Source organism: Rutidosis leptorrhynchoides, chromosome 5 (genome assembly GCF_046630445.1).
Source record: "Rutidosis leptorrhynchoides isolate AG116_Rl617_1_P2 chromosome 5, CSIRO_AGI_Rlap_v1, whole genome shotgun sequence".
Taxonomy (NCBI): domain Eukaryota; kingdom Viridiplantae; phylum Streptophyta; class Magnoliopsida; order Asterales; family Asteraceae; genus Rutidosis; species Rutidosis leptorrhynchoides.
The window spans coordinates 305,159,423-305,231,511 of record NC_092337.1 but is presented as its reverse complement, the minus strand read 5'-3'; positions in this window follow the sequence as shown (position 1 = coordinate 305,231,511).

The following is a 72,089-nucleotide window of genomic DNA, read 5'->3' as shown; positions in this document are numbered from 1 at the left end:
TAAGCATTTTTACAATCTTTAGAAGTATGGATTAAGGAAGAAAGTATAGGAATGGTGAGAATAATAAAACGGAAGAGGCAAATTTATAATGGAAATATCCGACAGAGAAATCAAGGCAGGTGACCGCATTTAATTAAAGAGGATCCAAATTTCCTTGATTACCGAAGAATCAAATCTTATATAGATTTCGAAGATTTTCTTTAAGATTCCTAGAATTCCGGAAATCAACTGTGACTATGTCAGAAGTTAAGACGAAACTTTAATTTCTCATTTCACTCTTTTGTGATAGCTTCACTCATACGCTTCAAGTAACCGAATCGTTTTATCTATATTATTCAATAATGATAAAATTCTATTTATCAACTCATATTCGTCATGAAAACATTTTTATTGTTAGCCATGACGATCCTACTCAAATTTCGGGACGAAATTTCTTTAATGGGTAGGTACTGTGATGACTCAGAAATTTCCAACCAAATTTAAACTTAATCTTTATATGGTTTCAACACAATAAGAGAAGTCTGTTAGGTTGAGTATCAAAAATTTTGAACTGTTATCACATATGCATATACCCTTCGACTATTCCCGACGATTCACGAACCACCACTTCTAAATAGATATGCATATATTTAAATGTGTATATATATATATATATATATATATATATATATATATATATATATATATATATATATATATATATATATATATAATGTTAAACATTATATATCATAAATTATTAGAATTAATTTAGTAAAATAATAATAATAATATATAATAATTATTATTTAAAAAGTAACTATATATATATATATATATATATATATATATATATATATATATATATAAAATATATATTAAATATATATTTTATGATTTCGAAGTTATTTAGTAAACGAAGGTAACGCTCAATCGTCATTCGAACGATAATTTAACGAGTTAAAAATGAACTTATGTGATTTTAAAATAAACGATGATCCAAAAGTGAGTTATATAAATTGTAGGTTTACTAAAAATATATTTACGAACTATTTGCTGAGTTTTAAAACTTTTTATATTTTACTTGGGGTTGGGAGTGAATAATTAATGTACTTTTTATTTAATAATTAATGACTGAATTTTATACCATAATGACTAAAATAAATAAAGATAATTTCTGTAAAAATATGGAATTTTTCTGAACACTTTTATTCGCCATTGAGTTACAGAACGGAGTACGATACACAGTGTGACAATCCGAAAATTTCCAACCAAATTTAAACTTTAATCTTTATATGTTTCCGACACGATAAGCAATATTTGTTAAGTTAAATTTCAAGAATTTTAAACTATGTTCATACATTCATTCAACCTCGACCAAGTTCCAACGATTCACGAACCATTAAACGAATATGATTATATATGTATATGTGTATATATATTATAACTTGAAACGTAAACAAAATATTAGATTAAATACTTTATATGATTGTATCTGTTTCAAAATGTTTATCAATGGAATTAGAAGATAAGATCAAATGATTGAATTATCAAATATATATTGAATTATGAATACAAGTCTCTGTTGAAAGGCCCACGTTGATTTGAGAAATCTTTCCATTTTAACAATATTCAGAAAATGGTAAAGTGATTTATAAATAAGAACAAATTGTCAATCATTGAGAACTAGACAAAGGATAGTGGAAGATTGAATCTCATAAAGACTCGATTGATCTATTTAGTTTCAAACGTACAAAAACGTTTTCAGTTTAAAAAGAACTTTATTATTAAAACGTATATAACTTTTATAAATATCTAGAACCACTTTTGACAACTCATTACTTTACTAGTATGATAAAGATAACGATATTTATATTTTATTTTATTAAATATATATAACGATTTAAATTAATATTATATATATTTATACGCGTATTATACGTACATAGTTTTATACTTTTACTATACTTAAATTTTACTTTTACTTTACTTTAACTTTAATAATTCACTTTAATAATTCATACTTTAATAATTCACTTTAATAATTCATACTTTAATAATTCACTTTAATAATTCATACTTTAATAATTCACTTTAATAATTCATACTTTAATAATTCACTTTAATAATTTATACTTTAATAATTCACTTTAATAATTCAAAAATCTATTATAAATAGAATTCAATAGGTTTCATTATTTCATAGAAACTTGAAAATATTTTTCTCTAAACTCTCTCAATCGATTTACATATATATATATATTTACTCTGTATTATTTCAAGATATTATTAGTATACATAAAATATTACGACGGAGTGCTGTCCGAGTGATTTCGAAATTGTTTTTCGAGTAGGATAGGATTAAGGAAATTATGGGTTATAGCTATGGAGGTGATTGAGTATGGTTCATGGGTATGCTCGTGAGGTCAATATAGTGTTTATCATTTCTGTTGCGTCTGCGTACCTTTCCTGCAATATTGAATCTCAATATTGATACGTGAGTACTCATAATTTAACTTTTACATACTAATAGTGTATCCCTGACTAGTGCTCGAGTATTTAGGATTATGCATGCTTGTACTTTTGATATTGCCCTTAGACAGGTTAGGTTGAATCTTGAATTAGTTACACTTGCGGTTGAGATAAGGTATAAGATATGCATGTCCTTGGAAAGCTAGCGAAAAATTAAGAACTTTTCCTTTAGATATCGAATGGTTTTGATGAACGGATTAGAAGTTATAATCAATTGAATTTTCGATCTTTTTATTAAAAATGATTATTATTATCGTCATTTTTATCGTCGTTCTAAGTTTTATCTTATTATTATCATTATTATTATCTTTATCAATAAAAGGGATTTATCATTAAAAATTGTTATTTTTTTTATCATTATTATTGTTAAAGTTATGATTAGTATTATTATTATTATCCAATTATTATTATTATTATTATTATTATTATCATTATTAATATATATATCATTATTTAAAAATGGTTAATGTTATTGTTATTATTATTATTACTATATTATCATTAAGATAATTATTAGTATTATCGTTAATAATGTTATAGTAACTATCATTATTAATATTAGTGTAATTAAAACAAATATTTGTAACACCTAATTATTTTGATTACTATTATTATCATTATTATGAAAACGATATAAAAGACGATTAAAAGCTATTAAATGAAACGATTAGGAAATAATGAGTAAGAATATCATGATGAAATTAAAATATTATAAGATATTGATTTAGATAAAATTATCGTTCTTATTATTTTTATCATTACTATTATTATTAAAAATATCATTAGTATTAAAACTATCATTTTAACAAAAATTATCATTTTAATAGAAATGTCATTGTTACTATAAAATATCATTATTATTATTATTATTTTAAATAGAATTATTATTTTAAAGATAATATTAAAAATTATCTTAAATATTAAAGTTATCATAATTAGAATTATCGTTTTATCATAATGTCATCTTAGTAATTATAAATATTAATATTTTTATAATAATAATTATTATTACAAAATAATACAACTTTTACTTACTATCATTATAGATATTATTTTATCAAATAAATATGTGATACAAACATATTTTACTACGTGTAATAACTTACTTTAATAATACCTATCATATTATCTTTATGATATTAAATGAACCCTATAAATTTTATTACTTAATATATATAAAAGTATATTTTATTATATAAATTTAATATAAAATTTTATTTATTAATAAATAAATTATATTATTTACTCTAATAAATCTTTTAAAAATATTTAAAAATATAAAATGATGATATTTAAACTATATATTAATCATGTATAGATTTTTGGAAATTATTTTGAGTCAAATTTACTTTTGTTGACTTTTGCATATTAGTCTCGAGCATTAGGATTGTGGTACACTATGACTTGACCTAATTTGTTAGACAAATATTGACCAACACATAAATATATATAATTAATTTAGGTTCGTGAATCCGAGGCCAACCTTGCACTTGTTCAATGACGTTATATGTATTTTTACTACGAAATACAGTATGGTGAGTTTCATTTGCCTTTTTACCCTTTATATTTTTGGGACTGAGAATACATGCGCTTTTATAAATGTTTGACGAAATAGACACAAGTAATTGAAACTACATTCTATGGTTGAATTATCGAAATAGAATATGCCCCTTTTTATTAAAGTCTGGTAATATAAGAATTAGGGAACAGACACCCTAATTGACGCGAATCCTAAAGATAGATCTATTGGGCCTAACAAACCCCATCCAAAGTACCGGATACTTTAGTACTTCGAAATTTATATCATGTTCGAAGGAGGATCCTGGAATGATAGGAGATATTCTTATATGTATATAGTTAATGTCGGTTACCAGGTGTTTACCATATGAATGATTATTTTTGTCTCTATGCATGGGACGTATATTTATGAGAACTGAAAATGAAATTCTTGTGGTCTATTAAAATGATGGAAATAAATGATTATGATAAACTAATGAACTCACCAACCTTTTGGTTGACACTTTAAAGCATGTTTATTCTCAGGTGTTAAAGAAATCTTCTGCTGTGCATTTGCTCATTTTAAAGATATTACTTGGAGTCTTTCATAGCATATTTCGAAGAACGTTGCATTCGAGTCATTGAGTTCATCAAAGATTATTATTAAATCAATTTATAGTTGGATAGTGGATATTATGAAATGGTATGCATGCCTGTCAATTTTCGATGTAAAGAAAGTTTGACTTTTAAAAACGAATGCAATGTTTGTAAAATGTATCATATAGAGGTCAAATACCACGTAATGAAATCAACTATTGTGAATCTTTTATAATGTATATGAACGGGTCCTTTCAGTTGGTATCAGAGCTGGTATAACGCCGTCCATGTGTGGCGGGTTAGTCGTAAAGGAGGTTCTCACAGTGTTACCTGTGACGAAGCATTGGCTCTTACTCCTTGCGATCCCTTATGAGGGTTGGCAGTAGCCGAGAGGCAGGACCTAAAATCAGTATCTGAGGTACACTCAGTGGTCACCAGGCGGTTAGCTGGGAAGGCACTGGGTGGGACGGTGGTTGTCCCCACTGTATCTTCAGTTGGTATCAGAGCGGTGGTCTTAGCGAACCAGGTCTGCATTAGTGTGTCTAACTGATAAGTCGATAGGATGCATTAGTGAGTCTGGACTTCGACCGTGTCTGCATGTCAAAAGTTTTGCTTATCATTCAATGTCGAAAATTAACTACTTATCATCCTCAGGAAATTACCTGCTTATCATTTTTAGTCTAAGACACGTCTTGCTGCATTGATTGCATGAATAGTGTATAGACAAAAATTCATATCTTAACATATCTGCTAAATCATATCTTATCGTATCTGTTACTTTAAACTTTGCCTGACATATCCCGCAAAGTCCTCCGTAATCTACAAAATCTTTTGATATATATATATATATATATATATATATATATATATATATATATTCTATGTAATTAGAATACCATCCGTTAGCCAAAATCATTTCATATCAAAAAAAAAAATCCTTTATCCAATCGTACGAAATGGAATTCGTCATCAGATCAAGTCACTCAGATTCCGAAATGGAATCCCATTCAAGCTCCGAAAGCAGTGTGACCGGAATAGATCAACCAATCAGTCATCACCTATTCTGGATGAATTGGGGATGGGTTCGTAGCCTCCTCAATCATTGGAGACAAGAAGAAGGTGATCCCTTCCATCCACCACATTGCCCTACCTGAAGCACTTACCGGCGAACCTGTCCGAAACACCATTTTCTCGCTCATTTCCAGAGTATCTCGTCACGATTATATATTACATCAAATTTTAGATTTTATTTATTGGCTCGTCCGAACCGACAATCACCCCGGTGTAATAGAAGAACTCAATGAGCTTCGCGCTCGGGTAGTGGCTTTGGAGAATATGGTGCAGAGATTACAAATACCAGCAGCAGCATCAGCAGCATAACCAGTACCACCATCATCAACGCCAACAGTACCATTACCACCTCCAACCACAACCGCGCCGTAAACCTAAACTTCACAATCTATCCCACGAGCATTAACGTCATACGCACCATAGATACCAAGGAGTACCAACAACAATAACTGACGTAGTATTAATTCATAACTTCATTGGAGAAACATTCCGCGGCGATTATGTAATCTCTAAAGTCTTTGAGATTATCTAATCTAACCCTAATCATAAATCAGTTAAGCGAACCAAAATGATAGAAGGAAGAGTAGAAACCCTAACAAAAATGGTGTGTGATTAACAAGCTAAACTTGCTTTACCAACAGCATCAACAGTACCGTCAGTGTTACCAGCACGTCAGTACAGTCAACATCCGAATCAACAACACCGATAACATCACAAACTCCGTCAGTTTAAGAATCACTGTGGACATCATTACAAATCAATAACGTTTATATTGTATCAACGAGTTATGAAGAATTAACTCATTCCATCTAAAGAAATTATATGTATATTATATATATATATATATATATATATATATATATATATATATATATATATATATATATATATATATATTTTCAAATAAATCTTTCCGTGCTAAGCTATTGTGTGTGAATCTTAACTACTAGGTTAATTCATATTACAAATATGCAATAATGTATAATGTACGTCCTTCGGCCGCAACTTAACCAGCGTTAACTATAATCTCTGTCGCAATTCAACAAATTCCAATTCATAATAAATCAAGTATATATTTAATTTTACACTTTCATCATCGATGTATCCGAAACTTTTCAGATAACATCATTCGTACTTTGCGAAATTCACAAGAATTCCACGAACTGAACATCATACATCAACAAATAATGAAGTATTGATTCATAATTTCAATGTCATTAAAGAAATACTGCGTAAAAGTTATGTACTTTTTAAAGCCTTTAGGGATTATTCAATTCTAGTTTCAACCGTAAATCAAATGAGTTTAATTTAACATTAACTCATTAAATCTATGTTACATCTGAAGAAAATATACATATATATATTTTCATAAAGACTGTAATAAAATTCTTTTATACAAAATATTAATTGTGAATTTTTTTTAACGGGTAGGTAATACCCGAGAGATATATAAATTCACAATTAATATGTTACATTCTTCGAATCTGATTCATCAAATCATCCATTATACTCCCCACTTTCACAACAATATACATTCTTTTATAGAAATCAAAACAACCATACTCATTCAAAATTTAATTACATATTCTTATTTTGAAATCTCAAAATTCAACTTGAGATATGACCAAAATCATCACTTTTAGATCCTTACATCTTTCACAAGCTATATTTTGACTTCAAAACTGTGTTAGAATATCAAATGTATGTTAACGATTATAATCTGTGTTCAAACCCTTCGAAAATTTCTGAAGACACTTCGAATGATGAGCAATCGAGATGATGATCCAACCACATGTTACCCACAGTTATGTACCCGAAAAACTCTTGAAACCAAAGTAAAAGTTTAAACAACGCATCCGCGTCAGATTCTTTGGCATTTATTAGCAAAAATAACTTTGCGACTCCTATTCAAAGTAGCCAGTTTTGTCACAGCTCCAGCAAGTCAACTTTGACTTTTCAGTCAGACTAACCATATTATAACCTTGAGATATACACCATCGTTACCAGGGAACCTTTTACATTCCACCACATTATTAGCAGATGTACCAACAACTTCATTACCCTTTGACTTTAGCCTCTCCAAAAAGTCATTATAATTATTCATTGAAACCCCATCATTTACTCATTCGCATCTTGTAATGAGAATTGCCATACGAATCATTGGGAATTAGCAATCAGTATTTTAAAATCTCGCAGCATGTCTACGCCAACAGTTATATGTGTATATATAACGTTATCTTCTGGACTTAAATAGAATGTGAAGTTTCTGAAAAACATTCCGAACTACGAATTGTTTCTCCGAAAATGGAAAAAATGCTGATGAAGCAGCAAAAACTATAAACAACTTTAAACGGTAAAAGCTGGATGATAATGATGAAGTGTGCTGGCAAAGCGCATAAAAAGAGAAGTTTTGGAAATGGAAAACGGATTGAGCAAAGTAGGAAGGAGGCTGTGGACAAATTACAAAGACTGAACCTGACTTCAAAGGATCCAAATGATTCAGTACCTGCTGAAGTCATTAACGAATACCTTGCTCCTGACTCTAAACCCCTGCGGACAATATTATTCATCATCCTCTGATATTAGAAATTCTAAAATATCATCATATCTTTCATTATAAATATCCTCCATATTTCTGAAGATATTTTCTTAATTTTTCTTATTTGAAATCATTTACCTCTTCGCGCTATCTGTATTACATCATAAAAGAAACTATTTTAGTTTCTAAATTCTGAAACATTCAAGTTTAAAATAGAAATATTTTGAAGTAGTGTTGGGAACTGAAGCATGAATTAGTATAATATAATGACACTTGATCAATGTTATTATATTAGCGTAAGTCATGCTGAGTTTCTAAATGAAACGTGATGATTCACAGATCATAACATCATCATGTGCCATGTTATACAACTCTTGTATTCTATTTAACCTCTAAAATATCAAGAAAATATTTCTTGATGATTCGGCCTTTTCCAAGGTATTCTAGTAATTTGACAAGTCAAGATCGTGCCATCACAATTTCCTTCCTAGAACATTAACAATGTTCATTCCAAAATTCATATCTGTGAATTCTGGACCATTACAAGCGGTGCTTAATCGCAAGAAGAAGAAACGAAAGGACAAAACTCCGAAATAGAAATTGGGGTATAAATTGCAGCAAATAAAAGAGAGCATTAACTGTGAATGATAATGATTATAGAAGACAGAAGCAGAGACTTTGAAATATAAGGGAACATATAAAGCCCAACGACAAACCAGAAAGTATAAACCATATATATCGATGCATATAGCAATATAAAGACACGGGAAAACTAGAAACACTATAAACCCAAGAGTATAGTAGAAGTAAATAGATTCTTCCGGCGCTAGATGAAAAAGAAGAATAACCGATATGAAAGTTAGAAGTATATCGAGAATCAGAACTGGATGGAGCATATTGATGAATACTTTAAAATATGAGTTGAGGGGGAAAGAATAGAAGGTGATGAAACATGACTAGGAACTTAGAAATCAATAGATTTAACTCACACAATGGCGGAATAAGTGAATCAAACCCTCTAGTGAATAGGTTAAGTTTTTTTTGATTAATTTAGTCAAACAACAACTAAATCAAGTGTGATTAGATCAACACCTAGAGCTATTATTCACCACCTGGGTGATTTGGACTGAGAGAGAATCGGAGGAGCTCACTAGATCTGAGTATGTGTAACAAATGAGAGGCTTAACCTAAAATGAAGAACATAAGACTTTATATACCCCTGCTGTTGACTCACCCATACGATTCATTCATCACACGTACGAGTTGGCTTCATCAGCCGTACGGGTGATCACTCACTCGTGTCTTCTCATTTAGGTTGTAATTGTGACTTAGCTCAGCATCAACCGTGCATATGAGCCTGTTAGCCGTACTAGTGAGGCTTCACTCGTACGTATGACTAAGTCTAACATAGTCAAACATCTAAATCTCGTTTCTGCAGTTCCTGTAACCACATACAAACACGGATAGGATAATAACGAGCAATCATGGTGGCCTGTAAACTGTTGTACCTGCAATGGACGTGGGTAGATGTCTAGGGACTTGCATAAAATACATCAACAGAAGGTGTGAGTTATAAGGAAACGAAGGAGGTGAATTTATAAGAAAATCTCCGACAGAACAATTAAAATGGACGATCGCATTTAAAGCGGATCCTAATTCTCTTGATTACCGGAGAGTCAAATCTTATTAAGAAGATTTTCTTCAAATCCCTTGAAATCTGGGAATCAATCATATCTACGTCAAATGATAAGATGAATCTACACTTACTCATTTCACTCTTCTATGTTAGCTTCATTCGTACTCTTCATATAAATAGATTGTTTATCCAAATTATTCGCTGATGATAAAACTCTAATTTTCAGCCCGTATGCATCATGAAAACATACTTATTATCATTCACGACCTTTCCACTCAAATTTCGGGACGAAATTTATTTAACGGGTAGGTACTGTGACAACCCGGAAATTTCCAACCAAATTTAAACTTTAATCTTTATATGTTTCCGACACGATAAGCAATATTTGTTAAGTTAAATTTCAAGAATTTTAAACTATGTTCATACATTCATTCAACCTCGACCAAGTTCCAACGATTCACGAACCATTAAACGAATATGATTATATATGTATATATGTATATATATATATATTATAACTTGAAACGTAAACAAAATATTAGATTAAATACTTTATATGATTGTATCTGTTTCAAAATGTTTATCAATGGAATTAGAAGATAAGATCAAATGATTGAATTATCAGATATATTGAATTATGATTACAAGTCTCTGTTGAAAGGCCCACGTTGATTTGAGAAATCTTTCCATTTTAACAATATTCAGAAAATGGTAAAGTGATTTATAAATAAGAACAAATTGTCAATCATTGAGAACTAGACAAAGGATAGTGGAAGATTGAATCTCATAAAGACTCGATTGATCTATTTAGTTTCAAACGTACAAAAACGTTTTCAGTTTAAAAAGAACTTTATTATTAAAACGTATATAACTTTTATAAATATCTAGAACCACTTTTGACAACTCATTACTTAACTAGTATGATAAAGATAACGATATTTATATTTTATTTTATTAAATATATATAACGATTTAAATTAATATTATATATATTTATACGCGTATTATACGTACATAGTTTTATACTTTTATTATACTTAAACTTTACCTTTACTTTACTTTAACTTTAATAATTCATTTTAATAATTCATACTTTAATAATTCACTTTAATAATTCATACTTTAATAATTCACTTTAATAATTCATACTTTAATAATTCACTTTAATAATTCATACTTTAATAATTCACTTTAATAATTTATACTTTAATAATTCACTTTAATAATTTAAAAATCTATTATAAATAGAATTCAATAGGTTTCATTATTTCATTGAAACTTGAAAATATTTTTCTCTAAACTCTCTCAATCAATTTACATATATATATTTACTCCGTATTATTTCAAGATATTATTAGTATACATAAAATATTACGACGGAGTGCTGTCCGAGTGATTTCGAAATTGTTTTTCGAGTAGGATAGGATTAAGGAAATTATGGGTTATAGCTATGGAGGTGATTGAGTATGGTTCATGGGTATGCTCGTGAGGTCAATATAGTGTTTATCATTTCTGTTGCGTCTACGTACCTTTTCTGCAATATTGAATCTCAATATTGATACGTGAGTACTCATAATTTAACTTTTACATACTAATAGTGTATCCCTGACTAGTGCTCGAGTATTTAGGATTATGCATGCTTGTACTTTTGATATTGCCCTTAGACAGGTTAGGTTGAATCTTGAATTAGTTATACTTGCGGTTGAGATAAGGTATAAGATATGCATGTCCTTGGAAAGCTAGCGAAAAATTAAGAACTTTTCCTTTAGATATCGAATGGTTTCGATGAACGGATTAGAAGTTATAATCAATTGAATTTTCGATCTTTTTATTAAAAATGATTATTATTATCATCATTTTTATCGTCGTTCTAAGTTTTATCTTATTATTATCATTATTATTATCTTTATCAATAAAAGAGATTTATCATTAAAAATTGTTATTTTTTTATTATTACTATCATTATTATCGTTAATGTTATAATTAGTATTATTATTATTATCCAATTATTATTATTATTATTATTATTATTATTATTATTATTATTATTATTATTATTATTATTATTATTATTATTATTATTATTATTATTATTATTATTATTAGTATTATTATTATTATTATCATTATTAATATATATATCATTATTTAAAAATGGTTAATGTTATTGTTATTATTATTATTACTATATTATCATTAAGATAATTATTAGTATTATCGTTAATAATGTTATAGTAACTATCATTATTAATATTAGTGTAATTAAAACAAATATTTGTAACACCTAATTATTTTGATTACTATTATTATCATTATTATGAACACGATATAAAAGACGATTAAAAGCTATTAAACGAAACGATTAGGAAATAATGAGTAAGAGTATCATGATGAAATTAAAATATTATAAGATATTGATTTAGATAAAATTATCGTTCTTATTATTATTTATCATTACTATTATTATTAAAAGTATCGTTAGTATTAAAACTATCATTTTAACAAAATTTATCATTTTAATAGAAATGTCATTGTTACTATAAAATATCATTATTATTATTATTTTAAATAGAATTATTATTTTAAAGATAATATTAAAGTTATCATAATTAGAATTATCGTTTTATCATAATGTCATCTTTTTTTTTTTTTTTTTTTTTTTTTTTTTTTTTTTTTGGGTAAGCAAGGAAACCCTCCTATGAACGAACACATTGGCTCCCCCATAGAAGGTAAAACCTCGGGTAATCAAGCCCCCAGAGCGCGAGACCTGGTACCGGGTAGTAATTATAAATATTAATATTTTTATAATAATAATTATTATTACAAAATAATACAACTTTTACTTACTATCATTATAGATATTATTTTATCAAATAAATATGTGATACAAACATATTTTACTATGTGTAATAACTTACTTTAATAATACCTATCATATTATCTTTATGATATTAAATGAACCCTATAAATTTTATTACTTAATATATAAAAAGTATACTTTATTATATTAATTTAATATAAAATTTTATTTATTAATAAATAAATTATATTATTTACTCTAATAAATCTTTTAAAAATATTTAAAAATATAAAACGACGATATTTAAACTATATATTAATCATGTATAGATTTTTGGAAATTATTTTGAGTCAAATTTACTTTTGTTGACTTTTGCATATTAGTCTCGAGCATTAGGATTGTGGTACACTATGACTTGACCTAATTTGTTAGACAAATATTGACCAACACATAAATATATATAATTAATTTAGGTTCGTGAATCCGAGGCTAACCTTGCACTTGTTCAATGACGTTATATGTATTTTTACTACGAAATACAGTATGGTGAGTTTCATTTGCCTTTTTACCCTTCATATTTTTGTGACTAAGAATACATGCGCTTTTATAAATGTTTGATGAAATAGACACAAGTAATTGAAACTACATTCTATGGTTGAATTATCGAAATCGAATATGCCCCTTTTTATTAAAGTCTGGTAATCTAAGAATTAGGGAACATACACCCTAATTGACGTGAATCCTAAAGATAGATCTATTGGGCCTAACAAACCCCATCCAAAGTACCAGATGCTTTAGTACTTTGAAATTTATATCATGTCCGAAGGAGGATCCCGGAATGATAGGGGATATTCTTATATGTATATAGTTAATGTCGGTTACCAGGTATTCACCATATGAATGATTATTTTTGTCTCTATGCAAGGGACGTATATTTATGAGAACTGGAAATGAAATTCTTGTGGTCTATTAAAATGATGGAAATAAATGATTATGATAAACTAATGAACTCACCAACCTTTTGGTTGACACTTTAAAGCATGTTTATTCTCAGGTGTTAAAGAAATCTTCCGCTGTGCATTTGCTCATTTTAAAGATATTACTTGGAGTCTTTCATAGCATATTTTGAAGAACGTTGCATTCGAGTCATTGAGTTCATCAAAGATTATTATTAAATCAATTTATAGTTGGATAGTGGATATTATGAAATGGTATGCATCCCTGTCAATTTTCGATGTAAAGAAAGTTTGTCTTTTAAAAACGAATGCAATGTTTGTAAAATGTATCATATAGAGGTCAAATACCTCGTAATGAAATCAATTATTGTGAATCGTTTATAATGTATATGAACGGGTCCTTTCACACAGTCCGTGAAAACTGTCGGCAGGATATAAACAATCAACATTCACGAGTGAATTAGTAATTTGAAAAGTGACTTGCTTTCTTCTTTCTGCACATGGGATATTTGAATATATAATTATGGACAATGTTATTGCCTTTTAACTCCTACCTATCGAATATCTTTATCTATCAATCTATCAATATTTCTTTTCTTATATATATATATATATATATATATATATATATATATATATATATATATATATATATATATATATATATATATACATACATATACATTTACATACATACAGAGACATAAACATACATCTTCTCTTCTTCTACCTCATCACCTTCGGCTCCTAATCCCGCTATCTCGTCACCTTGAGTCACCTATTGTAAACAAACCGCCATCCTCAACTACCATAAACCGCTACCTTGGAACACTCATCACCTCATCACCACCTTCACCATTTCAAACCCATTTAGAACACCATCCATGATCATCAAAACCGCCACCACTTCACCACCTCTATTCATTTTCTTCTCTTTTTCCTATCTCTATTTAACGAACCAAAACCTCAACCCACTACTAGTGATTCTGCTTTGGAACAAGAGCAGAAACCTGCTACTTAATTTCGTGACTTAATCCACCACAACAACCTGCTCGAGTTAGGCTGTTTCTATTTCCAATTCAGGTTATGATCAACCCTTTTATTTTCGTACTTCTTACTCGAATTCGAACACCATAACCACCATCACCATCGCGATATACATTTTTTCTTTCTTTCTTTCTTTTATGGCCGAACACATATCACGACCAACACACCCACTTGCATGTTACATATCGTTGCTATATTACTGTTGTTCCAAACCACAAACCACTTGAACACTCACGATCAAATATCTTGAACTGCTATGCGTTCTTCCTATTCGGTTGTAACTCAAGGAGAGAAACCCACTTATTTTTATCTTTGTGCTTGTCGACTATTGCTAGTGCCTATCAATCGGACAAAACCCAAAACCCATTCATAATTCTGCTATTGCTACTATTCTGTTACGTTGCTATCTGCTATTTCTTGTAAACGCCAACAAACACCATTTTTTTTATTCACGATCACTTCTGTTTGCAGCCACTCGGACTGCCCAACATTTAACCAAGAATCAACCACCATCGAAACCACAATACTACTGTTCCTCCTGTCGATGTATTTTTTTATCCTGCTCGTTTATAAACCAAACCATCACCTTAAATTTCTGGTTACTGTCACTGCTGTATAGCAGATATTGCTGCTATTACTTTTAATTGTCAAACCTATAACAAAGATGAAGGATTGTGAGGCATGTTGATGTATGAAATATTAAATTACATCACTTTATTGAATTACCAGTCAATTGATATGCATGTGGTGGGAAAATTCACACTTTATGGTCGACCATTATTAAAGTAATAACCCACTTGTACAACTTGGGGATACCACTACTGCTACTCGTTTTAGTTTCATTCCCTCAACCATTTAAATCAACAAAGCCCAACAATTTTGGGAAATAACAGGCCATGTGAAACGACCCATTTAAGGGCCCAATACCGTCATCACCCAAAACTAAAACGGGAATTCTACTCGAAGTATTCTTTGTTTCTGAATTGTATTTTGTGTCGAGCAAGGAAAGGGTTGGAAGGTATGAGATAATGATCGCTATGTTGATGATGTCATGGTGATTCTATGTTAACAACGAATTGATAATAATAATTATATAGATGATGATCGAGAAAGTTGATGACAAGCAAACGATATAATAATACATAAAATAATAATGGTAGTTTATGATTATGAAGAAGAAGAAACAGAAAGAAATACGGGATAAATAGAAATGGGTATGATAATAAATAGATAAACAGAAACAGAAGAATAGTAAGATTGTTTATGTGTTAGCGAGAGTTCTTGGGTTCGAGCCCGGAGTGTGGCATTTTTTTTTATAAAAAGAAGAAGAAGACAGACATTTGTATTAGGATAAATAGATTTGGTGTATTAATTAAATCAGAAATGAGGTGACAAAGGAATGGTTAAAGGCGTTATAAGGTTAGTGGGATGTCGCGGTTCAAACCCGGACTTGGGCATTTTTTTAGGGCTACTCAGGTAGTATTACTGTTACCATTATTATTATTATTATTATTATTATTATTATTATTATTATTATTATTATTATTATTATTATTATTATTATTATTATTATTATTATTATTATTATTATTATTATTATTATTATTATTACTATTATTGTTATTCTTATCAGTAGTATTTTTATTATTATTATTATCATAAGTATTAGTAGTATTAGTAGTAGTATTATTATCAATATAGTTATTAATGTAAATATTAGTATTATTATTATTAGTAAAATCATTATTTTTATAGTTATTATTATTAGTATTATCATTATTAAACAATATTATTTGTATTATCCTTACTAGTAATATCATTATCATCATTACTATAATTGGTAGTAGAATTATTATTATTAAGTATTATTATTATTAATATCATTATTATTATCATTATTAGTAAAAGTATTATTTTTATCATTATTATTATTAGTATTATTAATATAGCAAATAAAGATTTTCTATATAAAAATAAATATATCTAATTAAGTTATTAATATAACATATAATTTATTAAAATAACAATTATATCACTAATAATATTTAAATTTGTTCGATTATAATTATATGTGTTAATATATATATATATATAAATGATATAGGTTCGTGAATCCGAGGCCAACCCTGCATTGTTCAGTATCGTCGTATGAATATTTTTACTACAAAATATTGTAGAGTGAGTTTCATTTGCTCCCTTTTTAAATGCTTTTGCAATATATATTTGGGACTGAGAATACATGCGCTTTTATAAATATTTGATGAAATAGACACAAGTAATTAAAACTACATTATATGGTTGAATGGATCGAAGCCGAATATGTCCCTTTTAGCCTGGTAATCTAAGAATTAGGGAACCTAGCCCCTAATTGACGTGAATCCTAATGATAGATCTATTGGGCCCAACAAACCCCATCCGTTGTAGCGGATGCTTTAGTACTTCGAGTTTTTATATCATGTCCGAAGGATGTCCCGGAATGATGGGGACATTCTTATATGCATCTTGTTAATGTCCGTTACCAGGTGTTCAATCCATATGAATGATTTTTATCTCTATGTATGAGATATATATTTATGAGAAATGGAAATGAAAATCTTGTGGTCTATAAAAATGATTGAAATGAATATTGATGATAAACTAATAAACTCACCAACCTTTTGGTTGACACTTGAAAGCATGTTTATTCTCAGGTATTAAAGAAATCTTCCGCTGTGCATTTGCTCATTTTAGGTATATTACTTGGAGTCATTCATGACATATTTCAAAAGAAGTTGCATTCAGGTCGTTGAGTTCAATAAAGATTATTACTAAGTAAATGACAGATTAGGTCAGTTATAGTTTGGATATTATGAAATAGTATGCATGCCTGTCATCTTTCGATGTAATGAAAGTTTGTCTATTAAAAACGAATGCAACGTTTGTAAAATTTATCATATAGAGGTCAAATACCTCACAATGTAACTATATGTTATTGTATTCGTCCTTATGGATTAGGACGGGTCGCTTCATTAACTGTTTAGCAATGAATCAAGATATAACATAGTCCGTGAAAACTGTTGGTAGAAGACTCCAAATCATCGACTGCTAGCTGTGCAATTCATGCAATCTTGATTATTATTACTGTGTTTGATTACTTACTTTCTGTACCTGTCTTAATCTATCAACTTCTATCTATCTTCTCATATATCTTTATCTATTCTATAATTCTATCTATGTAATTTTACATATACAACGGAGTAGAGTTATATGACCAAATCAACTCTTTCTCTATATCTAATACATGCATATACACCTTTGAACACCCAAAAATCTTCTGTCTCTATTTCTAATTCGTACCATCACCACCTTCTTATTTGACACAACATCATCACCCGAAAAACCATCTGCTCCAGCTTACTAATTTGAGCACCAACACAACCCTACAACGCCACCTTCCACCATGATAACCACCACCTTTGCTTTTCCAATTTTTTTTTTGATCAATCTAAAACCGAACACGAGCATCATTATAACTGAACACCCATCTTTGGTTAACCACCATCTTTTCTTCTTTTGTCTAACTGAACACCCATCACCAACCCACAACTACAACCACCATTTAGGCTGCCAAGAACCACCACAACACATCTTTGGTTAACCATCATCATCTTCCACCTAGAACCACGACAAACAAACCGGCTAACGGTTTACTTATGTTTTGTTTCTATTTCATGTACGTTTATGACCAACAACAATTTCGGTTATGTCATGAGTTTGTAAACACCTGAATAATCACCCTCACTTTCTCCATGAAACGCCATCTTGATCACCTTCACTGCCACACCATCGGTCAACTTTCATCGACCCACTTCAACCATAAACCCTCTACAACCGCCACCCTTCTATCTCTATACTCACCACCAAGAGTCACCATTACCGCCACCATTTATGCATTTTATTTTTCTTCTTTTTAGTTGCTTCAGAGTGACCCAAACATGAACCATCGATCATCCCCATCACCTTTTGAACCATCATTTTCATCACACCAAACACTAAACACTACTACTATCTATTTCTATTTTCCATTTGTTTATGTTCGAGACATCAAACAAACAAACAAAAACCCTCACCACTGTGATTTAGAAAACCATCACAACTATCTCCTGAAGGTATTTCGTATGCCCGAGAGACATATTAAATTAATGTGGCTAACATGTTATGATCCAAGTCGGGTCATACCCAATAACAAGCTTACCGACACCTTATACGTATTTAATCTTAACTATTGGTTCGTTAAATAAATACGCGACACTTGGATTTTAGAAAATCGGGTTTCTAAAATATTATCACTTGGGATAAATTATTTGGATAATTTATTTTTAATTATTTATAGGTTTAAATAATTATGTTGTGTTATATTTTATAAAATGGTTTATAAAATAAAAGTAACTTAACAAATGCATTATATTTATAACAAGTTTTATATAACTTATAACAAGTTTTATAAATCTTATTATATACTTAAGTAATGGGCAGTTTTTGGGATTCTAAGGACTTCACCCATGCTTATTCTTTGATGCTTTCAATAACAAAATCCCATAGGTGCATGCTAGACCATTTAACCAAGCAATATTGACTCAAAATAAGACTTGAAAGTTGAAAAACTCTCCCTTTTTCTGGCTGCTGTATCACGAACTGATTAGGGCAGAAAACAAGGGTTTTAAAGTTCATATGTAAGCTTATTCAAGTGTCTTAAATCCTAACCATACAAAGGTGGTGTTGGTGCATCAAAAGCTTGGGGTATTTTCACACTTGAGGCTTCAAGTTAGAGGTTATAATTCCATCATCTTCATCATCTTCTTGCTCATCCATTTCAGCCCTCAATTAATCTTGAGGAGGTATAATTTCACTTCCTTGTTATTATATGTAAGCATATGTTCATGACTTGATATCTACATGGGATTCAATTTAAATGGTTTAACATATAAACTTGTTTTCTTAATAATTATGCTTCCGCTTGCTATAACTCTAAATGAATTGGTTTCATGATTACATTAACATTAAGAACTTATTGATATGTTGAATTCCATCAATGGTATCTAGAGCCGAAGTCTATGAAATATGCTTCCTATATGGTCTTTAAAACCCACCAACTTTGCATTTTATTAACATGCATGAAAGTAGAATGCAAAATTGATGGATTTGAGTGGGTTAGTCATTTTGGCCGATTTCTAAAGGGGTCCAAAAGTGGTTTTGGGTTTGCCATTTGATTCATATTTGTTGACACATTGATGTTCACAATCATAGCCAAGACCTTGTGTTTGAATGGATATTTGTTTGGTTGATTTATTATTCTTTTGATATGGTTGTAATATTTATTCATTTTGGTTTGTAATATTATTTATTCAATTGGTTTGTAATAATATTATTTTGGTTATGTAATTTATTTTATATTTGGTATGTAAAATAGATTAGGTTGTAATTTCATTTTTTAGACAAAATGTATTAGGATATATTTTGTAAAAAGATGAAGATGATGAAGACTTGAAGAACACAAGAAGAAGAATTTAGATACAAGATTAAGTGGGAGATTTAAAATCTCCTACTTTGTGTTATAACCCCTTATCCGGTGGCATTTGTTTTCGGCTAAACAAATGTCTACCAAAATGGTTTGATTGTGAACATATTGTTTTGCATGCATGGTTGTTTGTTTGATTTTGGATTGTATGTTTGGTTGCTACAAGTTTATCACACAAGTTAACAACAAACAAACTAAAAATTTAATTGGTTAAATTAGACGTTATTAACAAACATGCAAAACGACAATTTAAATGGTTAAATTGAAATGGCAAAAGGACATTAATAAATGGTTATTAAGAACACTAAAAGGATTATAATAAATGGTTATTGAATTACATATATAAAATGGTTTATATCAAGTAATTGGCTAAATTACAAGACATGAAAATGGTTTTTCATAAGTACCATACACTAAATGCATGTTGGTGTACGGCATAAAAGTTTTCTTAAACTAGAAATAATGGAAACTTAAAATCCCTTCTATTAACAAGGTAAACAAGTTAAACGCCATCCTTTTGTGCAACACTTAAAAATATTAGGGAACTCATAATGGGATAAAGGTCACCTAACCGTCATGAGAAAACTAATATGATTGAGGTAAATTTCGCACACTTGTGGGATAAAGGTCACCTAACCACTTATATGTTGAATTTACACGTTAGCACAAGTAGGACGACTTGATTTGGGAATCATGAACTTAGGGTCACCGAAGCATGAGGAACAAATAGGCGTTGATGGGATAAATATGCCATGCAAAAGGATTGCATGATCCCATAACTTAGAAGTTGCAAAAGGATTGCAATTGTCATATAATGACAACCTAGCTAAATCAAATGACGGGATAAAGGTCACCTAACCGAAATTTGGTTTACCGTTGGATTCAAAAATTTAATAAATATCAATTGGATTTAAAGGGTATTGATTGTTAAATTTTGTAGATGGCCGCCAATAACAACAACAATATTCCAAACGCACCAATCAACTTTAACAACCTATCGTTGAGGTCAATCCTCGAAAAGGAAAAACTCAACCATACGAACTTCATGGATTGGTTCCGCAATCTAAGAATTGTCCTCAAATTAGAGGATAGGGCGTATGTATTGGAAGACCCCATTCCCGATCAACCGGACGAGGATGATACGGAAGGCATGGCATATTGGGAGAAATATTGCACCGATTCGGTGCAAGTTTCTTGCCTCATGCTTGGGACTATGATACCCGAACTCCAAAAGGACTTCAAGCATCAAAGTGCATATGACATGATCACACAGTTGAAGGAGATGTTCCTTCAACAAGCTCGTGTCGAGCGCTTTGAAATGGTCCGAGTGCTTCATGCATGTCGGATGGATGACTCCCAATCCGTTTCATCTTATGTCCTTAAGATGAAAAGCCTAATTGATCGAGCAAACCGTCTAAATTGCAATGTGTCGAATGAATTAGCCACAGACCTTATTCTCAACTCATTGTCAAAAAGGTTTGACACTTTTGTAATGAATTACAACATGAATGGTTGGGATAAAAGCATTGGCGAATTACATGCCATGCTTAAGACGGCAGAAGCAAGCATGGGTAAAAGGGCTTCACCCGTGTTTACGGTCAATGAAGGCGAGTCCAAAAACAATAACACTTCTAAGATGAAGGCGGCTAAGAGGAAAGGACCCGCCTACCAAGGCAAGGGCAAGGGAAAGGTAAATATGGTTACCCCAACCAACAAGAACAAAAAGCAAAAGGTTGTCGGTAAAGCTAACCCCAATGAAGATCCGTGCTTTGGTTGCGGTGAAATGGGTCACTAGAAATGCAACTGCCCAGTCTACCTAAAGGAGTTGAAAGAAAAGAGGGATGCAGGGCAAACCTCAGGTAATGTATATATGGTATATATTGAGCTTAGTATTACTTCTTCTAATACATGAGTATTAGACACAGGATGTGGAACTCATATTTGCAATTCTTTGCAGGAGTTCAAAAGAAGTGATCAAGATGCGGGAACAACAAGTCTCTTCATGGGAAACGGAGCAAGGGTGCAAGTGAAAGCTCAAGGAGACTTTGTTTTAAAGCTTCCAAGTGGTTTGGAGCTTATTTTGAAAAATATTTTGTATGCACCCGATTTATCTCGAAACATTATTTTTGTATCCCGTTTGAAACAATGTGGTTTTAATCTTAATTTCATTAATGATGATATTCATGTTTCTTTAAATAATGTGTTCTATTTCAAGGCTTCACCTTCGAATGGTATTTATGAATTGGTTCATGATGACACATCATACAATAGCTCAATGTTCAATGCAAACACCAAGAAACTCAAAAGGGATTTGAGTGATTCCTACTTATGGCATTGTCGCCTTGGTCACATAAACAAGAATCGAATGCATACACTTCAAAAGAATGGCCTTTTGAAATCAAATGAACTAGACTCGTTTAATGTATGTGAATCTTGTTTACAAGTCAAAATGACTAAAGCACCTTTCAAAGGGACCTATGAAAGGGCTAAGGACTTATTGGGATTAATACATTCATATATATGTGGACCCTTTAAGCCCATGACTAGGAAAGGTGAAAGATACTTCGTCACTTTCATTGATGACTTTAGTCATTTCAGATATGTCTACTTGTTAAGACATAAGGACGAAACTTTTGAAGCATTCAAGGAATATCAAAACAAAGTACAAAATTAACTTAATAAGACAATCAAGGTACTTCATACCGATAGAGGAGGTGAATACCTAAGCGATGCTTTCCAAGATCATCTTAAAAGATGTGGGATTATCTCGCAACTCACTCCTCCTGGAACACCCCAACTTAATGGAGTTTCTGAAAGGAGGAACCGAACCCTAATGGATATGGTTCGATCTATGATGGCTAGAAGCTCGTTACCTCTATCATTTTGGGGTTATTGTCTATGCTCTGCAGCTCGTATTCTAAATATGGCCCCAACCAAGAAAGTGGAACGAACTCCTCATGAGATGTGGTTTGGAAAACCTCCATCTCTATCATACTTAAAGGTATGAGGATGTGAAGCTTATCCTAAGCGTTACGTCCCTAATAAGTTGAATGCTCGATCCACGAAGTGTATCTTCATAGGATATCCCAAGGATGATATGGGATATTATTTCTATGATCCATCCGAGCAGAATGTATTTGTTGCTCGAAAGGCTGAATTCCTTGAAACTAAGTTCCTAATGGAAGGAAATAGTGAAAGGAAGTTAGATCTTGAAGAGGTTCAAGATCAAGTAGATGATACACAATTGGTTGACACTAGCACTCAACATGAAAATGTTGAGAGTGATCAAATAGATGATCAAAATACACAAGACGTTCACAGATCTGGTAGGATTAGTAATCCTCCTAAGAGATATGGGTTTCTCATGGATGGTTGCTATGTGGTTGATTTGGATGAACCAATAAACTACCAAGATGCTTTATCAAGGATTGATAAAGATAAATGGCAGGAAGCCATGAACATTGAGATGCAATCCATGTATGACAACCAAGTTTGAGAACTTGTTGCACAACCTACTGGCTCAAGGCTAGTTGATTGTAAATGGCTTTTCAAAGTGAAAACCGACATACATGGAAACTTGGATACATATAAAGCTAGACTTGTAGCAAAAGGTTTCACTCAAACTCAAGGGGTTGACTATGATGAAACTTTTTTGCCTATGGCAATGCTAAAGTCTATTAGGATATTACTTGCCATTGCTGCTCATTATGATTATGAAATATGGCAAATGGATGTCAAGACCGCTTTCCTAAATGGACATCTTGAGGAAGATGTGTATATGGTTCAGCCTGAAGGTTTTGTTGATCTGAAATATCCTAAAAAGGTATGCAAGTTAAGGAAGTCAATCTACGGATTGAAACAAGCATCTAGAATATGGAATCATCGTTTTAATGAGGAGGCCAAGAAATTTGGCTTCATTAAAAATGGTGATGAAGCTTGTATATACAAGAAAGCTAGTGGGAGCACAATCATATTCCTTGTACTATATGTGGATGATATATTGTTATTTGGAAATAATATTCTGGCAATGCAAGGTGTTAAAACTTAGCTAAGTAAATGCTTCTCCATTAAGGATCTTGGAGATGCACAATACGTTTTGGGGATTGGGATCTACAGGGATAGATCCAATAAACTGATAGGTTTGAATCAAAGTGCATACATTGAAAAGATCTTGAAAAGGTTCAAGATGGAGAACTCTAAGAAAGGTTTGGTACCTATTCAAAAGGGAACACTTCTCAGTTCATCCTAGTGCCCCACCACGAAAGATGAACAGGAGAGAATGAAGAAAGTCCCATATGCGTCTGCCATTGGGTCAATCATGTATGCAATGATATGCATCAGACTGGATGTGTCATGCACTCTTAGCCTGACAAGTAGATACCAGAATAACCCAGGAAACTGTCATTGGATTGCTGTCAAAAGTATATTGAAATACCTTAGGAGGACTAAGGATATGTTTTTGATATATGGGTCTGGTGAGGAGGAACTCGCTGTAAAAGGTTACTTGGATGCGAGTTTCCAAACTGATCGAGATGATTCTCGATCACAATCCGGTTATGTCTTCACGTTAAATGGAGGTGCGGTCTCTTGGAAGAGTTCAAAACAGGATGTTATTGCTTTATCCACTACAGAGTCGGAGTACATTGCCGCATCATTGGCAACTCAGGAAGCTGCATGGATGAAAAAATTCATCGACGACTTAGGAGTAGTCCCTTCCATTCAGGACCCTCTTGAGATCTTTTGTGACAACGAGGGTGCGGTTGCTCAAATCAAGGAACCTCCTGCTCACCAAAAGACCCATCACATTGAGCGAAGATTCAACTACATAAGGGATGAAGTTGAAAAGGGAAAGATATATATTCACAAAGTTCATACAGATCTTAATATAGCGGATCCACTCACGAAGCTCTTACATGGTGCAAAACATCAAGGGCATGTTAGTGCATTAGGGCTTCGATATTCTAGTGATTGGTTATGATCTGTTTGTAACGGAATGAAGTAGTTCAAACTCATTAATATAATTATGGTGTTAATTTATTAATCTTGAGTCAGGTTCCTATTTTGCATATTTTATCCACGAATAAGTAATTATTCTAAATTCCGTCGTCGATCACATTTGTGGGAGCAAATGTGAGGTTTAGACTATTATGAACTTGGATTGGTATACATTCACGGGATGAATGTGGGGCAAGGTTGCAACCAAGGTTCATAGATATTTGTGGGATACAAATATTGGAAGACCCGCCCTCAAGATTAACTAAATGGAGCCTTTGTGGTTGATCACATGTAATCTTGAGTAAAGGCGAATATCATTGTATCCTCTGACCTGAGATACATATTGGGTTCAGGTATTCACCAAGTATTATGCCCTGATTCTTTCCTTCGCTATTCTGAAATATGGTAGTTCACAAGGAGAAGCTCAGGTATAATGCAAGGTATATATCTAGAACGTATGTAGTCAAGATGGAATTTGTCCCTCTTATTCGTTGAGAGTCAGATGTCTAAGGCCTGATAAAGTTAAATCTAGAAGAGAGTGATCACTCTGTGTCTCTTGGATTTAACATGACATCTAGGATGAAAGGATATAATGAAAAGATTCACCTATTCATATTCGAGATGGGAACTCGAAAGGGATGATGTTATTGAATGGCACAAAGTCATAACATATTGGGGGTGATGGACGGTCGTTAGGTGGTATCCGTCACTTGCATTAATTTCTTATGTTTCTCGTGCAAGTGGGAGATTGAAGGTATTTCGTATGCCCGAGAGACATATTAAATTAATGTGGCTAACATGTTATGATCCAAGTTGGGTCATACCCAATAACAAGCTTACCAACACCTTATGCGTATTTAATCTTAACGATTGGTTCGTTAAATAAATACGCGACACTTGGATTTTAGAAAATCGGGTTTCTAAAATATTATCACTTGGGATAAATTATTTGGATAATTTATGTTTAATTATTTATAGGTTTAAATAATTATGTTGTGTTATATTTTATAAAATGGTTTATAAAATAAAAGTAACTTAACAAATGCATTATATTTATAACAAGTTTTATATAACTTATAACAAGTTTTATAAATCTTATTATATACTTAAGTAATGGGCAGTTTTTGGGACTCCAAGGACTTCACCCATGCTTATTCTTTGATGCTTTCAATAACACAATCACATAGGTGCATGCTAGACCATTTAACCAAGCAATATTGACTCAAAATAAGACTTGGAAGTTGAAAAACTCTCCCTTTTTCTTGCTGCTGTATCACGAACTGATTAGGGCAGAAAACAAGGGTTTTAAAGTTCATATGTAAGCTTATTCAAGTGTCTTAAATCCTAACCATACAAAGGTGGTGTTGGTGCATCAAAAGCTTGGGGTATTTTCACACTTGAGGCTTCAAGTTAGAGGTTATAATTCCATCATCTTCATCATCTTCTTGCTCATCCATTTCAGCCCTCAATTAATCTTGAGGAGGTATAATTTCACTTCCTTGTTATTATATGTAAGCATATGTTCATGACTTGATATCTACATGGGATTCAATTTAAATGGTTTAACATAAAAACTTGTTTTCTTAATAATTATATTTCCGCTTGCTATAACTCTAAATGAATTGGTTTCATGATTACATTAACATTAAGAACTTGTTGATATGTTGAATTCCATCATCTCCCTCATGAGATCACCACCACCATTAACCCACCATAAACACAACAAACCGTCACCACCAATTAAACCCATTTATGTACTATAGCGGTTTCTTGATGTTGCTGCACTAAATCAAAAGCCATAACTAGTTTTATGTTGTTTTGCTATCGATCAAAGGCCTGCTACTGTTGTTGCAGTCCACAAACCATCAACACCGAGTATTATCAACTCTCTCTCTCTCAACCTCACTCTCTCTCGATTGTTTACTGTCTGTTGATTCGAGTACTATATACTTTTGCTCATTGTTTTCTGTTACAGCACGCTAAACCCAACCCAATTATGCTTATTGTTTTGTTACTTTATCCTTCTGGTAAACATTTACATCATATATAACCCCACTTAATAAAAGTGGTGATAAAGTTATATAGCAAATAACCCACTTATTGATTTGTGATTATTAAAGATGATGATTCATTGTTGTCGCTGTGTCCTATTTCCCCGAACCCACCACAAGTTGGAATGATAATCTATATTATTGTTTTAAATCTCCACATGTCATGAATTCGTTAAAAATTTATATATTGGACTTCTCCTTTCTGTTACGAAACCTAAACGCAAGCATGGGCCGTATATTATTGGGCCATGTTGGTTTGTAATGCTAGGCTGAATTTTGGGATATGTTCATGCTGGGCCGAGACATTAGTCTCACTTTATTTTATTTTGGGTTGAATAGATGGGTATATGAAACGGTGAAATCAAGTTGATTACGGAAATGAAGAATAATGATGAACTATGATAGCGATATAGACAATGATATGAATCACGATGGTAATGATTATGATTATAATTTGATTAGAATATGATGATGGGGGGTAGAGATTAATGATGATATAGTTGGTTATGATAACACATAAGTAAGGAGAAGGATAGATACGATGTTGATGTATCACGATGAACAAAATGATGATGATTATGATTAAGATTAAGATGATGATGATGTTGTTAGGATGATGATAGTGAATGGCGAGATTGATTAGATTAGTTGATATACGGTTATGAAGAATAGTAGACGATGATGATGATAAGCGAGTGGTCGTGATGATAGAAAGATGATAATGATTGTGAAGTAAGGATGATGATGATAGTAATAATACATGGTGATGATGATAGGTAACATGTCGATATGAATATGGATGATGCATGATAAAATGATAATGGTATAATAATGATAATGATGTCGATGATAGTATTTAATAGAAAAAAAGAAATGAACGAATGGTTAAGGGAGTTATCGGGTTAGCGGGATGTCGCGGGTTCAAACCCGGACTTGGGCATTTTTTTAAGGACTATTTCTTTGAGGTAGTTTACTTATTATTATTATTATTATTATTATTATTATTATTATTATTATTATTATTATTATTATTATTATTATTATTATTATTATTATTATTATTATTATTATAATTATTATTATTATTATTATTATTATTATTATAATTATTATTATTATTATTATTATTATTATTATTATTATTATTATTAGTATCATAAGTATTAAGTATTAGCATTATTATTATTATTTTATTATAATAATAATAATAATAATAATAATTATTATTATTATTATTATTATTATTAAAATATATAGTATTATTATTAATATGACTATTAAAATTTCTATTAGAATCATCACTTTTATTAAAAGTATCATTATTATTTAAAATATTATTTTTATGAAAACTAACATTTTTATCTTATCAATATTATCTTTTCATTAAAATTATTATTATTACTAACATTACTTTTATTATTAGTATTATTATCAAAAATATTAATAGCAGTATCATTACTAAATCTAATTACTTTTAGTATTATTATTATTATTATCATAAAAAGATACAAATTTTTATTTATTATTATTGATATTATTTTAACAAATAAATAGCTATATGTGAATATATTTAAAACATATCGCATAACAACATGTATATTTTCATAATAAATACTAATTATTTATCTAAAGTATATAAAATAAATGAAATGTCCCGTTCTTATCGATTAAAAACGTTCCATATTAATTGATTTCGTTGCGAGGTTTTGACCTCTATATGAGACGTTTTTCAAAGACTGCATTCATTTTAAAACAAACCATAACCTTTATTTCATCAATAAAGGTTTAAAAAGCTTTACGTAGATTATCAAATAATGATAATCTAAAATATCCTGTTTACACACGACCATTACATAATGGTTTACAATACAAATATGTTACAACAAAATAAGTTTCTTGAATGCAGTTTTTACATAATATCATACAAGCATGGACTCCAAATCTCGTCCTTATTTAAGTATGCGACAGCGGAAGCTCTTAATAATCACCTGAGAATAAACATGCTTAAAACGTCAACAAAAATGTTGGTGAGTTATAGGTTTAACCTATATATATCAAATCATAATAATAGACCACAAGATTTCATATTTCAATACACATCCCATACATAGAGATAAAAATCATTCATATGGTGAACACCTGGTAACCGACATTAACAAGATGCATATATAAGAATATCCCCATCATTCCGGGACACCCTTCGGATATGATATAAATTTCGAAGTACTAAAGCATCCGGTACTTTGGATGGGGCTTGTTGGGCTCGATAGATCTATCTTTAGGATTCGCGTCAATTAGGGTGTCTGTTCCCTAATTCTTAGATTACCAGACTTAATAAAAAGGGGCATATTCAATTTCGATAATTCAACCATAGAATGTAGTTTCACGTACTTGTGTCTATTTTGTAAATCATTTATAAAACCTGCATGTATTCTCATCCCAAAAATATTAGATTTTAAAAGTGGGACTATAACTCACTTTCACAGATTTTTACTTTGCCGGGAAGTAAGACTTGGCCACTGGTTGATTCACGAACCTATAACAATATATATATATATATATATATCAAAGTATGTTCAAAATATATTTACAACACTTTTAATATATTTTGATGTTTTAAGTTTATTAAGTCAGCTGTCCTCGTTAGTAACCTACAATTAGTTGTCCACAGTTAGATGTACAGAAATACATCGATAAATATTATCTTGAATCAATCCACGACCCAGTGTATACGTATCTCTGTATTGATCACAACTCAAACTATATATATTTTGGAATCAACCTCAACCCTGTATAGCTAACTCCAACATTCACATATAGAGTGTCTATGGTTGTTCCGAAATATATATAGATGTGTCGACATGATAGGTCGAAACATTGTATACATGTCTATTGTATCTCAAGATTACATAATATACAATACAAGTTGATTAAGTTATGGTTGGAATAGATTTGTTACCAATTTTCACGTAGCTAAAATGAGAAAAATTATCCAATCTTGTTTTACCCATAACTTCTTCATTTTAAATCCGTTTTGAGTGAATCAAATTGCTATGGTTTCATATTGAACTCTATTTTATGAATTTAAACATAAAAGTATAGGTTTATAGGCAGAAAAATAAGTTACAAGTCATTTTTGTAAAGGTAGTCATTTCAGTCGAAAGAACGACGTCTAGATGACCATTTTAGAAAACATACTTCCACTTTGAGTTTAACCATAATTTTTGGATATAGTTTCATGTTCATAATAAAAATCATTTTCTCAGAATAACAACTTTTAAATCAAAGTTTATCATAGTTTTTAATTAACTAACCCAAAACAGCCCGCGGTGTTACTACGACGGCGTAAATCCGGTTTTACGGTGTTTTTCGTGTTTCCAGGTTTTAAATCATTAAGTTAGCATATCATATAGATATAGAACATGTATTTAGTTGATTTTAAAAGTCAAGTTAGAAGGATTAACTTTTGTTTGCGAACAAGTTTAGAATTAACTAAACTATGTTCTAGTGATTACAAGTTTAAACCTTCGAATAAGATAGCTTTATATGTATGAATCGAATGATGCTATGAACATCATTACTACCTTAAGTTCCTTGGATAAACCTACTGGAAAAGAGAAAAATGGATCTAGCTTCAATGGATCCTTGGATGGCTCGAAGTTCTTGAAGCAAAATCATGACACGAAAACAAGTTCAAGTAAGATCATCACTTGAAATAAGATTATTATAGTTATAGAAATTGAACCAAAGTTTGAATATGATTATTACCTTGTATTAGAATGATAACCTACTGTAAGAAACAAAGATTTCTTGAGGTTGGATGATCACCTTACAAGATTGGAAGTGAGCTAGCAAACTTGAAAGTATTCTTGATTTTATGTAACTAGAACTTGTAGAATTTATGAAGAACACTTAGAACTTGAAGATAGAACTTGAGAGAGATCAATTAGATGAAGAAAATTGAAGAATGAAAGTGTTTTTAGGTGTTTTTGGTCGTTGGTGTATGGATTAGATATAAAGGATATGTAATTTTGTTTTCTTGTAAATACGTCATTTGTTCCTTTCGTTCTGTTAACCCCTAGTCCGTAGACCTCACACTTCACCGCGCTATGACCATTTCTTTTACACTTGTTTCAAAATTTGGTGCAGAACCCCGAGTGATACTTTTCACACCTTTGGCATAGCTGCTTCTGATTGTTGTTGTTGTTGTGGTTATTATTGTTGTTGGGATGATTGTTGTAGTTGCTGTTGTTGTTGTTGTTGTTGTTGTTGGGCCGTTTGTTGTAGTTGCGATTGATGTTGCGATTGTTGGAATAGTTGTTGCGATTATTGTTGTAATTGCTGTTGTTGTTGTTGTATTGGTGATTCTTATCACCGTTTTCCTCCCACTTTCTTTTGACTTGCTTCACATTGGCCTCTTCAGCAGTCTGTTCTTTAATTCTTTCTTCAATCTGGTTCACTAGTTTGTGAGCCATTCTACATGCCTGTTGTATGGAGGCGGGCTCGTGTGAACTTATATCTTCTTGGATTCTTTCCGGTAATCCTTTCACAAACGCGTCGATCTTCTCTTCCTCATCTTCGAATGCTCCCGGACACAATAGGCACAATTCTGTGAATCGTCTTTCGTACGTGGTAATATCAAATCCTTGGGTTCGTAACCCTCTAAGTTCTGTCTTGAGCTTATTGACCTCGGTTCTGGGACGGTACTTCTCGTTCATCAAGTGCTTGAATGCTGACCACGGTAGTGCGTAAGCATCATCTTGTCCCACTTGCTCTAGATAGGTATTCCACCATGTTAACGCAGAACCTGTGAAGGTATGCGTAGCGTACTTCACTTTGTCCTCTTCAGTACACTTACTTATGGCAAACACCGATTCGACCTTCTCGGTCCACCGTTTCAATCCGATCGGTCCTTCGGTTCCATCAAATTCCAAAGGTTTGCAGGTAGTGAATTCTTTGTAGGTGCATCCTACACGATTTCCTGTACTGCCAGATCCAAGGTTATTGTTGGTATGTAGCGCAGCCTGTACTGCGGCTATGTTTGAAGTTAGAAAAGTACGAAATTCCTCTTCATTCATATTCACGGTGTGTCGAGTAGTTGGTGCCATTTCCTTCAAAATAGTCAAATGGAACAAGTTAATCATACAGAATATTAAGAGTAGTTAATAGTATTTCATAGCATAATATGAACTCATTTATAAAAGCTTTTTCTTCATATTAGCTTTTTATAAGTTTAAATTCGGGTAGTACCTACCCGTTAAGTTCATACTTAGTAGCTAATATACAATTCAACTACTACAATTATATATGAAAAACTGATTATAATAATATTTCGCGTTCAAACTTTTACACAATATTTTACAAACTTACAATACCGCTTATTTTACATATAGAATGAAATATAGCACACAATAAATTTGATACAAGATGGTTGTGAAGATAATTCTAGCTAGTACACAAGTCGTTCAGCAAAGGCAATAAAGACACGTAATTCATACGTCCAGAAACAAGTCATGCATTCTGGTTTTACTAGGATTACTTCCCATCCTTGGTCTTGTGGAACATAACCGTTATGGCCGTTGATAAAACAGCGTGTTGTAACGTCGTCAAAGGGACGAGGGTTACGTAATGTCCAACAGTCCCGTAACAATCTAAAAACCTCATTTCTTACCCCAATTACCGACTCCGTCACTTGTGGGAACGTTTTGTTTAATAGTTGTAGCCCGATGTTCTTGTTCTCACTTTGGTGAGAAGCGAACATTACTAATCCGTAAGCATAACATGCTTCTTTATGTTGCATGTTAGCCGCTTTTTCTAAATCACGAAGTCCTATATTCGGATATACTGAGTCAAAATAATTTCTTAACCCGTTGCGTAAAATAGCATTTGGGTTCCCCGCAATATATGCGTCAAAGTAAACACATCGTAACTTATGGATTTCCCAATGTGATATCCCCCATCTTTCGAACGAAAGCCTTTTATAAACCAAGGCATTCTTGGAACGTTCTTCGAATGTCTTACAAACTGATCTCGCCTTAAATAGTTGTGCCGAAGAATTCTGACCGACTCTAGACAAGATTTCATCAATCATGTCTCCGGGTAGGTCTCTTAAAATATTGGGTTGTCTATCCATTTTGTGTTTTTATACTGTAAAATAGACAAGAGTTAGATTCATAAAAAAAAATACTTATTAATACAAGCAATTTTTACATATATCATAAAGCATAAGCACACTATATTACATATATTACACCACACGAATACAACTATCTTATTCCGACTCGCTTGTTTCTTCTTCTTCGGTTTTGGATCATTTTGCCAAGTTTCTAGGGATATATGATGTTCCCCTAATACGAGCCGTCGTTGTCCACATTGGTTTAGAAAAACCTGGTGGTTTAGAGGTTCCTGGGTCATTGTTACAACTTAAGGACTTCGGGGGTTGACGATACATATAAAGTTCATCGGGGTTGGAATTAGATTTCTCTATTTTTATGCCCTTTCCCTTATTATTTTCTTTTGCCTTTTTAAATTCAGTTGAGGTAATTTCTATAACATCATCGGAATTCTCGTCGGAATCCGATTCATCGGAGAATTGGTAATCCTCCCAATATTTTGCTTCCTTGGCGGAAACACCATTGACCATAATTAACCTTGGTCAGTTGGTTGAGGATTTTCTTTTACTTAACCATTTTATTATTTCCCCCACCGGTTCTATTTCTTCATCCGGTTCCGATTCTTCTTCCGGTTCCGATTCTTCTTCCGGTTCCGACTCTTCTTCCGGTTCCTCTTCGGGAACTTGTGAATCAGTCCACGAATCATTCCAATTTACATTTGACTCTTCATTATTATTAGGTGAGTCAATGGGACTTGTTCTAGAGGTAGACATCTATCACATAATATCAAACGCGTTAAGAGATTAATATATCACATAATATTCACATGTTAAAAATATATAGTTTCCAACAAAATTTGTTAAGCAATCATTTTTCAAGTAAACACGGTCGAAGTCCAGACTCACTAATGCATCCTAACAAACTCGATAAGACACACTAATGCAAAATTCTGGTTCTCTAAGACCAACGCTCGGATACCAACTGAAATGTCCCGTTCTTATTGATTAAAAACGTTCCATATTAATTGATTTCGTTGCGAGGTTTTGACCTCTATATGAGACGTTTTTCAAAGACTGCATTCATTTTAAAACAAACCATAACCTTTATTTCATCAATAAAGGTTTAAAAAGCTTTACGTAGATTATCAAATAATGATAATCTAAAATATCCTGTTTACACACGACCATTACATAATGGTTTACAATACAAATATGTTACAACAAAATAAGTTTCTTGAATGCAGTTTTTACACAATATCATACAAGCATGGACTCCAAATCTCGTCCTTATTTAAGTATGCGACAGCGGAAGCTCTTAATAATCACCTGAGAATAAACATGCTTAAAACGTCAACAAAAATGTTGGTGAGTTATAGGTTTAACCTATATATATCAAATCATAATAATAGACCACAAGATTTCATATTTCAATACACATCCCATACATAGAGATAAAAATCATTCATATGGTGAACACCTGGTAACCGACATTAACAAGATGCATATATAAGAATATCCCCATCATTCCGGGACACCCTTCGGATATGATATAAATTTCGAAGTACTAAAGCATCCGGTACTTTGGATGGGGCTTGTTGGGCCCGATAGATCTATCTTTAGGATTCGCGTCAATTAGGGTGTCTGTTCCCTAATTCTTAGATTACCAGACTTAATAAAAAGGGGCATATTCGATTTCGATAATTCAACCATAGAATGTAGTTTCACGTACTTGTGTCTATTTTGTAAATCATTTATAAAACCTGCATGTATTCTCATCCCAAAAATATTAGATTTTAAAAGTGGGACTATAACTCACTTTCACAGATTTTTACTTCGTCGGGAAGTAAGACTTGGCCACTGGTTGATTCACGAACCTATAACAATATATACATATATATCAAAGTATGTTCAAAATATATTTACAACACTTTTAATATATTTTGATGTTTTAAGTTTATTAAGTCAGCTGTCCTCGTTAGTAACCTACAACTAGTTGTCCATAGTTAGATGTACAGAAATAAATCGATAAATATTATCTTGAATCAATCCACGACCCAGTGTATACGTATCTTAGTATTGATCACAACTCAAACTATATATATTTTGGAATCAACCTCAACCCTGTATAGCTAACTCCAACATTCACATATAGAGTGTCTATGGTTGTTCCGAAATATATATAGATGTGTCGACATGATAGGACGAAACATTGTATACGTGTCTATGGTATCTCAAGATTACATAATATACAATACAAGTTGATTAAGTTATGGTTGGAATAGATTTGTTACCAATTTTCACGTAGCTAAAATGAGAAAAATTATCCAATCTTGTTTTACCCATAACTTCTTCATTTTAAATCCGTTTTGAGTGAATCAAATTGCTATGGTTTCATATTGAACTCTATTTTATGAATCTAAACAGAAAAGTATAGGTTTATAGTCGGAAAAATAAGTTACAAGTCATTTTTGTAAAGGTAGTCATTTCAGTCGAAAGAACGACGTCTAGATGACCATTTTAGAAAACATACTTCCACTTTGAGTTTAACCATAATTTTTGGATATAGTTTCATGTTCATAATAAAAATTATTTTCTCAGAATAACAACTTTTAAATCAAAGTTTATCATAGTTTTTAATTAACTAACCCAAAACAGCCCGCGGTGTTACTACGACGGCGTAAATCCGGTTTTACGGTGTTTTTCGTGTTTCCAGGTTTTAAATCATTAAGTTAGCATATCATATAGATATAGAACATGTGTTTAGTTGATTTTAAAAGTCAAGTTAGAAGGATTAACGTTTGTTTGCGAACAAGTTTAGAATTAACTAAACTATGTTCTAGTGATTACAAGTTTAAACCTTCGAATAAGATAGCTTTATATGTATGAATCGAATGATGTTATGAACATCATTACTACCTTAAGTTCCTTGGATAAACCTACTGGAAAAGAGAAAAATGGATCTAGCTTCAATGGATCCTTGGATGGCTCGAAGTTCTTGAAGCAAAATCATGACAAGAAAACAAGTTCAAGTAAGATCATCACTTGAAATAAGATTGTTATAGTTATAGAAATTGAACCAAAGTTTGAATATGATTATTATCTTGTATTAGAATGATAACCTACTGTAAGAAACAAAGATTTCTTGAGGTTGGATGATCACCTTACAAGATTGGAAGTGAGCTAGCAAACTTGAAAGTATTCTTGATTTTATGTAACTAGAACTTGTAGAATTTATGAAGAACACTTAGAACTTGAAGATAGAACTTGAGAGAGATCAATTAGATGAAGAAAATTGAAGAATGAAAGTGTTTGTAGGAGTTTTTAGTCGTTGGTGTATGGATTAGATATAAAGGATATGTAATTTTGTTTTCTTGTAAATAAGTCATGAATGATTACTCATATTTTTGTAATTTTATGAGATATTTCATGCTAGTTGCCAAATGATGGTTCCCACATGTGTTAGGTGACTCACATGGGCTGCTAAGAGCTGATCATTGGAGTGTATATACCAATAGTACATACATCTAAAAGCTGTGTATTGTACGAGTACGAATACGGGTGCATACGAGTAGAATTGTGAATGAAACTGAACGAGGATGTAATTGTAAGCATTTTTGTTAAGTAGAAGTATTTTGATAAGTGTATTGAAGTCTTCCAAAAGTGTATAAATACATATTAAAACACTACATGTATATACATTTTAACTGAGTCGTTAAGTCATCGTTAGTCGTTACATGTAAGTGTTGTTTTGAAACCTTTAGGTTAACGATCTTGTTAAATGTTGTTAACCCAATGTTTATAATATCAAATGAGATTTTAAATTATTATATTATCATGATATTATCATGTATGAATATCTCTTAATATGATATATATACATTAAATGTCGTTACAACGATAATCGTTACATATATGTCTCGTTTCAAAATCATTAAGTTAGTAGTCTTGTTTTTACATATGTAGTTCATTGTTAATATACTTAATGATATGTTTACTTATCATAATATCATGTTAACTATATATATAACCATATATATGTCATCATATAGTTTTTACAAGTTTTAACGTTCGTGAATCACCGGTCAACTTGGGTGGTCAATTGTCTATATGAAACCTATTTCAATTAATCAAGTCTTAACAAGTTTGATTGCTTAACATGTTGGAAACATTTAATCATGTAAATATCAATCTCAATTAATATATATAAACATGGAAAAGTTCGGGTCACTACAATAAATATAGTTAATATAATTACCAATGGAACATACAAGTAGCTGAAATAACAATTAGTAATAATATCTAAATTTGTTCGATTACAATCATATGTATTAATATATATATAAATGATATAGGTTCATGAATCTGAGGCCAACCATGCATTGTTCAGTTCCGTCGTATGCATATTTTTACTACAAAATATCGTATTGTGAGTTCATTTGATTCCCTTTTACTCTTTACATTTTTGGGACTGAGAATACATGCGTTATTTTTATAACTGCTGTTGTTTTTATAACTGCTTTATTAAATGCTTTTGAAATATATTTTGAACTGAGAATACATGAAATGCTTTTATAAATGTTTGACGAGATAGACACAAGCAAAACAATCCTCGAATGAATTATTATGCAGACAGAAGTTCTGTGGATTATTATTGAATTAGTTGGACGTGATAATTGCCACTAATTGTTGTGAATATTTTCCCCTGATTATTATTGCTTGGTAACCTAAGAATTAGAAACGGGTATGGCCCTAATTCACGCGAATCCTAAAGGTAGCTACCGGGTTTAACACCCCCACCCAGAATATTCACTAGACGGAAGAGCTAGTGGGCGTGGTGTGTAGTACTTCGACGTTTATATATTATACAGACGAGATGTTCTGTTTTGGGGATATTATTGATGCGCATTATATGTTAAGGTCGATTACCATGTTGAGCAATGAAATCAAATTGAATGTTATGTATCGAGAGAATGATTTTTATACACAGGTTATGTGTATTATTTTTGTGCACGAGATACGTGTACAGTTATTTAAAAATCGCGAGGCAACCTACGGGGGAGAAAAGGATACGAACCTACTCTGCTAAGCATTATGAAAAATGGTTTTGTACACGAGATAGAGGTACTGTATTTTAATCTTGTGGTCTATCAAAATGATGAATTTTATTGTTTATGATAAACCTTTGAACTCACCAATATTTTGGTTGACACTTTTAAAACATGTTTATTCTCAGGTCTGAGAGAAATCTTCCGCTGTGCATTTGCTCATTTTAAAGATATTACATGGAGTCGTTCATGGCATATAGAGTTCAGAACCTCGCAATGGGACCATCTGTTGAAGACTTTGTCCAGGTGGATTAGGACGGGTCCCTACAATCAATTCACTGCACCGATTCCAAATTGGCTAGTGGGGCTAGTTGCACCCCAAGAAGCTCGAATGCGTTCATATTTCGAGGCTGTAGGAATACCTCTTCCGAACCTGGTACAACAAGTACAAGTTGAACCCGCCGCGGTTCCAGCCCCAGAGGTTGTAGAGGAACCAGTAGTACAACTACCCGGGCCAGCTAATCCTCCACTTAGGGTAAACCTCAAGCGTTCTAGGGTAGCACACCAAGCTCAACCCGTGAGGATCAGGGAACCTAGTTCACCTAGGATTGAACTAACCCTTTCCACAACACCTGAGGCAAGCAGTGACACCGATTCATCAGCAACTGAATCATCTCTTGAACATTCTTCAAAGAGAACACGATATATGCCTGATGAGATGATTCAGACTCCGCCAACCCAATGAGTAACTGGATTTAGGACTACGACTCCCATCGTACACCAAACAGTCACTCCAACCATTAGTGATACGGACCAAGACCTAGAGCCTATTAGGTCACCCTCACCCATTTCTGTATCACTTCCAACAATAACAGTAAGCCCTACACTAAATGAAGCGCAAGCTTCGGTAGGCAAGAGAGCTAAACGCACGGATGGTAAAAAGACCAATCAGCCCATCCAATCTAAACAGGACTTAACAATAAATCCTACCTAGCAAGAAGCTTCGGCATCTAAGGAAGTAAAGTCTTCCTCTGCAGTAAAGTCTGCATTGAGTCAATCGATTGAGGAAACTCAATCATTGAAGTCCAGAACGGCCGAAGGGGAGCCGAAAAATCTTGAAAAGGCATCCTGCGTATCGGCTGGAAATCCTCCTGTGCCTCAACGTACAATAGGGTCTCGAGGTCCGGCTTATCTTGATGAGGGAGATCTGCCGCGTCCCATGGAAACGAGTCAACATGACAATCCTTCGGGATATTTATCAGACTTCCAGCAGACTGATCCCTTAGTTCAATAAATTGATCCATTGGTTCAAACCACTTCTCTTATAGATTCCGAATCTCAGGATCTGGAGGAAGAGTCTTTAACTAAAAGAGATGTGCCACCTCATGTATGTCAGTGATTTCAGGATTCAGAGATAGAAATATCTCTGCGAGAGCTAAATTGACGGGTAATTCTGCTACATTGTCAGAGTCCCATGAGACTAAAGTCATGGAGGCGGATGCTTCGAAAGAAACTTCGCCGGTGACAACTCCGGTTGTTACCCAACCTCCATCAGAAGGGGATATCACGAATATGACTAGTAGTATGTACAACTCTACATATAAGAATAATACCGCATGCATATCCTTACCTGCCCTTACGGTAAATCAAACACTTCCACCGACATCGCCTTCAATAGTTGCTGCTGATGCTGATGTTGTTCATGGTTACACTGTTGTTTCACTAACTGGGTCACCTTCTCGGATTTCAAACAGATATGGATTCAGATATCTCTCTGACAATAAGGTGGAGGAGCTATATCTTGCTGAGTTTGCTAAACAAACTGATCTTGATGAAGTTCGCGAGACTATGATGCTTTGTCTTGAGCAAGCAAGAATAGTATATCCTTTATCTCCATTTAAGTCACCTGGACCAATTCACATGCCTGATCATGACGATTTCGATCCCGATAATCTTCATGAGGGGGAGAATAGACAAGGTGGTTATCGGTCCAGTGGTTTTCAAAGATCAACTCATGAAGCTGGTTCGTCTAGTCAACATAAGGATCACGATGTTGTTGAAATATCTGATTCTGAAAGTGATGAAATTGAGGAAATTCAATGTGAGTTTTCTAGATGAATCGGAGACTCAGAGAGAGGGTGACTCAGGGATGCTAATGATTATGGATTCAGCTTAACAATCAAAGAATAAGTCAGCTCCAGAGGACAATCAGAATTTCGATAATATTGAAAATATTTTGAAGGGGTCGTCTAGTGTCACCAATGAATTCAATGAACATCAATATGTCAACTTGACATCTCCAACCGATGAATTTGGGATACACTTTGAGAAGGAGATTTTCTCAAACGGCAAAGAAGATACTACGACTCCTCCTGATCTTAATGTTCCATTTCAAATTGCAGAGATTGTTCTTGAGCGTGATGCTGATTTTCAACTTAGTGAGGATAGAGAAGATGATTCTTCATTCACCATTCATAGAACAACAAGCTTATAGAATCTATGATAATTCTGATCTCGTCCTTTCTGCATCAGTGAGTGTTCTGGGTGCATGGAAATATCATAAGAATCTGGAATATCTCAAAGCTTATCTGAGTGTTCGCTACAAATTCAAATTGAAGAATGAAGAAAAACTTCAAGAACAACGAAATTCAAAGATCAAAAGAATTAATAAGGTTGTGATGATTAACAAGGATGGAGTGAAGATGCCAGTGTTTCAAGTAACATGAATGGATGATGAGGATTATCAGTTCTCAGAAGCGGATTTTGATAAACTGAAGATGGATGACGTTATTTTCCTCTACAATTACTTGATAGACTTAAATGAATCTGCAACAACTTATCATGCTACTGCAATGAAGGCAGTCTACAGATTTATTCTTGACTTAATGAGATGGATGTCTGTTCACGACTTTCAGATGGGGTTAGAATCTGGACACAAAAATCTCTGAATCAAACCGCCAAATCAAGTGATTGAAGAGCTAAGATATATGTCCTTATTTGAAGTAAGTGACTATCCATATAGGTTTGCATTTATCAATTCTCACTATACAAAGGTCTTCATCAGAGTCTCAGATTTCAGAAGATACTCAGACGGAACGTTGATGTATGACTTCAAATACTTAAGATGGAGACTGATCAATAACTACTATTCAACTGAAGATAACGAGATTGTCAAATACATTCTCACGAGATTGAAGAGTTGTCACAAAACAAGAGTGAACATACGAAGATATGAGAATCTCAAAGGATTCAAATCCAAAGGTCACTTCAGAGGAACAAAGTTCCTTTAGATGTTTTAAATAGGATTATATTGTAAAGTTCACATTTAACACTAAGGGGGAGATTGTTAGGACCCCGAAGTTGTATAGTGTTAATGTGAAACATGTTAAAATGAAGGTTCCTTAGAAGAGGGCTATATAAGGAACCTAAGTAGTCCTAATTAGATAGCCATTGCATTGTAAACGAGTTCTAGATGCTGTGAAATGTAAATCTTATTGATTCTCTCTCATATCGAGTCTCCTTCATACATATCGAATCTCATTCTAACTTGTCTTTTCTTCTAATCTCAACATGATCTGACCTATCAATTTTGTACCCCTTTAAGAGGTGATTGTCTAGCCCTCGTCGGTACAAGTTTATACTGATAAACGGCCAATGAGTAGATGGCATAAACACGCGTGACTGCACGGTGTACACGCCAAAACTAATACAAATGTAGTCTAGACCTACATATGAAGATACGAACTAGTTCGATTGAAGAAAATTCGTCACAAAACACCTGAAATTAAAATTTAACTAGTTACATACGGTTCAATTACAAGTTTCATTAAAAAATACACAACAGCGTGCAGTACAACAAACTAAAATTTAAAATCTAAGAGTTGCTGCACGGTTGTACCTTCGTTGGCACAAAGATCCTCAAAACTGCCAAAACGGATCTCCGCCAAGGCCTATTGAGCAGCCTGGAGCTCCTGTACGGTATCCGGATTCACCTTCCCGGCAATATCCGGGTGTAAGGAGACGGTCCCACCGGTGTGATGCTTTTGCATCAACCTTACAGCATGAGTAAAATTGACTGTCCAAAAACTATTCAGATAAGCCTCAAAAGGCGACTTCACAGTAGAGGAATTGATGGCCTTCTTCAAAATAGAAGGCAGGGCACCCTGCAACCGCAGACACTCCACCACGGCCGCATCTTTCATAAGGACGGCAGAAGACGCCTCCTTCTCCTTCTCCTCCTTCTCAGCAGCTACCCGGGCAAGCTCTTCCTTGGTAGCCTTCAGCTGACTCTCCAGGCCGTCAATAGTTTCCCGGGCCTTCGCCAGTCGGGCAAGCTCATCCTGGGCAGCTTGCCGGGACATCACCACCTACTCTTCCCAGTCAAAACTGTCTAGCAGAAGGTTATTAAGTGCCATGAGTGCCCGGGCTCGAACAACCTTAGCATCATCCATGTGGAGGGCAGAAACCGCCTGGTGAAAGGATGCAGAGGACCCCTTCTCCAAAGCACTTTTGTAGCCATGATAATCAATATCCAGCTAAGTGAAAGCACGGACAAGATCATCGCCTAAAGAGACATTGAAGCGAATATCATAAAAATTTCCAGGGTAAACTGGTCACCCTCTCCACAACCCAAATCAATGGGCTCCGTCTCAGTTGTCCCGGCACCGATAGAAGGCTCGGCAGCAGCTGCAAAATTAAGAAAGTCAAGCATGAGACAAATCACAATAACAAGTAAGACTGGCTTGTCGGAACAAGGCGATTACCTTTGGCCTTTTTCATTCATAGCTGAGGAAGATCATGAATCCTTCTCTTCACAATCGTGTGCCCCTCTGGCACATTCGGCGCAGGGACAAGCAAGTCGGTCCCGTCACCGGCATTTTGTTTCAGGTCTTGTGGAATGATATCTGGCTCGCCTCCTGGGTTAACCGGGACACTCTCAACATGGATCTCTTCCAGATCGCCGAAAGCCATGATAGTAGCAAATCCATCACTGTTGCATAAACATAAACAAGGTTAGTATACGAATGATAAACTATGCGACGTAACAGTTGGCTAGGATCAGTCTTCACCTGATCCATTAAAACGAATGACGGGTTTAGTATTCGGATTCAGCCATTGGTGACTGACTCCTCCCAACACAAGCATGGCCTCAGGGTATGGCCGCTGGGGAAACTTGAACTCTTGGATGGCCAATATGCATGCCTTCTCGACAGCGTTTAAACTTGGGATCTTATTGGCTCCCTTCTTCACGTTGACTGCCCATTCGCAACGCTCAACAAACCTCGGCGGCAGTCCCTTGCTATATAAAAAAAAGAATGACTCTCGCCACTCTTTTAAAGAGGTATCCATGTCGCCGGTAAAATTGAACAACGCTCTCCGTTTGATGGAAAACCATCCAATCTCAGACCTTGAGATGGAGAAACAAAATCGGAACATGCGAGCGCTAGGAAGTATATGATAATGATTAAGGTACATCTTCCACATTACCAATTTTTGGTACGCATGGGGATGTACCTGGGCAGGCGCTATTCCGTAATGTGTAAAGAATTGATACATAAACTCAGAATAGGGCAACCGAAAATTGCCCACAGTGATAGTTGCACCATACATGGCGACCATGTTCGTCGGAGGCTTGTAGGCTCGCTGGACGGCGTCAGGCATCCTCAAAGTATGACGGGTCAAAAATGGATACTTACGTACCAATTCGTCGAGGTATTGGTCACACACCCGACTCATAATATCGCTAACGTCTACAGAAGGCCTAGATGATGATTCAGGAGCGTCTAAGCTAGTAGAAGTGGAAGACTGATCCTCCATATAAACGAAAATACAATAGTACAAAGTAATAAAAAGAAGGAAGCAGAAAAGGTACCTTCTTTCGTGAAAAACTGTTGGTTTTTTGAAGAAAAAACGTTTAAGGTATGAAGGCTGTAAAAGTGAAAATATTGGAAAAAGGAAGCTATTTATAGGTTTCAAGGAAATTGATCCAACGGCTTAGATCAAAGGATGGATCAACAAAAGTAATGATTAAAATTACAAAAAGAAGTTCCTCGAACGCCGTTCTAAAAATTCGAAAAATGGAAAAAACACAAAAAGGGGGCGTATTTGCAGAAACTGTCTTTTTGCACTGACAAGCATTAAACGCACATCCAATCGGAAGCATGGCTTCGTTTTAAAGTTTTACAACGGTAACCGTTCTGGCTACCATCATCAAACTGGGTGGGACTTGATGATACGTATAATGATCCGTCTAAAAAAGACACTAATAAGTGGGATCCCGGCTAGGGTTTCACCCGGCGTAACACCCGGGGAGGACCACGTCGGCCAGCGGCCAGCTGAGAATGCCATATAAGAATCCAGCCCGGATAAGCATGCACGCTACTGGCATCATCTGGCCGGTCATGAAAGACACCGTGAAGAAACACTTAGAGTAAATACAAAGCAAAACCTTCCCGGTTAATCAAGGCGTTCACCCGTGATAACCTAGCCGGGACAAATACACTACCGCAACTATCACAACTTCCCGGTTCAGTATTCTGACCCGGTACAAGGATACCGTCCTGGGACAAGCACGCTGTCTCGGAGAAAGTGCGTTGTCCCAGAGCAAACACTTCATCCCGGAACGAGTATTCGATCCCGGAACAAACATACAAACAAGTTACACGCCACGTCAGCCCATGAATCCATGAAAGTTTTTTAGGATCTGCTCGATTATTCTCATGAAAAGGACAGGTGCCACGTCAATCCTTGGGATTAGCAAAGTTCGTTACAACCATGAAAGGGACACGTGCCACATCACCATTCCCTCACATCACCTATACATACATAACCAAGATCATTCAACCACCAACACTGGATGCATTAATGTTACTATGCCCAAATTAATTACAGTAGCATTTCTCCACTCGTTACTACAACTCCGATCACCACCCTGGTCGTTATCAGAATTAATCCTCATTTTAAGATATTAACTTATTCGATTCCGATCGAATAAGGTTAATTTAATCGATTGTTTTACGCCCTTGAAATCCAGATTTCAAATCGGGTTTTGCACAATTATTGGAGTTAAAACATTCGATCCACTCTTTTTTCCAAATCAAGCACTCAAACCCGAAATCTATCTATACTAAACGATTTTGTTTTGATCAAATATCAAAAACAATATCGTTAAAAGATTAAAAAATATTCAAATAGGAAAGAAACCTGTAGGCGTTTGCAATTTCTTTGTCCTTCGAGTTGGAAAGTTTTTAACATAACACATAGTAGGATGTTAAAACCTTTATCATATCAGCTAAAAAACCTAAACGACATGAATACGTCAATATGGTTAATCTGATACAATAAAATTATCGTTAAACTTACAAAAGGAGAATCGAGAAAACAAACCTTCAGGCTGCAACAATACATCTGAATCAAACGATACATTTTCTCGTGGAACGAAACATACAAAAACAATATGATTGAGAGGTATAAAAACTGCCGCTTAAACTTACAATAACAAAGAATAAAGTGATTCAAAATACATGATAGACGATACATTCAGTCGTGAGCATAACGATAATGAACTTGCTGAGCTGAATAAGACTCTCTACTACTTGAACCACTCGGGAAGACTCACCAGCTTATTCACCTGCAGGCCTACATAAAAATTGAGACAACATAAATAACATAGATAAGCTGTAAAACTGATGACCTCTCTTACTGTTATTAATTTTTAATGCGTCCTGCAAATCATGGATTAGTCAATAACAATGACAATAGCAGTACCCAAAAAAAATGAATAAGGAGAAAAAAAGGAAGAAATGAGGCTCAGATCCGTGTTTAAATCAAGCAAGAGAATATGGATCGTCATGGCTGCAATCTATAGATTGCACCGCCAAAATACGAACTCATTTTTTCTCATTGCTCGACCAACTCTCACATATTTATCATCATAGCCTATTTTATTGAACCTTCTTGAGTTGTCTTTAACAAAAGACGCCGTCAGTAATAAAATTTCAACTAAACAACGGTGCTGAGAATCATGGTAAAGCTTATGTTTTTTTTCCTACAATCATTTAGCAACAAAAAGAGCTACCACATTCTAAGATGGCAACCATATTCCGTGTAGTAGCCGGTATTTCCAAAGACATCATCATAAGTACAATATTTGCATCAGAAACATGTAATCGAACACCATTGCTGCAACTAATATGTTGCCTTGCCATGAGGTGACCGAAGGCACACATATTTCACCATCATAGATTTAGCAAGCTGTGAAAACGCAACAAAAATAAAATATCAGCAAAAAAATTACTGCTACTCCCAAGTTAGTATTGTCATTCCCATTCCCATAATAATTAATACAAAGATGGATGAAGTTTGTAGCTGTTCTGGTATTATACCATGAAGTTACTTTACTATTACATTGAAGGTAATTGTTGAAAACAAATTAAACTTATCAATCACTAACTCAAAATTATGAACTAAGAATATATAATACATAATTAGGATCAAAGATGAAATGTCCCGTTCTTATTGATTAAAAACGTTCCATATTAATTGATTTCGTTGCGAGGTTTTGAACTCTATATGAGACGTTTTTCAAAGACTGCATTCATTTTAAAACAAACCATAACCTTTATTTCATCAATAAAGGTTTAAAAAGCTTTACGTAGATTATCAAATAATGATAATCTAAAATATCCTGTTTACACACGACCATTACATAATGGTTTACAATACAAATATGTTACAACAAAATAAGTTTCTTGAATGCAGTTTTTACACAATATCATACAAGCATGGACTCCAAATCTCGTCCTTATTTAAGTATGCGACAGCGGAAGCTCTTAATAATCACCTGAGAATAAACATGCTTAAAACGTCAACAAAAATGTTGGTGAGTTATAGGTTTAACCTATATATATCAAATCACAATAATAGACCACAAGATTTCATATTTCAATACACATCCCATACATAGAGATAAAAATCATTCATATGGTGAACATCTGGTAACCGACATTAACAAGATGCATATATAAGAATATCCCCATCATTCCGGCACACCCTTCAGATATGATATAAATTTCGAAGTACTAAAGCATCCGGTACTTTGGATGGGGTTTGTTAGGCCCAATAGATCTATCTTTAGGATTCGCGTCAATTAGGGTGTCTGTTCCCTAATTCTTAGATTACCAGACTTAATAAAAAGGGGCATATTCGATTTCGATAATTCAACTATAGAATGTAGTTTCATGTACTTGTGTCTATTTTGTAAATCATTTATAAAACCTGCATGTATTCTCATCCCAAAAATATTAGATTTTAAAAGTGGGACTATAACTCACTTTCACATATTTTTACTTCGTCGGGAAGTAAGACTTGGCCACTGGTTGATTCACGAACCTATAACAATATATACATATATATTAAAGTATGTTCAAAATATATTTACAACACTTTTAATATATTTTGATGTTTTAAGTTTATTAAGTCAGCTGTCCTCGTTAGTAACCTACAACTAGTTGTCCACAGTTAGATGTACAGAAATAAATCAATAAATATTATCTTGAATCAATCCACGACCCAGTGTATACGTATCTCAGTATTGATCACAACTCAAACTATATATATTTTGGAATCAACCTCAACCCTGTATAGCTAACTCCAATATTTACATATAGAGTGTCTATGGTTGTTCCGAAATATATATAGATGTGTCGACATGATAGGCCGAAACATTGTATACGTGTCTATGGTATCTCAAGATTACATAATATACAATACAAGTTGATTAAGTTATGGTTGGAATAGATTTGTTACCAATTTTCACGTAGCTAAAATGAGAAAAATTATCCAATCTTGTTTTACCCATAGCTTCTTCATTTTAAATCCGTTTTGAGTGAATCAAATTGCTATGGTTTCATATTGAACTCTATTTTATGAATCTAAACAGAAAAAGTATAGGTTTATAGTCGGAAAAATAAGTTACAAGTCGTTTTTGTAAAGGTAGTCATTTCAGTCGAAAGAACGACGTCTAGATGACCATTTTAGAAAACATACTTCCACTTTGAGTTTAACCATAATTTTTGGATATAGTTTCATGTTCATAATAACAATCATTTTATCAGAATAACAACTTTTAAATCAAATTTTATCATAGTTTTTAATTAACTAACCCAAAACAGCCCGCGATGTTACTACGACGGCGTAAATCCGGTTTTACGGTGTTTTTCGTGTTTCCAGGTTTTAAATCATTAAGTTAGCATATAATATAGATATAGAACATGTGTTTAGTTGTTTTTAAAAGTCAAGTTAGAAGGATTAACTTTTGTTTGCGAACAAGTTTAGAATTAACTAAACTATGTTCTAGTGATTACAAGTTTAAACCTTCGAATAAGATAGCTTTATATGTATGAATCGAATGATGTTATGAACATCATTACTACCTTAAGTTCCTTGGATAAACCTACTGGAAAAGAAAAAAATGGATCTAGCTTCAACGGATCCTTGGTTGGCTCGAAGTTCTTGAAGCAGAATCATGACACGAAAACAAGTTCAAGTAAGATCATCACTTGAAATAAGATTGTTAGAGTTATAGAAATTGAACCAAAGTTTGAATATGATTATTACCTTGTATTAGAATGATAACCTACTGTAAGAAACAAAGATTTCTTGAGGTTGGATGATCACCTTACAAGATTGGAAGTGAATTAGCAAACTTGAAAGTATTCTTGATTTTATGTAACTAGAACTTGTAGAATATATGAAGAACACTTAGAAATTGAAGATAGAACTTGAGAGAGATCAATTAGATGAAGAAAATTGAAGAATGAAAGTGTTTGTAGGTGTTTTTGGTCGTTAATGTATGGATTAGATATAAAGGATATGTAATTTTGTTTTCATGTAAATAAGTCATGAATGATTACTCATATTTTTATAATTTTATGAGATATTTCATGCTAGTTGCCAAATGATGGTTCCCACATGTGTTAGGTGACTCACATGGGCTGATAAGAGCTGATCATTGGAGTGTATATACCAATAGTACATACATCTAAAAGCTGTGTATTGTACGAGTACGAATACGGGTGCATACGAGTAGAATTGTTGATGAAACTGAACGAGGATGTAATTGTAAGCATTTTTGTTAAGTAGAAGTATTTTGATAAGTGTATTGAAGTCTTTCAAAAGTGTATAAATACATATTAAAACACTACATGTATATACATTTTAACTGAGTCGTTAAGTCATCGTTAGTCGTTACATGTAAGTGTTGTTTTGAAGCCTTTAGGTTAACGATCTTGTTAAATGTTGTTAACCCAATGTTTATAATATCAAATGAGATTTTAAATTATTATATTATCATGATATTATCATGTATGAATATCTCTTAATATGATATATATACATTAAATGTCTTTACAACGATAATCGTTACATATATGTCTCGTTTAAAAATCATTAAGTTAGTAGTCTTGTTTTTACATATGTAGTTCATTGTTAATATACTTAATGATATGTTTACTTATCATAGTATCATGTTAACTATATATATATATCCATATATATGTCATCATATAGTTTTTACAAGTTTTAACGTTCGTGAATCACCGGTCAACTTGGGTGGTCAATTGTCTATATGAAACATATTTCAATTAATCAAGTCTTAACAAGTTTGATTGCTTAACATGTTGGAAACATTTAATCATGTAAATATCAATCTCAATTAATATATATAAACATGGAAAAGTTCGGGTCACTATAAAAGAAACATAAAGAATAAGCAAATTAACCTTATTAGTAGCGTCTTGATAGAAGATGACATGTTCTTGGTCTTTCTAGATATGCCAAAAAGTGAATAATTTTGCATCAGAGAACTATTATTTTCATTCAGTTAGCCCTAATTAGGCAATCAACAATCCTCCAAATACTTGATTTCGTAATTACACCATCAAAAACACAAATAATTAATTAAGTCCAAAAAAATAAACCCCTAATTTTATTACCAACGAATTAAAACCGAAAACTTCAAACAACTCACAACGTTAATTAAGCAGCGCCTTTTGAAAATTTAAACAACACATCATAAAAATAAAAATAACAAACTAACAGGAAACCCTATCTTTTCAAACACATGGAACCTTAATCTCGAACCTTGATACAGCTGATTAAAAATGAAGAATCACATGATTCCATCAATCGAAACCTTATAAATTCCAAGAAAATGGAACCCTAACCTATCAACCTGACCAATCACTTCAAACTGCAACAATCGTTCATCCACGTTCATGTACACAAATTCAATACGGATTCATTGTTGATGGTGGCGTGGCGTAATAGGCGAGGATAAACCATACAATCAAAACTATTTGGGGTGTTTGAGTTTTGATGAGAGAGAAAGAAGGTGGGTAAAGAGAGACGATGAATGTGTTAGTGAGCAGGGTAATATGTTGGTGCGTAAGGAAGAGAAGGTACTGGAAGAAAATGTTAAAATCAGAGAGAAGAAGATTATATGACTTAGAAAATTAGGTCAAGATATTTGGTTGTGAGTAATTGTATGTTAGTGTCGTATTTGTTAATGCAAACGACCATAATTTGAGTGGTTAATTGTATATAAGGATAATTATATGAATTTTATAATGACTGTTCAAAGAGAAAATGAGAGAAAAAAATCAATTTAATTGGTTATATTAATATTAATATATGTCTTGTGATTGTGGGAAATTTACTTTATAAGATTTGCGTGAATATTAGCATGACGAGATCTAAAAAATGAGAGTGACAAGCAGGGGTGAGCATAGGACGATTGAGGGTGGTTAGGGATGAATATTGGCATCATAATAAAAACTTCGATTATTAAAAATTTAACCGTTATATTCGGTTAATCATTTACGAGAAAAATAAATCATCAATTTTTTTTTCAACACGTTACAAATAACCATTTAAATATTAAGAGTATGATATTATTAATCTCTTCTGGATATATTGACAAACAATCATTAACTATTGCGCACCTAGATGAGAATTTAATAAAAGGATTCAAATGCAAGAAACATTTTCTCAACTCCTCATCATCGACAATATTAAAATATTAAAAAATTGAATATATTACATAGATAGTTTTTCATATACTCGGCGTGTTTTAATATCTTACATTTCTCTTATAACTAAAATCAAACTAGATCTTTTACGTTACTATTAAAACGAAATTTTTTTGTTGTTGTTTTATATGATTTCTATACAAAAGTTCAACCTTATATTGTCAAATTTGTAATCTTGAAGGGTGTAATTGTAGTTATATACAATAATATAGAAACACGAATAAAAACTTATTAAGGGAGTGGTGCGATTAAATCAAAAGTTTTCGTTATATTCATAATTGAACTGCAAACTTTGGTTAACCTAAAATCGTTAACCAATGTTTGGTTTGGTTAAATTTCGGATTTCATGGTTAATACAGTATGATTTGATTAATTTCGTCATATATTTGGGAAAAGAGAAAATTAAATAAGGTAGCCAGAACGAAAACCCGCAAGATATTAAGTTAGCAGCGTTTGAGCATTATAAACATATTTTTGAAGAAACTGATGACTTGAGACCTTCCTTAGACAACCTGAGTTACCCTTCGATCAGTATGTCAGAAGCTGAAGCACTAGAATGCCCATTCTCAGAAGCTGAAATACGTGATGCCATAAACGAGTGCGGGAGCACAAAGGCTCCCGGGCCCAACGGCTTTAATTTGCGCTTCTTCAAAAAGTTTTGGGACATCATTAAGGACGATCTTATCGAAGCAATCACTTGGTTTTGGCAAAGTGGAGAGATCTCGAGGGGCTGTAATGCCTCATTTGTAACGCTTGTTCCAAAAAAACCGAATCCGGCGGGCTTAAACGATTATAGGCCAATAAGCCTCATTGGTAGCTACTACAAGATTATCGCGAAAATTCTTTCTAATCGCTTACGGAAAGTACTTTCATCACTCGTTGGTTTAGAACAAAGTGCATTCCTCAAGAGAAGATTCATTTTAGACAGGGCATTGATTGCTAATGAAACCATCGATTTTCTCAAATCCTCTTGTAATGGTGGTTTAATCTTTAAATTCGATTTTGAAAAGGCTTTTGATAGCCTTAATTGGTGTTTTCTCTTAGAAGTTATGAAGTCTATGGGGTTCGGGGTTAAATGGCGTACGTGGATTGCATCTTGTCTCAAATCCGCCTCTATCTCAATATTGGTCAACGGCTCACCTACAAACGAGTTCAATCTAGGTAGAGGTGTAAGGCAGGGCGACCCACTATCCCCTTTTCTTTTTATTCTTGCGGCTGAGGGTCTAAATATTCTCACAAAAGTAGCTCTAGAAAAAGGCTTGTTTAAAGGCGTTGAAGTTGGTAATGATAAAGTTTTGGTTTCGCACCTCCAGTATGCGGACGATACCATCTTCTTTGGTGAATGGAGTCGTTCGAATGCTCTCAATCTTCGAAATCTTCTCAAATGCTTTGAACTTGCATCGGGACTTAAAGTCAACTTTTAAAAAAGTTGTTTGTTCGGTATTGGTGTTGTTGACTCGGAACTAACCACAATTGCAAATCACATGGGTTGTCAGGTTGGTAAACTGCCATTCACTTATCTAGGGTTACCTATTGGGCTAAAGATGAATAAATTGAAAGATTGGGATCCGGTTATCGAGAAATTCAACAAACGGCTATCGGGTTGGAAAATGAGATCCTTGTCTATTAGTGGTCGATTAGTTCTTCTTAAATCGGTCCTCTCTAGTCTTCCGTTGTACTTTTTCTCACTCTTTCATGCTCCACCGTGTGTGATTAAAAAATTAGAGAGTGTGAGAAGATCTTTCTTTTGGGGGGGTTCGGGTTCGGGCTCAAAAATTTCTTGGGTAAAGTGGGAACAAGTCATTAACACTTTCAGGAATGGGGGGCTAAACATTGGTTCTCTTAGAAGCAAAAATTTAGCCTTGCTCGGAAAGTGGTGGTGGAGGTTTAAAACCGAAACCAACGCTCTCTGGGTAAAGGTAATTCGCAGTTTGTATGGTCATTGTGGTGGTTTGATGTCGGAGAGTTATTCTAACTCTTCGTCATCAAGCGTGTGGAAAAAAATTATATCTACAGGTTCATCTATTGAAGACATGGGAGTCCCCTTCAAGAGCTCATTCGTGAAGTCTATTGGTGATGGTGACTCGGTCTCCTTTTGGCATGATCATTGGATCGGTACAGATAAACTTTGCATTCTCTATCCAAGGTTATACAGGCTTGAAGCTGTTAAAGAAGCATCCATCAAAGACCGAATCTCTTGTTCAGGCGTTGTGAAAACATTTAATTAGGAATGGTTTCGTGAAGTGTCAGGCCGTAGTAATGGCGAGCTGAGCAGCTTGTGCTCACTGATCTCGGCCTTTTCATTCAGCAGCCATTCAAGGCCGGATTCGTGGGAGTGGCGGCTTGCTCAGAATGGTATACTAACGGTTAAAAAATTGTCTTCTTTAATCGATGAGAAGGTACTAGGTGGGTTTACATCCATTCAAGGAACACTCAAGAACAACCTCGTGCCTAAAAAGATCGAGATCTTCATGTGGAGTGCTCTCAAAAAAGGCTTCCCGTAAAGGTCGAGCTTGATAAGAGAGGTATTGATTTAAACGATGTTCTTTGCCCGTTGTGTTGTGATGTAATCGAATCCGTAGACCATTCTCTTATCCTATGTAAGCACGTGTTCGATATTTGGGAACGGGTATTTAAATGGTGGAACTTGGGAATCTTTCCAAGCACCACTATCGATGATTTCTCAAATCTTCCCGGTTCGATTCTCGCCTCCTCTTCGACCTTTGGTAAAAAATTATGGCAAGCGGTGAGTTGGATTTGTTTGTATTTGCTTTGGAAAAACCGTAACAAAAAGGTATTTCAAGGAAAATGTTGGAACGCCCCCTTGGCGTTAAACGAGATTCAAGCAAAAACATTTGAGTGGATCACTTCGAGATCAAAAGGAAGGAAGTTCGATTGGTTGACGTGGATTTCTAATCCTAGCTTGTATCTAAATATGTCGTGATGAATTGTAATGTTTAGATCGGGCTTGTTATGCCTTGTAGCCTTTGTTTGTATAGCTTGTTGTTAACATGGTGATGTTCTCTTTACATCCCATTAATTCTTCTCGGGTGGGTGATTCGTGCTTGTAAGAATCACCCTTTGTGTACGTTCATTTGTTTTAATAATATTTGCCTTTCCAAAAAAAAAAAAATAATCAAAATAAATAAATTAAATGAAATAACCTTTTATTAAGTTAGCTATTTGAATTAATTAAAGTTCATATTCTATATCTGAATAGAAAAGATTGATTTTTTGTTTTAGTTCTCACAGTTTTAAGTTTAGTTCCTATTGACCCAAGTACCCAACCCTATATATATGTATTAAAATTAAAATTAATATTATATCAAACTCATTTTTTGTTAATAAAATTTTTTGTTTATTATTTGTGATATTTCTAGAACTTTTGTGCATATGTTTTATTACTCATATTTGAGGGACTGCAAATGAAAAGTGTTGAATGCTAGAGGGCATATAAGATTGTTTAATTGAAGGGATTAGATAGCTATTGGATTAGAAGAAGAAGTGTTGGGATACTAAAGCATTGATGGACTATTGATTAAATAAGTCAAAGTTGTAAAATGTTGGCGTATACATTCTAACATCCAATTAGGGTTTCATTTTAATTAACCATTATGTCCCATTCTCTATATGTGATTTGTTTCCAGTTCAAAACCCTAATTCTTCTTCATATTAATTTATGTGAGAGATCAGATCATTGAATTAATGATTCCTTAGTTTGTAAAACATTTTTTGAAGAATTTGTATAAAGTTTGTCACGAGTTTAAGTGTCAAAATATTTTTCTAGTTTAGAATCTTGATTGTTATTCTGAGATTGGTTGATATACTCAAAGTATTCTTATTATTGTTGAAATTATTGAGGTTTTCTATCATGGTATCAGAGTGAACGATCTGATTGTTCATTGATTATTGGTTAGATATTTTTGGAGATTAAAATTACCGATATAATTTTTCATTGATTATTGGTTAGAAAATTTTGGGGATTAAAATTAGGGTTCATATTTCCGAGTTTGTATTTTTTTTTAAATTAATTAAGATCTTCTTGATTACGTTATCTTCCAGTGTTTTGTGCTTCATTGTGGGAGAGTGTTGAGATATTCTTCATCTGAGTTGTTGGAAATCCTAATTTTATTAAATTAAGATTAGGGTTTTCTGACTTTTTCTTTCAGTTGCTACTACTCTTCTTTTCATATTTTACACTTGCTTAAAGTACACATGCATGTTTTATGCGATCTTGACTATATATATAAAAGAATTTTAGAAATAGGAGGTTATGTATATTATTTGTGGAAGAGAGGATTGATGATTTAGATGTTTGATTGATCTTGAAAGCTTTGTTTATTGCTTATTGAATTGCTTGATTACAAATGAGGAGTGAAACCCTCTATTTATACTACACAATGGAACACTCTAGAACACTTCATCAACTAATATCTAGATATTTCCTAAATATTTTCTAGACTTAGATATTTTTACATGATTATTCTACACACATTGACTAATACACATTACATGAAGTTTCTAGATATTGGACTACAATCTTGATCCATATACTTGTATACTTGCAAGCCCATATCCAAAACAAATAGCCCAAATCAAGTTTAGTTTCCAACAGCCCCCCTTAAACTTGATTTAGTTACTCCGAGCATATTTCGTAGTCTCTGAAACGTCTCGTGTTTTAGAGGCTTTGTGAAAATATCAGCAACTTGGTCAAAGGACTTCGTGTATTTTATATGAACCTCTTTATTTGTAACACACTCCCTGATGAAATGGTATTTCATATCGATGTGCTTGCTTCGATCATGGAAGACTGGATTCTTTGCTAGAGCAATCGCAGACTTGTTATCCACACATATCTCCGTAGCTTCCTTTTGGAAAAACTTAAGCTCATTTAGTAACTTCCTGAACCATATTGCATGACAGGTGCACGATGTTGCTGCTACAAACTCGGCATCACACGTTGACAAAGTCACTATGGGTTACTTCTTCGAACTCCATGTGAACGCCGTATCTCCCATATAGAACACGAAACCCCTCGTACTCTTACGATCATCTTTGCCTCCAGCCCAATCACTATCACTGTATCCAACTAGCTTGAAATGATTAGAAGGTGAATAAAACAGACCATAGTCAGCCGTACCTCTGATGTAGCGAAGTATCCTCTTAGCTGCCTTCAAGTGATTTATTGTAGGTGCTTCCATGTATCGACTTACTAGTCCAACTCCGTAGAGAACATCTGGCCTCGTGCAGGTTAGGTACCTCAGACTTTCAACCAAACTCTTGTATTGTGTTGGGTCCACCAAGTATCCTTCATCATCTTTTGACAATTTGAGATTGCAATCCACCGGTGTGTTCATTGACTTGCAGTCATTCATCTTAAACTTATTGAGCACCTCATTCGCATAACCTTCTTGGGATATGAATATTCCTTATTTCTTTTGTTTTATCTCGATCCCAAGATAGTAAGCCATAAGTCCAATGTCGGTCATCTCGAACTCCTGAACCATTACTTTTTTGTACTCTTCAAACATTTTGGGATTACTACCAGTGAATATCAAGTCATCCACGTATAGGCACACAATCATAACATCTCCATCATTGCTAACTTTGGTGTAGAGGGCATGCTCATGGGGGCATTTCGTAAAGTCATTCTGGTGGAAATACTTGTCTATCCTGCTATTCCATGCCCGGGGCGCTTGCTTCAACCCGTATAAGGCCTTTTTCAATTTTAGCACCTTATTCTCTTGGCCTTTCACGATGTATCCCAAAGGTTGTTCTATATAGACTTCTTCTTCTAAGTGGCCATTAAGGAACGCGGATTTGACATCCATTTGATAAATCTTCCAATTATGTTGAGCCGCAAGTGAGATTATCAATCTTATAGTTTCTAGATGAGCGACGGGAGCAAATACCTCGTCATAGTCTATGCCGGCTCGTTGACTATATCCCTTCGCCACCAACCTTGCCTTATATCTTTCAACTTCACCTTTGGAATTCTTCTTGGCCTTTTACACCCATTTTACACCAATAGCCTTATGTCCCTTTGGTAGTGTGGCAAGATCCCACGTTTTATTCTTCTCAATTTCTTGAATCTCTTCGTCCATAGCACGTTTCCACTTTTGGATTTTTGTTGCGTCTTCATAACTTATTGGCTCACAATCGGCAAGAAGGCAGAACAGTGATAGATCCTCCATAGGCTGGGTTACCTCGTACAACTCCCTAATGCTCCTTGTGTGATGTTGTAGCCTACTTGATTCTCCTCCTGATGTTGGTGTCACTTCATTAGATGTAGTGGTTGGAGTACGTGGAGAGTGCGGAGATGGTGTACTAGAAGGTTCTTGAACTTCTAGATATTCTTCGTTCCTTGCCGTACTTTCGAATGGATAAGGGAGAAAGTCGTAGTTCTCCTCTTCGGGAACATTCCAATCCCATGTTGCTTCTTCATCGAACACCACATCTCGACTTGAGATTACTTTATCGGTCTTCGAATTGTATAACTTGTAACCCTTCGAACTTGAGTCATAGCCCACGAATATGAGTTTCTCACTTTTATCATCGAGCTTCGTCCTCTTCTGATCTGGTACATGAGCATATGCCACACTTCCGAACACTCAAAGGTGTAAGATGCCGGGCTTCCTTCCACTCCAAGATTCAATGGGCGTTTTGTTTTTGAAGCTTCTAGTGGGCGAGCGATTTGCTAGATAGATCGTACAGTCCACTGCCTCAGCCCAAAAATCCTTAGGCATCCTTTTGCTCTTTAACATACTCCGGGCCATATCAAGAATGGCCCTATTTTTTCTTTTCGCAACACCATTTTATTGAGGTGAATACGGAAGAGTTAGAGGACGTCGTAACCCATCGTAAAATTCCTTGAATTCCTTGGATGTGAACTCTCCTCCACGATCGGATCTCATCGCCTTTATGGTGAGACCACTTTGATTTTTGATAAACGCTTTAAACTTCTTGAACATTCCAAAAACTTCCGACTTCTCTTTTAGAAAATAGACCCATGTCTTTCGACTAAAATCATCAATGAATAGAAGAATATATCTATTTTTACCGAAAGACGGTGGACTGATGGGTCTACATACATCCGTGTGAATAAGTTGTAGAGGTTTCTTCGCTCTATTGGAAGTCTCTATTGGAAAACTGTTTCGGAAGTGCTTTCCTAGAAGGCATCCCTCACAAATTTGATCCGGATGATTAATTGGAGGCAAACCCTTCACCATTCCTTTACTTGATTAAGCCTCCAAAATTTAGGTGCCCGTATCTCATGTGCCAAAGCCAAGAATTATCTTTGAAACATTCTTTTAAACATCTTGGAATGTCATGTTGAATATTTAGCAGAAACATCCTATTCGTTGACATTGGCACTTTAGCAATCAAACCTCCTTTTTGGTTTCTTAAAGAAAGAGTACGATTTATCATGTGAATATCATAGCCTTTCTCTAAGAGTTGTCCAATACTCAGTATATTCGTCTTCATATTGGGCACATAATACACGTTAGTGATAAATTGATGCCTTCTTTTTTTTAAGCGGATGAGGATCTTACCTTTGCCTTTAACCAGGACTTTAGAGGAATCTCCGAAGGTGATATTTCCACTTATTACCTCGTGTAACTCCACAAACATGTTTTTGTTACCGTACATATGGTTGCTTGCACCCGTGTCGAGATACCACAAATTTGATTCTCCGTTATCTTCACCTTTGCATGCTAGTAACAAAGCGTTTTCCACGGATTCGGTATCTTCTTGTACTAAATTTGCTCTTTCTTGCACGTAATTGTTTGACTTCTCGCATTCCGAAGCATAGTGGCCAAATTTATGACAATTATAGCATTTGGTTTGAGAATTGTCATACCTTGGCCTTCTACTTGTGTAGCCTCTCCCGCGACTTCTTGTCGGGTGAAAATTTTGACTTCTTTCTTCATTTCTGTAAGAACTATAACCTCCATGTTTGGTATATCCTTGCCCTCGTCCTTGACCACGTACTTGACCACGACCTTGTTGACTCGTTTGATGAGTCTTTTCACTGCTCTCTTCCTTGAAAGAGAGTTTTGCTTGTAAAGCTTGCTCCAAAGGCTCCTTATCTTGCTTATTGAACCTCTCTTCATGGGCTTGTAGTGAAGCCATGAGTTCATCGATAGTCATTGATTCTAGATCTTTAGATTATTCGATAGCTACCACTATATAGTCGAATTTTGAATCTAATGATCTAAGAATCTTCTCAATGACTCTTACATCACTTAGAGTTTCACCATTCCTTTTTAATTGATTGACAACCGCCATGACTCTTGTAAAATAATCAGAAATTGATTCTAAGTCTTTCTTATTTAAGGATTCGAACTCACCTCGTAGTGTTTGTAGTCGAACCTTTTTCACCTTATTAACTCCCTTAAAAGAATTCTCCAAGATCTCCCATGCTTTCAAGGCGGTGATTGCACTTGCAATTTTCTCAAAAACTCCATCATCTACACTTTGTTGGATGATGGAAAGAGCCTTTTGATCGTTGGTCTTCAATAGTTTTTTCTCCTTGCTGAGAGGACCTTTTTCTGCAGGTTCCTCATAGCCTTCCTCCACAATCTCCCATAAGTCTTGTCCACCTAGGAAGGTCTTCATTTGGATGCTCCATCGATCATAATTATCCTTTGTGAGGCGAGGAAACGTGATGACATTGTTGGCCATCATCTTGTCGAACCAAGCTCTTGATACCAATTTGTTAGAAATAGGAGGTTATGTATATTATTTGTGGAAGAGAGGATTGATGATTTAGATGTTTGATTGATCTTGAAAGCTTTGTTTATTGCTTATTAAATTGCTTTATTACAAATGAGGAGTGAAACCCTCTATTTATACTACACAATGGAACACTCTAGAACACTTCATCAACTAATATCTAGATATTTCCTAAGTATTTTCTAGACTTAGATATTTTTACATGATTATTCTACACACATTGACTACTACACATTACATGAAGTTTCTAGATATTGAACTACAATCTTGATCCATATACTTGTATACTTGCAAGCCCATATCCAAAACAAATAGCCCAAATCAAGTTTAGTTTCCAACAAAGAAGGGATACATATACTATGGAAGGGTCTGGTTCCACAGCTAATGCGGATCCCACCTGGGTAGGAGATTATGTGGGGTGTGGCTGACCAGGTGATGGGCTTATATGAGAAGAAATTCATTGATGGTTTACTTTTACCGGCTTGGTGATTTTATATTTTGTTGTTCACTCTAACCATAGTTTCTTTTTGGTATGACATTTTGGTGTAGTTGTCTTTTCAAATACGAGATTTTGACATGTTTTATTGTGATTTGAAATGTAGGTTTTTATTATACGCTCTTACAGTGATACTAATTTGAATTTTAATGTTAATGGGATGTGCTTATATTTTTTTCGATCAGGAACATTGATTTTCATTGTTAGAAAACAGGGTTTTTGGATAATTATGGATTGATTCTTAAATCGTGTAATCACTATCTCAATTAAGTATTTTTGATCCCACAAACCTCGGGTATCGTGAAATTCTAATTGGGATAAGACAAGAACGAGATTTGAGTCTAGACAAGAAGATTTAAATACAAAGTGTATGAGTGAATGTGCATTTTCTGTTTGTTCGTCGTAAAAGCAAGGTTACATTAGTCTCATATATATAGGAATAGGAAGTAAAAGGGTACGATGAAAAGACACAACATTTTAGTGAAACAATGCAACCTTTCAACGAAAAGGTGCTTTGTTCACACTTTTTGAAAAATATACCAATCATCTTGAAATGATGTAACCATTCATGGTTACCTTTTCATCAAAAGATGCATTTTCCAAGACATTAGCGAATTAACCCGAACAAACGTGTACTTCTCACTCTCCAAATTCGTAATTGAATATAATTCAATAACCCTTTACTAAATCCCAATTATCCAGAATGATTGTTGATAACACTTAAATCACCAACATACATGGTCTTGAGTTAACTGACTACACACACTTTATCTTCAATCTTTTCTTTTCATTATTACTCAATAACTAATGTGTCAAATATATTTATAGAATGCATATCTTTTGTTAGTAATGATTAAGGCCATATAAGAAAGCGTGAAATCCAAGTTACACCTTATCATAGCAAACTCGGAGCTGTGACGACCCGGAAATTTCCGACCAAATTTAAACTTAATCTTTATATGATTTTTAAACGATAAGCAAAGTCTGTAATGTTGAGTCTCAAAAATTTTGAACTATTTCATATATGCAATTACTCTTCGACTGTTCTCGACGATTCAAGAACAACTATTTGTAAATATATATGTGTGTATATATATACATAATTATTGGAAGTATAATTTAAAATATTGTTGTTAGGAAATATGATATTATAATAGTTATTTAAAAACATATCTGTATATAAATAAAAGTATATTAAAAATAAATATTAAATAATTATAATACTCGTTTGATGTTCGATTGATATTAAAGCAAGTTAAATTCAAACTTATATAATTTTAAAATAAACGGTGATTCGAAAATGAGTTCTATAAATTTTAGGCTTACTAAGAATATATTTAAGATCTAGTTATTTAATTTCAGCAGTTTTTATATTTTACCCAGGAGTGAGAGGGACAGTTGATGTAATTTTTACTTAATAATTTTTGATCGAATTTTATACCATAATGACTAAAATAAATAAATATAGTTAATTTAAAAATATGAGATTTTTCTGAACACTTTTATCCGCCACTGATTTCGCACGATACACAGTCCGTGAAAACTGTCGGTAGATTAAAAACAAAACTTTGAAAATTAACTATTCCTAGTGCACGTTTACGTTTATGAATCACATAATATTTATTATTATTATATTATTAATATTAATATTATACTCGATTAGCCACTCGTGAATATGAACTAATCAATCAGTTTGAATTTCTTTACCATCTATTATATATACAAATAATGAATACCCACTTGTCCATTATTTCTTTCTTTCTGTTTTACATCATTTTCCATCTATCTCATTCCTATTCTATAAATATATGTAGACATATGCTTACACTAGAATGCAACTTGTAAACCCACTTCCTTTTCCCTCTGTATTGAATGAGCTCTCCATCACCACCCACTTCATGTATTATATCATTTCATTATATTATTAATCATATTATTAATATTATATCATTGCATTCTGTTCCTACATTTTTTTTTTCATTTAACCCACTGCTTCTTTTTAAATGAACAAGTTGAATAGCTCTTTTCTTTGAGCAACTATCGACACCCATGTAAACCACCCAACAAATCACTTAATTGTTACCATCATCCAAACCGCTACTACGTAAGTTTTCTGTTGATTTTGAACTACCATCGAACCACCATCACTATCTTTAGGACAACTACCAACACAAACCATCGTGAATCCCCATCACCATCATTTTATGTTCCTGTTCCAAGATTGAAACCATTCTTGTTTGTGATGATATACGAAACCCACTTTCCACAAACAACTAGATTCGATTACCTTGTAGCTGCACTTCTGTTTGCTATTATTAATCGATAACACCATGACCATGTTAAACCACAACTTCACCACCCTCGGTCACCACCACTCTCACTACCACACCATCATTTTCTGTTTTCTACAACCATCGACAACATGAAACCCAAAACAAAACCCGATTGCTACACTACTGCTATTTCTTTGTTATTACTTATGTTTCTATTTATTCTTGATCGATGAACACTAACCAAGCTGGAGGTTGCAGCTGTTATTTACTCGAGTCTAATCAAAACGAAACCTATTTCACCATTTACTCATTAAACGAAACCGTTCTGGTTAACCATCTTCATCAAGTCACCGTCTCTTTGCTTCGAAACCGTGACTGTTCTTGTTCTCCTTTTCGGGTTGCAACTAAAAACACCACATCATCTTCACCATCGTATACCCAAACACCACCATCATGAAACCCATTGATGATGATGATGATGAATAGTGACGATGACAGTTTACAGCTCGAACCAAACACCAATCAACCGATGAGTGTGTCTTCGGCTTATGTTTCTACTATAACATAATAAACGATGATGATAATTAAAAGTTAAAGATGAGGATGATATGATATTGATGAATCGAAGAAGCCAGGAACCATGCATCGTGAGAATTTTTCTTTTATCCTAGCATATCGTTTTCTGTTTACATACGAACTTCAAACACCACCGTGAAATCAATAAGAAACCGCGATGAAAGTATTATTATCATTCTTATTATTAAAAAAAAGTATTAAAAATATCATTTTTTAATAAGAATGCCTTATTTATTAAAACTATCATTAGTATTATTAATATTATTAAAACTATTATTTTTATCATTATTATTATTATTATTATTATTATTATTATTATTATTATTATTATTATTACTTTATAAATATTTTCTATATAAGAGTATATTTATTATAACTACCATAATATTACTTATATATATTAAAATTATTTATATAAAGATTTATATATAACAAATTTTTGATTTTTAATATAATATTAATCATATACATATATATATATAAAACTATATAAATATTAATTATTTTAAATATATATACAAATTAAATATATAAGATATATAATCTAAGATATAATATATAAATTGTTTGATTACCAATATATGTTTTATATATATATATATATATATATATATATATATATATATATATATATATAACTGTTATAGGTTCGTGAATCCAAGGCCAACCTTGCATTGTTCAGTTCCGTCGTATGCATATTTTTACTACGAAATATCGTATTGTGAGTTTCATTTGCTCCTTTTTTAAATGCTTTTGCAATATATATTTTTGGGACTGAGAATACATGCGCCGCTTTTATAAATATTTTACGAAATAGACACAAGTAATTGAAACTACATTCTATGGTTGAATTATCGAACCGAATATCGCCCTTTTAGCTTGGTAGCCTAAGAATTAGGGAATAGACACCCTAATTGACGCGAATCCTAAAGGTAGATCTACGGGTACTAACTCCCCCCATACAGGAAAATGGTATGCTTTAGTACTTCAAGTTTATATTATACAGATGGATTTCTGTTTTGGGGATATTCTATGTGCATGATGTTAATGTCGGTTATTAGGTGTTCAATCCATAGGAATAATTATTTTTGTCTCTATGCATGGGACGTATATTTATGAGAAATGGAAATAAAAATCTTGTGGTCTATTAAAATGATGAAAATGATTGTTTATGATAAATTAATGAACTCACCAACCTTTTGGTCGACACTTTAAAGCATGTTTATTCTCAGGTATGAAAGAAATCTTCCGCTGTGCATTTGCTCATTTTAGAGATATTACTTGGAGTCATTCATGACATATTTCAAAAGACGTTGCATTCGAGTCGTTGAATTCATCAAGATTATTATTAAGTCAATTATAGTTGGATATATATTATGAAATGGTATGCATACCGTCAACTTTCGATGTGATGAAAGTTTGCTTTTAAAAATGAATGCAATGTTTGTAAAATGTATCATATAGAGGTCAAGTACCTCGCGATGTAACCAAATGTAATGTATTCGTCCAGATGAATTAGGACGGGTCATTTCAGCAGCAAGCACAAATAATATACAATAAAAATATAATTTGAGAATCATGAAAACGCGAATATAATGTGGTGATACTACAAATTTTAAGTTCATTTATTCAAATTTTCAACAATCATCCCGTTAGGCCCCAGGGGACCGATAATATGATGAGTGTTGTGATTTGATAAACAACTAGTCCGGATACGGCCCGCGCGATGCGGCGGGTGCTTTCGGCCTGTGTATTCATATTTAACGTAGCGTTGTGTATTTACAGAAGGGAAAATGACTCATGTCTTAAGCGCCGTTTTAGATGTCGTTGTCTTGAGAATTTTTTAAAAAGTGTCCATTTCGAACGTAGTTAGTTTCGTTTTGTTCATAAAAATTTCTCGGGTGTAACGGTGCTGTCGGAAAAATTTAACTTGCGGCGAACAGAAAGATACGGGCTGTCGTTATGTTTAAGTGTTTTTTTAAAAAGTGACCGTTTCGCGTATAGTTAGTCCCGCTGGGTTCGTGAGACTTTTTCGAGTTGAACGGTGGTATCGGAAAATTTTAACTCGCACCGAGCGAGAAGATAGAGCTTGTTATAAATGCGGAGGGAAATAGTTTCTTTTATTTTAATAAAGTTTTATGTTTACAATTTCTACCCCGGAAAATTGTAAACTTGAGGGGATAATATGTAAGTTGAGCCGAATTTGAGGGGCCGCTTCAACCGGAATAAATTGAAACTACACATTTTGTAATGAGGTTTAGTATATAAGAGTTAGTTAATTAATAATTAATAATTAATAATTAATTTCCCATGAAACTAACAGTCCAATTTACTACTTTAATAACTAATAAATTAATAAACTTATTTGAAACTATGCCTTAAAAGGCATTTTCAAATGATTCAGACAGTTCTCCGCGCTGGTGGAGCAGGGAGCTCACATGAAAGATTGGGGCAATTTGGAGTTCAAAGATTTAGCCGATCAACTACATCTATTATGCGTGTCTCTATTGAATTGATTTTTGATTAATTCTATCTGAAAGTACGCACAACAATGAATATATACTACATGAGTACAATGGTAATAAGATATACGGATGTGGTTACGGCATAAGACCAGAATTTAAGTGGTAACCCGGCTTGTTGTAGCAATGAAAGAGCCATGGTAATAATAATTCCATGTCTCCGTTCTGCAAAACCTGATGTGTGAGGCGGATTTGTGTAGTGAGAAATACCATGTGAGCTTAAAAATATTGCTAAGCCAACATACTCACCACCATTATCCGGGAACAAGGCCGTAAGTGGCTGCTGACATTGCTTCTCAACTAGTTGCTTAAAGTGTGGGAAAATAGTAGCTACGTATGAATTCCTTCGTAAAGAATAGAGCTATATGTACTTTGTAAAATGGTTGATAAATGTGACGCAGGACCGAAAGTTATCATGAGAAAGTTCTGTTCGACCCTAAATATCCGAGAATACAAATTTCAATGGACGAGTACTAGTAATAGATGATTCACCAAATATTAATTTATGCTTTTATTACATGAACAAGAAGGACAAATCGTACTAACAGTAGGTACTAAACTAGGCGACAACTACTTTGCCTTTCTTAATAAAATAAAAGATAGTACTTGAGAAGAAGGGTGGCCTAATCGATTATGCCACACGTTATTTAAAACCTCTGAATGCAATTGAGGTAGTCTAGGCTGGTGCAAGCAACATAAATCGTTATGGCTTGGTCCCCGAAGTAGAGGTGCCCCGTGTTTCGATTGATAAAATGATTGTATGAAAGAATGTGATCGATTGAAATATTGATTGTTTGATTGATATTATAATCTGAATTGTTTTGCTTACAATTTACAAGAGATATATACACTGATAATGTAACAGCTAATTCCTAAATGGGTAGGCTCAAAAATTAAATGTCTCGTTCATATTGATTATAAACGTTCCATATTAATTGATTTCGTTGCGAGATTTTGACCTCTATATGAGACGTTTTTCAAAGACTGCATTCGATTTTAGAACAAACCATAACCTTTAAAATATTACGACGATTATCAAATAATGATAATCTAAAATATAGCATTTTTCACACGACCATTACATAATGGTTTACAATAATATTACACATCAACATAAGTCTTCGAATGCAGTTTTTAAACAATATTATACAAGCATGGACTCCAAATCTTGTCCTTAATTTAGTATGCAACAGCGGAAGCTCTTAATAATCACCTGAGAATAAACATGCTTAAAACGTCAACAAAATTGTTGGTGAGTTATAGGTTTAACCTACATATTATCAAATCATAATAATAGACCACAAGATTTCATTTTTATAACACATCTCATATCAGGCATTTCGCAAACTGCATAGAGATAAAAATCATTCATATGTTGAACACCTGGTAACCGACCTTAACAAGATGCATATAGAATATCCCCATCATTCCGGGACTCTCATCGGATATGATAAATCGAAGTACTAAAGCATCCGTAACTCGGATGAGGCTTGTTAGGCCAAATAGATCTATCTTTAGGATTCGCGTCAATTAGGGGCCATTTCCCTAATTCTTAGGCTACCAAGCTAAAAAGGGGTATATTTGGTTCGATAATCCAACATAGAAAGTATTTTCGATTACTTGTGTCTATTTTGTAAAACATTTATAGAATCGCAAGTATTCTCATCCCAAAAAATATATATATATATATATATTTTAAAAGTGGGGACTATAACTCACTTTCACAGATTTTTACTTCGTCGGGAAGTAAGACTTGGCCACTGGTCGATTCACGAACCTATAACAAATATGTACATATATATATCAAAGTATGTTCAAAATATATTTACAACATTTTTAATACGTTTTAATGTTTTAAGTTTATTAAGTCAGCTGTCCTCGTTAGTAACCTACAACTAGTTGTTCATAGTTAGATGTACAGAAATAAATCGATATATATTATCTTGGATCAATCCACGACCCAGTGTATACACGTCTCAGGCTAGATCACAACTCAAAGTATATATATTTTTGGAATCAACCTCAACCCTGTATAGCTAACTCCAACATTACTTCATATAGAGTGTCTATGGTTGTTCCAAATAATATATATACATGGGTCGATATGATATGTCAAAACATTTGCATACGTGTCTATGGTATCCCAAGATTACATAATATATTAGAATACATGTAATACAATATAAGTTAGCTAGGATATGATTAATATAGATTTGTTACCAATTTTCACGTAGCTACAACAAGAAAAAATTATCCAATCTTGTTTTACCCATAACTTCTTCGTTTTAAATCCGTTTTGAGTGTTTCAAGTTGCTATGGTTTCATATTGAACTTAAGTTTATGAATCTAAACAGAAAAAGTATAAGTTTATAGTCGGAAATATAGGTTACAAGTCGTTTTTATAAAGGTAGTCATTTCAGTCGAAAGAACGACGTCTAGATGACCATTTTGGAAAACATACTTCTACTTTGAGTTTAACCATGATTTTTGGATATACTTTCATGTTAATAAGAAAAATTATTTTCCCAGAAGAACAACTTTTAAATCAAAGTTTATCATAGTTTTTAATTAACTAACCCAAAACAACCCGCAGTGTTACTACGACGGTGTATATCCGGTTTTACGGTGTTTTTCATGTTTCCCGGTTTTAAATCATTAAGTTAGCATATCATATAGATATAGAACATGTGTTTAGTTAATTTTAAAAGTCAAGTTAGAAGGATTATGTAGCGACCCAACCAAATCATGTTTGACGGCGCCGACTACTTCGGTCCCGTTGCGTGGTCATAAGTCTTTATTATGACGTTTGACCAAAATATGTCGCATTCATTTCATAAGTAAAGGGATGTTTCAAGTTTACACATGTAGTTCAAAAGATTAGTTACAATACAAAGTTTAACGTACGAATGAAACCTATGCGACACAATTTAAAATAGTCAAAAGACGCTCCAACTATGCATGCATACTCGACATCCAAGCAAGTATCAAAAAGAGTGCGGAAGCATGTATCAAGTAGCTTTCAAGGACCTGAGAAAACATATAGAAAACTGTCAACGAAAACGTTGGTGAAATCATAGGTGTTTTAGTAAACGTTGCATTTGAACCACAAGATTTAATATAATATGATTATCAAAATCATTTGCATTCCAAAGTTGTTATTTGTTTCGCGGGCACCCAATTATCAAACTTAACTGTTTTGCACCCTTTGCGTAGTGTTAGAACATACACTAGACCCGAAAATATATTTCATCCGCTAACGATAGCGAACCGTCTGAATGAGGCTCGTCAAGCCCATGTGATCACATAATATAAGTTCACGTTTACACCCTGCAAGTGTAACTAATGATAATTGAATTGAGGATTTTCGTTCAAACCCGTACGTGGAATGTTCGTTTTCGTACTTGTGTTCAATGTATAAAAGTATGATACGTATATGTTTCTCATCCCATAGTTTAAAGCATAAAAGTTGTTTGAAAGATGGGACTATGATCTCACCTTGAGTGCACGTATGAAAAGTACTTCACAAAGTAACGTGTGCGAAAGATAGTACTAGTCTTGACCTAAACAAATAGGTCGTATCAATAACGGTAAACACGATAGGTCAAAGATGTTCAATTAGTCCTATGGCTCGTTACGACTCGATTATGTAGCATGTGAAATCAAATTGTCAAGTTTCATGCAAGATACAAGTATAGAAACAAGTTAGGAAGGTTGCATAATCATTTGGTTAAGTTTGACAAAAAGTCAAACTTTGGTCGGTCAAAGTCAACGAAAAAGTCAATGTAGTGACCCGAACTTTTCCATGTTTATATATATTAATTGAGATTGATATTTACATGATTAAATGTTTCCAACATGTTAAGCAATCAAACTTGTTAAGACTTGATTAATTGAAATATGTTTCATATAGACAATTAACCACCCAAGTTGACCGGCGATTCACGAACGTTAAAACTTGTAAAAACGACATGACGATATATATATGGATATACATATGGTTAACATGAGATTATGATAAGTAAGTATCTCCATAAGTATATTAACAATGAGTTATATACATATAAACAAGACTACTAACTTAAGGATTTCGAAACGAGACATATATGTAACGATTATCGTTGTAACGACATTTAAATGTATATATATCATATTAAGATATATTAATATATCATAATATCATGATAATATAATAATTTAACATCTCATTAGATATAATAAACAATGGGTTAACAACATTAATTGAGATCGTTAACTTAAAGGTTTCAAAACAACACTTACATGTAACGACTAACGATGACTTAACGACTCAGTTAAAATGTATATACATGTAGTGTATTTAGATGTATTAAAATACTTTTGGAAGACTTCAAGACATATATCAAAACACTCATACTTAACGAAAATGGTTACAGTTACTTTTCCATTCTTTTCTTTCATCAAGAATTCTAGTCGTATTCTTACCCGTATTATACACAGCTTCAAAACGTACTTACTATGAGTATATACCAATAGGAACTAGCATGGGATTCCACTCTTGATTATGTCATGTATGACTAATCAATTTTAACTTCTACCATGAGCTAGTCAACTAACTAGAACTCCTTTTAACCCCACTCACCACTCACCAATTACCACTCATCATTCACTCCATTTCACTTCCAATTCTCTTTCTAATTCTCTCTCAACACACACACACACTATTATGAACGTATTTTTCCAGTAGTTAATCATCATCTTCATCAAAAATCACTTCAAGAATCAAGCTATAATCATCATAGGAAGAACACTTCAAGAACACTTCAAAAATCCCTTCAAGTTTACTAATTTACTTCCAAGCTTTCTAATCCATTCCAAGTAATTATCTAAGATCAAGAAACCTTTGTTATATATAGTAGGTTATCTTTCTTATTCAAGGTAATATTCATATTCAAACTTTGATTCAATTTCTATAACTATAAACTATCTTAATTCGAGTAAAAATCTTACTTGAACTTGTTTTTGTGTCATGATCCTACTTCAAGAACTTTCAAGCCATCCAAGATCCTTTGAAGCTAGATCATTTCTTGTCACTTCCAGTAGGTTTACCTACTAAACTTGAGGTAGTAATGATGTTCATAACATCATTCGATTCATATGTATAAAACTATCTTATTCGAAGGTTTAAACTCGTAATCACTAGAACATAGTTTAGTTAATTCTAAACTTGTTCGCAAACAAAAGTTAATCCTTCTAACTTGACTTTTAAAATTAACTACACACATGTTCTATATCTATATGATATGCTAACTTAATGATTTAAAACCTGGAAACACGAAAAACACCGTAAAACCGAATTTATGCCGTCGTAGTAACACCGCGGGCTGTTTTGGGTTAGTTAACTAAAAACTATGATAAACTTTGATTTAAAAGTTGTCATTCTGAGAAAATGATTTTTATTATGAACATGAAACTATATCCAAAAATTATGGTTAAACTCAAAGTGGAAGTATGTTTTCTAAAATGGTCATCTAGACGTCGTTCTTTCGACTGAAATGACTACCTTTACAAAAATGACTTGTAACTTATTTTTCCGACTATAAACCTATACTTTTCTGTTTAGATTCATAAAATAGAGTTCAATATGAAACCATAGCAATTTGATTCACTCAAAACGGATTTAAAATGAAGAAGTTATGGGTAAAACAAGATTGGATAATTTTTCTCATTTTAGCTACGTGAAAATTGGTAACAAATCTATTCCAACCATAACTTAATCAACTTGTATTGTATATTATGTAATCTTGAGATACCATAGACACGTATACAATGTTTCGACCTATCATGTCGACACATCTATATATATTTCGGAACAACCATAGACACTCTATATGTGAATGTTGGAGTTAGCTATACAGGGTTGAGGTTGATTCCAAAATATATATAGTTTGAGTTGTGATCAATACTGAGATACGTATACATTGGGTCGTGGATTGATTCAAGATAAT